This window comes from Chenopodium quinoa, unplaced genomic scaffold (assembly GCF_001683475.1).
Source record: "Chenopodium quinoa cultivar QQ74 unplaced genomic scaffold, ASM168347v1, whole genome shotgun sequence".
Classification (NCBI taxonomy): Eukaryota; Viridiplantae; Streptophyta; class Magnoliopsida; order Caryophyllales; family Amaranthaceae; genus Chenopodium; species Chenopodium quinoa.
In genome coordinates this window covers 14,261-86,349 of record NW_018744311.1, presented here as the reverse complement: position 1 = coordinate 86,349, position 72,089 = coordinate 14,261, and the positions used below count along the sequence as shown (strand labels likewise).

General features: G+C 35.3%; 2 protein-coding genes across 2 annotated transcripts; both read right to left on the bottom strand.

Annotated features, from left to right (window-relative positions):
- Positions 1–12,634: 12,634 nt before the first annotated feature.
- On the bottom strand, positions 12,635–45,901 carry LOC110695876 (calpain-type cysteine protease DEK1-like). The gene is given in 33 exon segments (XM_021873101.1): positions 12,635–12,990; positions 13,085–13,526; positions 13,595–13,831; positions 13,983–14,120; positions 14,261–14,641; positions 15,670–15,798; positions 20,458–20,562; positions 20,639–20,685; positions 20,688–20,958; positions 22,103–22,454; positions 25,341–25,660; positions 25,852–26,149; positions 26,236–26,351; positions 26,450–26,824; positions 29,548–29,619; positions 29,722–29,884; positions 29,981–30,072; positions 30,325–30,395; positions 30,517–30,682; positions 30,870–30,981; positions 31,069–31,219; positions 31,331–31,604; positions 32,757–32,919; positions 35,480–35,538; positions 40,168–40,278; positions 40,389–41,418; positions 41,522–41,636; positions 41,741–41,871; positions 43,039–43,174; positions 43,286–43,468; positions 44,930–45,055; positions 45,058–45,179; positions 45,254–45,901. Coding segments are annotated over 32 exon segments (6,477 nt in total). The 5' UTR covers positions 45,379–45,901; the 3' UTR covers positions 12,635–12,990; positions 13,085–13,220.
- Positions 45,902–61,325: 15,424 nt separating this feature from the next.
- Positions 61,326–65,494, bottom strand: LOC110695875. Its single transcript, XM_021873100.1, has 7 exons — positions 64,989–65,494; positions 64,351–64,437; positions 63,969–64,232; positions 63,663–63,827; positions 63,519–63,572; positions 63,171–63,317; positions 61,326–62,112 (listed from the first exon to the last, which is right to left on the bottom strand). Exons 1-7 carry the CDS (start codon positions 65,145–65,147, stop codon positions 61,735–61,737), a joined length of 1,254 nt encoding a protein of 417 aa, XP_021728792.1. The 5' UTR covers positions 65,148–65,494; the 3' UTR covers positions 61,326–61,734.
- Positions 65,495–72,089: the final 6,595 nt, after the last annotated feature.

Genomic DNA, 72,089 nt, shown 5'->3' with positions numbered 1-72,089 from the left:
CGTCAATTTGTATTTTCGGGTGAAAAAAGGTCAAAAAATTCCAAAATTAAACGCTATTATCCACACTTTTTGAGGAATTTTTGAGGTTACGGGGCCTGGTGGTGAAAAGTTTTAAGACTCTAGGGAATACATCTTAGGGTCATATAATGTCGTTTGGATTCACAAATGATGTCATAAATGTTCATAGTAGGCTTGAGTTCACAAATTCGGTGCAAGTTGCGAATTAATAAATTGACCGTTTTAAGGCAAATTGGATGGTCCACACACTCAATTGGAATCCCGGAGGGTATTAGGGACTATGGTAAACAACTCGGCAATTTTTATTTCTGGGCAAAAAAAGGTCAAAAAATTCTAAAATTGAAGGCTATTATCCACTCTTTTTGAGAAATTTTTGAGCTTACGGGACCCGGTGGCGAAAAGTATTAAGACCCTAGGCGATACATCTTAGGATCATATAATGCTGTTTGGAACCATGTATGATCATTATATGATGTCATAAACGTACGTGGTAGGCTTGAGTGCACAAAATCGGTGCAAGTTGCGAATTGGTAAATTGATAGTTTTAAGACAAATTGGATGGTTCGACCCACTCAATTTGACTCCTGGAGAATACTAGAGACCATGGAAAACATCTCGGCAATTTTTATTTTTGGGCGGAAAAAGTTCATAAAATTCCAAAATTGAAGGCTATTACCCATGCTTTTTGAGGAATTTTTGAGGTTACGGGGCCTGATGGCGAAAAGTGTTGAGACCTTAGGGATACATCTTAGGGTTACATAATGTCGTTTGGAACCATATATGACCATTAAATGATGTCATAAATGTCTATGGTAGTGATCCAAAGTGGACATCTAATGAACCTGTTGCTTTAGTCTTAGAGACTCTTGGGTTTTTCCCATTCACAAAGAAGGGTGAAATTCTATGTTGCATTTCATGGGAAGATTGAAGATTGGTACACGGTTGGCTAGCATCACATTTTGGGACGCATTTCATGACTATTTTGGGCGTGTGGATCCTAGGCCATTTACTATCTATTATTAACTTATGTGCTAGTTAATGTTGCTGAAATAATGCCAAGAATCTAGCTCTTGGCCGGTTGTAATGGGGGGTTATCATTAGGCTTTATTATGCTTTCATTACTTAGCTTAAATCAAGGCTTAAATCAAGGAGGAAACCATTGGTTGTTGGCCTTTCATTCTTGGACGGTTTCCTTGGCTTTTGGTGTGCTTTTGCTGCTCCTTTCCTCTATAAAAGGGAGAGCAAAACAGAAATAAAAATCAGTTTTGAGTTTTGATAAAAAAAACCTTGTGTTTTAGCATTTTAACTTAGAGTTTGTCTCAAGTTCAAGTGTTCCCTTATTGCTTTGAGTAATTCTTGAGTGATAAGCTTAGGAGAGATTGAGTGAGTCTTATCTCTGGCCTAAAACCCCAAAACTTTGAGTGTGTCCTTGAGTTTTGGCCCTTTTATCTTGTTCCATGATATTTGAATATTCTAACTATAAGTATTTTTAAATCCATCAACCCATATTCGGGAGGGTGTATTTAGATTTACATCATCTGGTATCAGAGCCTAGTTAAGGGTTTTCTTGAAGAAAATCGAGTTTGAAGGCGTTTGGAGCAAAACGGCAGAATTCAATCAGTTTGGAGTTGCGGTTTGAGAAGGACATATCTCCTTCGTTTTCTGTCCAAATCGAGTTATTTCTTTTTTGAATCTGGATTTTTTTTTGCGTAGATTACTCACAAAAATTTTCAGATATTTTGGAATTTTTCTGCTAATAAACTGGGCAGGGTTTTCGCAGCAGCGCAGAAAAGAGGCAAAACCGGGAAGGCAGAATTCAATTGAAGATTTCTCCCTCATCCGAAAAGCTTTTGAGGAATTTCTTTTTTGCAAATTGGTTGTTTTGATCTGAATTTTCTGAATTTGTAAGCCTTTGAGAGTCTAGAGGCAATTTTCGTTTTTCATTTTGTCTCTAATTTCGGCAGTTTTTACTCATTGTACTTGTAATATCCAAGCAAAAATAGTGGAAATCATGTCTAGTGAGGAGCTTGCTAGAATGTTGCAAGTAATCACTGAAAAATTGGAGAATTTGGAGAAAAAAACAGAAGAGAGTGAAGTCTCTAGGGCACAACAAGATACTAGGATGGATGCCATATCTGATATGCTCCTTAAAGCCACTAGGAAAATAAATGAATTAGAGGAGGAGGATGAAAATAGTGGTAACAATTTTAGACAATTTGATGAAGATAGGGGTCTAAAAATTGATATGCATGAATTTGATGGAGGGCATGATTGTGAGGCTTTCTTAGATTGGGTTAGGCAAATTGAAACCGTTTTTGATTACAAGGGGTATGATGATAGGAAACGGTTCAAGTTGGCTGTCCTTAAACTCACTAAACTAGTTGCATTGTGGTATGAAAACCTCAAGTCAAATAGAAGAAGAGAAGGGAAAGATAAGATAGACTCGTGGGAAAAATTAAAAAAGAAAATGAGGGAAAAATGGGTAAGTAAAGAGTATGAGCAAGATCAATACTTAAAATTAACCCACCTATCACAAGAAAACATGAGAGTGGAGGATTACATAAAAGAATTTGAAAGGTTAGGCTTGACTTGCGACTTGCAAGAAAAGGAGGCTTACAAAATTGCTAGATTTGTCAAGGGGTTGACCAAAGAAATTAATAGGAAAGTGGAAGTTACTCATTATGCCACTTTTAGTGATGTATGCAAACTAGCTTTGAAGTATGAGTCTCAACTTAAAGAAGAAAGGGAGAAAGAGAAGCCCAAAACTTCTTCTTTCAAGAATACTTCGAAATTTACTCCTTTCAACTCTAAAGGGAGTACTTTTCAAAGTAAAACCTTTTCACCTAGCTCATCAAAAGGGAAAGAAAAACAAGTAGTTTCGCCTAGTGAGCTTTCAACTAGGAGAAAATGCTTCAAGTGTCATGGGAGAGGACATATTGCATCGGAATGTCCTAGTAAGAGTGTGTTAACAGCCTCTCAATGTGCTCTCATGGATGAGGAAGAAAAGGTCTATAACTTTGTGGCTCATGAGGAGGGTTGCGAGTTTGATGAAGAGTATGAGGAAGAGATTCAACCCGAAGATGAGTTCAACATGATGGTGGTTCGTAGAATCTTGTATAATGAACCCGAAATTGATCTTAAACAACGAAACAACTTGTTCCACACTAGATGCAAGATAGGAGAGAAGACTTGCAATGTGATTGTTGATAGTGGTGCCCAAACAGATGTTGTTTCATCCGAGGCTGTGAGTAAATTGAAGCTACCCACTAGAGACCATGGTGAACCTTACAAGCTCAATTGGTTGAATGATGGCACAAGCATTAGAGTCAAGAAGCAAGCATTGGTGTCTTATTCCATTGGAGGGTTCGAAGATGAGCGTTGGTGTGATATTCTTCCTATGGATGCGTGTCATTTGTTGCTTGGAAGACCGTGGCAGTTTGATCATGATTCGGAGCATAAAGGGAAAACTAATGTGTATATTGTAACTACCAAAAATGGTAGAAAAGTTAAGTTAGTGCCTTTACCTCCTAAAGTTGCTAAGAAAGAAAAAGAGAAAAGCAACTATCTTGTAACTTGTAATGAATATGAACGAATAATGAAAGAAAGGGGGGGAGGGTATGCTTTGGTGGTAAGGACCAAAGATGATAATGGTACTACTTGTATTAACTCATCCATGCTAAATGAGTTATTAGAAGAGTACCAAGATGTGTTCCCCAATGACTTGCCCAAAGGCCTACCTCCAATTAGAGGCATTGAGCACGCCATTGACTTAATTCCAGGAGCACCTTTGCCCAACAAGGCTGCCTATAGGTGTAATCCGGAAGAGAGTAAGGAACTTGAAAAGCAAGTGAACGAATTACTTGAGAGAGGTTATGTGAGAAAAAGCCTTAGTCCTTGCGCGGTTCCAGCCCTCTTAGTACCAAAAAAAGATGGTACTTGGAGAATGTGTGTTGATAGTCGTTCCATTAACAATATAACGGTCAAATACCGTTTTCCTATGCCTCGATTGCAAGATATGTTAGATGAGTTGAGTGGTGCCTTAGTCTTTTCCAAAATAGATTTAAGGAGTGGGTACCATCAAATGAGAATTCGAGAGGGGGATGAGTGGAAGACAGCTTTCAAAACAAAACAAGGGTTGTATGAGTGGTTAGTGATGCCATTTGGGCTTTGCAACGCCCCAAGCTCCTTCATGAGATTGATGAATGAAGTTCTCCGTCCTTTCCTTAATGATTTTGTTGTTGTTTACTTAGATGACATTCTTGTGTATAGTAAAAACAATGATGATCATGTAATTCATTTGAGGAGATTGTTTGAAAAATTGAGGGAGGTGAAGTTGTATGGTAAGCTTGAAAAATGTGTATTCATGACTCCTAGTGTTGTATTCTTAGGATACATTGTAACAGGAGAGGGGGTTCATGTAGATCCGGAGAAGGTAAAAGCAGTCCAGTCTTGGTTGGCTCCAACCAATGTGCACGAAGTTAGAAGTTTTCATGGACTTGCCTCCTTCTATAGGCGGTTCATCAAAAACTTCTCTACCATCATGGCTCCAATCACCGAGTTGACCAAAAAGGGTGAGTTCGTATGGGAAGAAAATGCTCAACGAGCCTTTGAGAAGGTTAAACATATGCTTTGCAACGCTCCTATACTTGTGCTACCAGATTTCAACAAAGTGTTTGAGGTAGAGTGTGATGCAAGTGGGATTGGAATAGGTGCTGTTTTGATTCAAGAGAAGAAGCCCGTGAGTTACTTTAGTGAGAAGTTGAATGGGGCTAAGTTGAACTATTCCACTTATGACCGTGAGTTCTATGCCATAGTTAGAGCACTTGATCATTGGTCTCACTACCTTAGACCAAAACCATTTGTTCTTCATTCCGATCATGAGGCTCTGAAATTCATTCATGGGCAACAAAAACTCAACAAGAGACATGCTAAATGGGTGGAGTTTCTCCAGTCATTTACCTTTAGCTCCAAGTACAAGGATGGAAAGAGTAATGTTGTGGCCGATGCATTGTCTCGTCGGAGCTACTTACTTTCCATGGTGGATGCTAAGATCTTGGGTTTTGAACAACTCAAGGAATGTTACATAAATGATCCCGACTTTGCTAGCGAGATAGAGAATCCTACCAAAGAGTTTGTGAGACAAGATGGCTACCTCTTTAAAGGTAACAAGCTATGTGTTCCGAAGAGTGGGGTTAGGGAGTTATTAGTGAGAGAAGTGCATGGTGGAGGTTTAGCCGGTCATTTTGGGATACAAAAGACTCTTGATATTCTAGGTGAACACTTCTATTGGCCTAGAATGATCAAGGATGTTACTCATGTTGTGGAGAGATGTGCTACTTGTCAAAAGGCTAAGGGACACTTCACAAAGGGTCTTTATACTCCGTTGCCAGTTCCGGATGCTCCATGGGAAAGTGTTAGCATGGATTTCATTGTTGGTTTGCCTCGCACTCAAAGGGGAAGAGATAGCATCATGGTTGTTGTAGATAGATTCTCTAAAATGGCACACTTTGTAGCTTGTAATAAAACTGATGATGCCGTGAAAGTGGCCGAGCTGTACTTCAAGGAAATTGTCAAACTCCATGGCATTCCTCGAAGTATAGTATCTGATAGGGACTCCAAATTCCTTAGTCACTTTTGGAGAACCCTATGGAAACTTGTGGGTACCAAGTTACTATTTAGTACCTCTCATCATCCCCAAACCGATGGGCAAACCGAGGTCACTAATAGAACTTTGGGTACTTTGTTACGAGGTCTTGTGAGCAAAACGCAAAAAGATTGGGACATGAAATTAGCCCATGCGGAGTTTGCTTACAATAGAGCTCATTCCCTAACTACTTCCCGTTCTCCATTTGAAGTAGTTTATGGAGTGAACCCATTTGTGCCGATTGATCTTGTTCCTATGGTTAAGAGTGACATGGTAGAGAAAGATTCTAAAAAGAGGGTGGAAACCTTTCAAAAAACCTGTGAGCAAGTGAAGAAAAGAATTGAGGAGATGAATAAAAAAATACCAAGAGCGAGCCAATAAGAAACGCAAACAGCCTATTTTTCATCCCGAGGACTTGGTTTGGGTGCATTTGAGGAAGGAGAGGTTCCCTAAGCTTCGCAAAAACAAGCTTATGCCTCGTTCTGATGGTCCTTTTAAGGTTCTTGAGAGGGTGAACGATAGTGCTTACAAAATTGAGCTACCAGACGAATTGATGGGTGTTAGTGCGACTTTCAATGTAGGGGATTTATCACCATACTTTGATGATTCAAGTTTGAGGGCAAACTCTTTTGAAGAAGGGGGGAATGATCCAAAGTGGACATCTAATGAACCTGTTGCTTTAGTCTTAGAGACTCTTGGGTTTTTCCCATTCACAAAGAAGGGTGAAATTCTATGTTGCATTTCATGGGAAGATTGAAGATTGGTACACGGTTGGCTAGCATCACATTTTGGGACGCATTTCATGACTATTTTGGGCGTGTGGATCCTAGGCCATTTACTATCTATTATTAACTTATGTGCTAGTTAATGTTGCTGAAATAATGCCAAGAATCTAGCTCTTGGCCGGTTGTAATGGGGGGTTATCATTAGGCTTTATTATGCTTTCATTACTTAGCTTAAATCAAGGCTTAAATCAAGGAGGAAACCATTGGCTGTTGGCCTTTCATTCTTGGACGGTTTCCTTGGCTTTTGGTGTGCTTTTGCTGCTCCTTTCCTCTATAAAAGGGAGAGCAAAACAGAAATAAAAATCAGTTTTGAGTTTTGATAAAAAAAACCTTGTGTTTTAGCATTTTAACTTAGAGTTTGTCTCAAGTTCAAGTGTTCCCTTATTGCTTTGAGTAAGTCTTGAGTGATAAGCTTAGGAGAGATTGAGTGAGTCTTATCTCTGGCCTAAAACCCCAAAACTTTGAGTGTGTCCTTAAGTTTTGGCCCTTTTATCTTGTTCCATGATATTTGAATATTCTAACTATAAGTATTTTTAAATCCATCAACCCATATTCGGGAGGGTGTATTTAGATTTACATCAGGTAGGCTTGAGTTCACTAAATCGGTGCAAGTTGCGAATTGGTAAATTGATCGTTTTAAGGCAAATTGGATGGTTTCACCCACCTAATTGGAATCCCGGAGGGTATGAGAGACCATGATAAACATCTCGGTAATTTTTATTTCCAGGCGAAAAAAAAGTCAAAAAGTTTTAAAATTGAAGGCTTTTTGAGGAATATTTGAGGTTATTGGGGCCGGTGGAGAAAAAGTGTTAAGACCCTAGGGGATACATCTTAGGGTCATATAATGCCGTTTGGAACCATATATGACCATTAAATGATGTCATAAATGTCCGTGGTAAGCTTGAATTCAAAAATCGGTGCAAGTTGTGAATTGGTAAATTGATCGTTTTAAGGCAAATTGGATGGTGTCACCCACCTAATTGGACTTGCAGAGGGTATTAGGGACCATGGTAAACATCTCGGCAATTTTTATTTTCGGGCAAAAAAAGGTCAAAAAATTCCAAAATTGAAGGCTCGGTGGCGAAAAGTGTTGAGACTCTAGGGAATAATCTTAGGGTCATATTATGTCGTTTGGAACCATATATGACCATTAAATGATATCATTAAGTTCCATGGTAGACTTGAGTTCACAAAACCGGTGCAAGTTGCGAATTGGTAAATTGACTGTTTTAAGGCAAATTGGATGGTTTCACCCATCTAATTGGACTCCTGCAGGGTATAAGGGACCATGGTAAACATCTCAGCAATTTTTGATACCGAGCGAAAAAAGTCAAAAAAATTCCGAAATTGGGTTTACCATGGTCTCTAATAACCTTTAGGAGTCCAATTGGATGGGTGGGACCATCCAATTCGTCTTTAAACGACCAATTACTAGCTTACAACTTGCACCAATTTCATTAACTCACCTCTGCCACGAACATTTATGACAATATATAATGATCACACATGGTTCCAAATGGCATTATATGACCCCGAGATGCATTCCGTAAAATCTCAATGCTTTTTTTCACCGTGTCCAGAAACATTCGAAAATTCTCAAAAAGCGTGGATCTTAGCCTTCAATTTTAGAATTTTTTTGACTTTTTTCCACCTGAATATAAAAATTGCCGAAATATTTACCATGGACCCTAATACCCTCCGGGAGTCAAAACGGGTGGGTGGAACCATCCAATTTGCCTTTAAACGGCCAATATCACGAATTACATCTTGTACCGATTTCATTAATTCAAGCCTACTACGAACATTCATGACAACATATAATGATCATATATGGTTCCAAACGGCATTATATAACCCCAAGATATATCCCCTAAAATCTCATGCCTTTTTGACACCAGGACCCGAAACCTCCGAAATTTCTCAAAAGCCTTTAATTTCGGAATTTTTGGACTTTTTTTGCCTTGAAATAAAAATTGCCAAAATGATGATCATGGACCCTAATACTCTCCGGAAGTAAAATTGGGTGGGTCGAACCATCCCATTTGCCTTTTAACGACCAATTTATCGGTTTGCAACTTGCACTGATTTCATTAACTCATTCCTACCACGAACATTTTTGGCAACATATAATGATTATATATCATTCCGAACGGCATTATATAATTCCAGGATTAATCCCTAAAATATCATTGCTTTTTCGACACCAGGCTATGAAACCATCAAAAATTTCTCAAAAAGTGTGGATTTAATTAGCCTTCAATTTCTTAATTTTTTGACTTTTTTTTACCGGATAATAAAAATTTCCGAAATGTTTATCATGGTCCTTAATACCCTCCGGGGTTCCAATTAGTTGGGTAGAACCTTCCAATTTGTATTTAAAGGACCAATTTACCGGTTTAAAATTTGCACCGATTTCATTTAGTAAAGCCTTCCACGAAAATTAATGACAACAAAAAACGATCATGTATATGGCTCCAAACTAATTCTCTAAAATTTACATACTTTTCGACACCGGGCCTCGAAACCTCAAAAATTTCTCAAAAAACCATTGATATTAGACTTTATTTTTTGAATTTTATTACATTTTTTCGCCTTAAAATTAAATTTGCCGAAATGTTTACCATGGTATCTAATACCCTCCGGGTTTCCAATTAGGTAGGTGGAACCATGCAATATTCCTTTAGAGGGCCAATGCGGTTTAAAACTTGCACCGATTTCAATAACTACAGCCTACCACAAACATTTATGACAACAAATAATGATCATATATGGTTTCAAACGACATTTTATGACCCCGAGATTTATTCCCTAGAATCTCAAGGCTTTTCCATACCGGGCCCCGAAACATTCAAATTTCTTAAAAAAACGTGGATATTAGCCTTTATTTTTGGAATTTTTAGACTTTTTTCGCCCGGAAATAATAATTGCCGAAATGTTAACCATGGTCCCTAATACCCTTTAGGAGTCCAATTGGGTGGGTGGAACCATCTAATTTGCCTTTAAACAGCCTATTTACCGGATTATAACTTGCACCGATTTTATTAAATCAAGCCTAACACGGACATTTATGACAACATATAATGATCATATATGGTTCCAAACATCCTTATATGATCCCAAAACGTATTCCCTAAAATCTCAATACTTTTCGACACCGTGCCCTGAAACCTCCAAAATTTGTCAAAAAGCGTGGATATCATTTAATTTAGGTATTTTTTTGACTTTTTTCACCCGGAAATAAAAATTGCTGAAATTTTTACCATGGTTTTTATACCATCTGGGAGTCCAATTGGGTGAGTTGAACTATCCAATTTGCCATTAAACGGCCAATTTACCGGTTTACAACTTACACCGATTTCATTAAATCAAGTCTACCATGAACATTTATGATGACATATAATAATCATAAATGGTTTTAAACGGCATTTTATGACCCCGAGATGTTTCCTCATAATTTCAAGACTTTTCGACACCGGGCCCTGAATCTTCCAAAATTTCTCAAAAATCGTTGATATTAGCCTTCAATTTTGAAATTTATAAAGTTTTTCGTCCGGAAATAAATATTGCCTAAATGTTTACCATGATTCCACCCACATAATGCCTTTAAACAACCAATTAAACAGTTTACAACTGGCACCGATTTCATTAATCCAAGCCTACCACGAAAATTTATGACAACATATAATGATCATAAGTGGTTCCAAACCGTAATATATGACCTCGAGATGTATCCTCTAAAATTTCAAGGCTTTTCGACACCGGGCCCTGAATCCTCCTAAATTTCTGAAAAAGCGTGGATATTAGCCTTCAATTTTGAAAATTTTGACTTTTTCACTCATAAATAAATATTGCCGAAATGTTTCCTATGATCCCTAATACCGTCCAGAAGTACTATTGGGTGTGTGGAACCATCCAATTTATTGTTAAACGACCAATTTACCGGTTTACAACTTGCACCGATTTCATTAATTCAAGCCTACCACGAACATTTATGACACAAATAATGATCATATATGGTTCTAAATGGAATTATATGACCCCGAGTTGTATCCCCTAGAATTTTAAGATTTTCTATACCAGGCCCGAAACCTCCAAATTTTTTCAAAAAGCGTGAATATTAGTCTTCAATTTTTGAATTTTTTTGACTTTTTTGCCCATTCATTGTCCCTAATAACCTTCGGGATTTCAATTTGGTTGGTGGAACCATCTGATTTGTCTTTAAACGACCAATTTATCAGTTTACAACTTGCACGAATTTCATTAAATCAAGCATACTACGAACATTTATGACAACAAATAATGATCATATATGGTTCCAAACGTTATTATATGACCCCGAGATGTATCCCATAGAATTTCAAGACTTTTAGACACCGGGCCCTGAAACCGCCAGAATTTCTCAAAAAGCGTGGATATAAGCATTCAATTTTGGAATTTTTTGACTTTTTTTTGCCCGGGAATAAAAATTAACAAAATGTTTATCATGGTCCTTAGTACCCTACGGAAGTCCAATTGGGTGTGTTGAACCATCCAATTTGCTGTTAAACGACCAATTTACCGGTTTACAATTTACTCCGATTTACCGGTTTACAACGGCTATTTTAATTAACTTGCACAGATCCCGACTTGAAACAAAATTGACCCTAACCGCTTAACCCATCAAAACCCGAATTTAAACCGACTTGTTACAAACCTGACCTGAATTCAACCCGACCTGTTCCTCGACTGACCCGAATATAGCCCAACATGTTACAAACCCGACCCGAAATCAACCCGACTTGATATTGACCTGACCCAAATTCAACCTGACATGTTATTGACCCGACCTAATTTTATCAGACCTATTACTTACCCGACCCAAAAATTCAACCCGATCTGTTACTAACCCGACTCGAAATTAACACGACTTGTTATTGACCCGACCTAAATTCAACCTAAATTGTTCCTAACCTTATTTTAAATCACCTTAAATGCAATTTAGACTATCTTATTATTGTTGATCAAAGTATTTTGTCTAGGGAGACCAAGTCGATCCACGCCAGCAAAAGAAAGGAGCATCATCCTAAAAAAATTTTAAGAGTTAAATATAGTATATATTTGTTGAATGGTCAAAGGAGATAATTATCTTCCTAAATTATATACTATAGTTCTCTAGCATATTGTCATATATATTATATTCAAAGGAAAAAAGTAGCTTGATAAAAATGATAATTATCTATTTATAGTAAGTTGAACCCGGATGTGACCTGACTTAGAAATGACCCGACCTGATTGTAACCTGCAAATTATTGATTTAAACATAACCCGACTTGAATCCGAGAATGACCCGACTTGGAAATGACCCAACCTGATTATAACCCGCAAATTATTGACTTGAACCGAACCCAACTTAAACCCGAGATTGACCCAACTTGAAAATGACCCGACCAGATTATAATCCGCAAATTCTTGACTTGAACTGAACCAGACTCAAACCCGAGAATGACCTGACCTGATTCTAACCCACGAATTATTGACTTGAACCGAACCCGATTCAACCCGAGAATTACCCTAACCCGTTTTAACCCGTGAAAATCCGAATTAAAACCGACCTATTGTTCACCCGACCCGAATGTAACCAGACATGTTATTAACCCGACCTAAACCCGACCCAAACCCCTATATGAAGTATGACCTGACGTGACCCGACTCAAGCATGACCCAACCCAAGCCCGACCCGCATAGGTTATGGAATTAATCCGAATTGACCCGACCCGAGTTGACCCTACCCTCTCTTACCCGATCCAAAGCCGACCCGGTTATCCGAATTGACAGTTCTAGTTATGCCCACTTACTAGTTGCGAAAGTCAATATTGATTTCCCACATTATCGAGCATTACAAAGCAAGACGTGGCATTGATTGTAATACTCATGACTTCTGCAACAATGAAAATTCCTATAACTTCACTTGAATATCCATGGCTCTAGGAGCGAGATTATGCGAGTAACGTAGTACATGCCTATGAAGCAATAGCAAATGGTCCTCTCCGGTTTACCACACATATGACAACATTAGTAAATATTGCTTTGATTTTTGCACTTTCTTCATATGTTATATCAGCATGTAATATTATCGATTAGCTCACACGTGTAGGAAAAAAGAGGTTATATTATCGATCAAATAATGAAATCTGTACAAAATTGGCTATGGACAATGAATTAGCATTAGACCTTTAGCTGATTGACTATAAACTATAAACAATGAATTAGCTTATGAGTTATGAGCATGCTGCAGCCAGCTCTTCAGCTCCCTAAAGCAACAATACATTTGATGTTTTTTTTTTCTACTTACAATTTCTCCTGCCTATCTATTTACTCTTCTTGCTTCATTTACAAGAAATTGATGTACATAGTAATTCTCCGAGAGCTCCCCCAGTACTAGCAACAGCAGTAACTTGGCAGTTTGAGCAACCCAAGGATGGAAGATTGCATCTTAGCAATTGCTGATCATTTACCTCATCCACATACAGCCATGATAGCTGATGCTAAGCACAATGTCTGATCCTGGACATGCAATGAAAATATATAATTCAGCTCAGAGACTGAAAAAAGGATGCAGAGTATTTTTTTTCTAAGAAAATAATTTCAGAAGCAATACCGTGTTTATCCCCACAGCCCCGTAATTCAATTAAACAGCCTGCTCATTATGCATAGGCCAGGGACAACCTTTATCAAAGCTCAGCAGGGAGGTCAGAGGCCAACCAAAAATGCATGTATAGACATGCTAGATGTGACTATAAAGGTTCCAACGTTATTGATGCTTTCGTAAAAACAGAGAGAACAAATGGTGCTTCTTCTCCAGGGGCAAAGGTCGTAGGCACTATAGTATAGCCTTTTGGATCTGGATCCAAAACCATTTCACACGATATCTCTCTGGAATTAACATAATCAGTCCCTCCAACAGATTCATGCAAGTAAATATTAAAAGCTGCTCGTCGGCCACGAGTTTTGAGTATTCTCATTCCTATATAGAACATTGTTGAATTATGACTTGATTGATAGTTCCTGAAACCAGTGGCGGTTCGAGAGAAACTCACTCCCTGATAGAAAAACATCATCAGATGTATTTACAATACCCATATATCAGAAGGTAATTTGTTTTCCATACCTGGGTTAGAGTAATAAAGACATGTATTGGAACCGATGCATCTGCTCCAACAGCCCTCAACCGGAACTGGGGATTTTGATTCCATGTATCATAATCTTGACAGCCACCAGCACTATATCCTCGCCATTGCCCATGGACAGAATAGCGCATCTCGGGGGGGTAGACGCGACAGACATATATAGACCGAAAATGGATCTGAAAGTCTTGCCAGGACATCCAGAATATACCCTCCTTGGACTGTTTAAGAAGTAAACAATATTTTAAAAATCTTGCAAGACACTCATACATGGAAACACAGTTTTGGACACAGTACATAAAGATACCGTGGAACTCAGGAAGTAAAAGAAGCCCTAATCTGAGTTACAAGACACACAGAAGAATTAAGCACCTGGGGAACATGCTTGAGTTTATGCTTCATCCTATCTGTCCACTCTGGTGAAGAATCCGACCAAGGTCCATTCCATTCAACCTCATTCGCCCATGGATTGCGTATCTGAACAAGCTTGTGATTATCTACGTCTCTAACCTGCAACATTAAAGTTTTATTTCTCATCCTAAGGACCCAAGGTAAAAAGAGTGACCTACAACTATCAGTTTCTAGAGCTTCGCAGGACAAGAACATATAATGTGAACAAATACGGTCAGGAGAGTGGTTAAAAAAATAACCTGCAATATTGAGTAGGCATGCCCCTGCACGATGCCACTAGAAGAGACATGCACATCAGTACCAGATGGGCTCCCAGCACCTAGTAAGAAACCTTCTTGTTTAAAGCGCAATAATTGAGACCATAATCTCCCACTTGCAAGATCAATCTGTGCCTGTGGACTCCTCATATCAATTTCTTCACCAGCTCCCCCAGTGAGGTCTACTAGAGCATCCTGGACAAGTCCACCTTCTAATGCCTCATAGGAACCATGCAACTTGGCATATGCCTTCTCCAACACCGTAACCCAGAGTTCATTTCCCTTGCGACTCGTAGCAAATGCTGGTTTTCCAGGTGCTTCACATGGAATCCAATCATCAACAATAACAGGCACCCATTCACCCTAAAGAGAACACAATTGGATTGTTCTAAGGTTGTTAAGACCAATGTTATAAGAAAATACAAAGCTCAAAACCTTAATTTAACGATGGTAACATGTACAAAAACAGGTAGGTTTCAGTTGCAATCAAAAACAAAAATAAAATCATGCACCTACATAGCATCATTAAGCATTCTGATGAAATTTCTCTGCAGTATTTTGAGACAATACATTACTAAATCAGTTAAAAAAATTAATTGCCACTTTTTTTTCTCATCAAGATGAGCACAAGTGCAGAAATGTTTTTTTTTTTCCAAAGAAAACACAGCATAGTAGTACAACTTGCTCACATCAATCAATAATAAGCAATGTATGTGAAAAAGAGGGGAGCCCGAAATCCATCAAAAACAAGGCAAAAAAATTAAATAAATAAAGGAGATGAGTTCAAGAAAAATTCATTAAATATCTTCTAATCCTGAGTCCTGACTGTACACACCGTAAATCCCTTGACTTTAAAAGTATGCACAACACATATATAAGTGTGATATGCTGTGTATTTTTGTAAGCGTCTGAAAGTATTTCATGTAGTAGGACATGTTTACAACTGAGAGGTTCTCACACAATACTTTACCCAAAATAATAGCCCATCTTCTAAGATCTAAGGACAATCTCTAAGCAAGCTAGGTAGTCTCTCTTCAAGCTCCAGCGCCTGTACTTAAATATATTAAAATAAAAACTTACATCACCTTCTACATGCTACTATTCTTCTAAAGTATATTCCAAAATTTGTTAGCACACTTTTTAAAATTGAAACGAATTACAGACAGAAATAGGCAGGGTAATACAAACAGCTTTAATGAATTATAAACAAATACTGCATATATGCAAGTCCTGAGCAAGGAGTGCGCTTTTGAAATAGAAAAAAAAAAAATTAAGCATATAACTTATAATAAAAACAAATAAATAAATTAAAAAAAAAAAAAAAAAAGATAACTTACAAAGACGTCCCTTAAGCATATATTAACCCTAATATGACGTACAAAACACGTTACCTGAATACAGAAGCGAACAGTGTATATTCCTTCCTCATTATACTCTGGAGTAATAATCACTTCGGAGATTCGAGAGACTTCAGCTAGAACAGCAACAGCACTCAAAAACCAACAATCACCTAAGTGCCCCTGAATGTCCAAACAATTTATGTGAGGTTCTCACAAACCAGCTTGACATACTTCCTCCATCCCCAAATTAAAGTTCATTTGGCTTTTGAAAATGTTTTCAGGAAAGTGGGTAAATGGATAAAATAGTGGAATTTGGTTTATTTCAAAAAAAAAAAAAAAAAAAAAAAAAAAAAAAAAAAAAAAAAAAACATTCAATCATGGTAAAGTTCTTCCCTTCTTCCCATCCAAGCTCAAAGTGGGTGAAGCAGATATTGCAAACAAACTAAGGGAAAATTGCGGTTTGGGCATGACAGAAATTCGAGGGTGCACCGATATGAAAAGTGCAAGAGTGGGATCATGGAAGGGTTAAACGAGAGTGTGGGAGACCAAAAATGACTTGGTTGGAAGGAGTAAGGAAGGATATAAAGTATAAGGATTTGCATGAGCATGAGACATTTGATCGTAAGGGATGGAGGAGAAAGATTTTTGTGGATGACTATATGGAATAATCATTTTTAATTCATGTAGCCGCCCCCATTTATGGGATTAAGGCTTTGATTGATTGATTGAAAGAGTACTCCAACCATCCCTTTTTATTTTTCATAAGTGTTTATTTCACGGGATTAATGGTAGTTGAGACATGATATGATTAATGATTAAATGTTGAACTTTTTTTGTATTTTTAGTTAACATATAACAAAAAAAATAAAAAAAAAGAGATGGCATTGAAGTCATTTTGGAATTTAGTGGGTATTCATGTTCCCTAAGATTTTTTAAACTCATCATAAACACATTAACATTTTCCAATGAAGACATTAAGAGAATATTTGAAGACCAAAATCAGAAAAGGGGAGCACATTCTAGGACACTAAAAATGGAAAGTGGGAGGGAGGGATTATAATAATAATAACAGCGATTATTATGGGTGATTAGGGCTGCTTCCACGTCCAAGTTCCGGTAAATTCCACGTCCATTTTCCGACGACTTCCCGTGCAACACGATTAGGTGACTTCCACGACGGTTTCAGTTGGTTTCAAGCGGCATACGTGAGGCGGTTTGCGTGTTTTACGGGTCCGCATTTCAGGCAGTTTGCGTGATATTCGTGTGGCTTCCGCATCTTTTCCGGCAGGCAAGCCGTTAAGTTCTTAGATTGGGTGAATTTCTGGCGTTTAGGGTTCTCGGTTACTACTTTGGTGCAGATTTTCAGTTTGATTTTCAGGCGTGTATAGGGTAGTTTTCAGGGTGATTTTTTCGGGCGTTTTCCGGGCTGGTTTCGGGTGTTTTCAGGGCAGGTTAAAGCAGGTTCCGGCGGCTTTTATTTTTCTGGTCAGTTTTCAGGCGTATTTGAGGTTGTTTCTGTGTGTTTTGGCTCTAGTTTAGGTCTGTTTTTGGGCTGTTTCTGATCAGTTTTTGGGGGGTCGTTCTGGTGTGTTTTGGGTCCCTTTTTGGTGGGTTATGGTTGCAGCTTTCTGGTCAGTTTTCTGGTCATTTCGGTGCAGTTTAGGGGTGTTTTTGGTGTAGTTTCTGCAGCAGTTTTGGTGCATTTTTGGTGTGGTTTTAGTGTGCAGTTGGGGTGTGGTTTTGGTGTGTTTTTGGTGCAGTTTATGGTGTGCTGTTTTGTGTTCTTCTCGTGGCAATTTGTGGTGGTTGTTATGCCTCCTAGTGTTTGCTATCATTGCCCGTTTGTGGGTCTTAATGGGTGTTATGATGACAGGGGTAAAGGGCTCACTAAAACTTCTTTGATCACTCATCTATGTGACCGTCATTGTAGTGCGGATGCGCAGGATATGACCCGAAACTCTCTTACTTCTGATTTTGGCTATATTCTTAGAGGCGAAGTCAACATTTAGTCGAATGGGCATTTGGCTTTGTGGGGAGTGTTACAAGACACATACTTTGCATACAAAGTGTCAGCATGGTCATGGTTCAGATGATATTATGGATACTCCTTATTCAGGGGATGGTGTTGTTCGGTTTGTTTCTTTATGGTTTTCCTAAACCGTAGGGTCCTTCAGAGATTTCTAGTCTTGTTCCTAATGTGCCTCGTATGCCTCATTTTGCATTTGATGTTGCTTTCCCTCATAGTTTGCTATCTAAGCAGTTTCGTTCGGTGAAATCCATCGCTCCTGAGTGTCGCTTAGGTTTTTCTTCGGTTCTCAAAGGAGCGCTTGATAGGGTGATTAGCAAACCTGATGACATCTCTTGCTGAATTCAATTACCTGTGTTATCACTTTGTGTCCATAAAACCTTTTCTCCTCGGAATAATCATGAATGTTCTTCGGGTGTCAAGCGTCAAAGGAAGAAGAGAGTATCTTCGCTGCTATTAGATCGTTCAGTGCAACTTGTGCGGGACACGTTGGTTGATGTGTCTCCACCTAAGCATAATATTAAGTAGTGTAAGAGAAAGATAAGTGACGGACACTGCACTAGGGTTCTTTCTTCTTCTGGTCTTACCCCTTACAATGATGCTACTCTTGCAGTTTACAAGCTTAGCATCCTTCTTTTCCGGGACCTATATTACCGGAAATCGCCGTTGATCATCACTGCTGTTGTTTTAGACCACATAAGGGGTTTTCCGCGTGGTACGTCATGCGACAAAGACGGCTTGAAAGCTCAGCACCTCATGGATTGCATGGATTGCTTGACTGGTACGACAGTTGCTATTTTGCTATTTAAGATGAGTTGGTGGGCTCCATTGCTGCAGATTTGGGAGAGTACATAGCTAGTGCTCCTCTCACACCACTTGGTGGTGGTATTCGACCTATTGTTTTAGGTACTGTTAGGCGGCACCTTGTTGTTTCAAAGGTTGGGGCTGGTTTAATTGATCTACGTTTGGCAAGCTATTTAGGAGGTCTTCATTTTGGTGTTTCGTGTTGGGGTGCCCCTAGGTGATCCTCTAGGCCAGTATAACCATTGATTATTGACTTAGTTCTCCATGCGTTGGTGTGTCGTATCGGGGATTCTTTTAACTTATGCTTGCAGGGTATATGGATGACGACACTATTATTGATGACGGGGTGGTAGGAAAAGTTATGCAGTGGAACCCCGTCTCGGCCTCCATATCAACGTTTAGGCCCTCGAAGGACCCTCATAGCCGTCTTTTAGGTGTCTTTCCTCTAAATATTGCTCGTCCTGTACATGGTGTTAAGTTGCTTGGTGGTCCTATGGGTGCGGATTCCTCTTTCGGTGTCGAAGACCATTGCGTTAATGGATTTCATTGCTAAGCTTCGGGATCCCCAATGTGAGTTGCTATTTCTTCATGCGTGTATTGAGGTGTCAAACCTCTACTTTGCTATGCACACTTGTCCCCCTCGTCTTTTTGAAGCGCCCTAGACTTCTTTTGATGTGGCTCTTCGGGCTTCTGTGGAGCGCATTGTTACTACTTCAAGGCCTGGTTTTGCCAATTGGCAATAGCAACTTTCCACCTTACCTTTTGCTTATGGTGGATTGGGTGTCTATTCAGCGGGTGATGTTCGGAACTATGCTTACCTTGCGTCACGTTTGCAGGTCTTCAGACTACGCTTCTTCGCAATTCCGGTATTGTTGGTCTAAGTTCGACCTTCGATGATGCTCTTAGTCTTTTTAATAAGATTGTGGAGTCTGATCTTGAGTAACCATAGTGAGATCGATGCCACTAAACTCATGAAAAAATTGGCATATATATATTTCACGAAGGTCACTAAACCTGCATAATCCACTTTCCACTTATTTTTGCGCCAGTTTGCCCTATGCAAGTTCCGGGGGGATCACACTTCCGCATGGTTGGAGTCGTCCTGATATTAGGTTTGGGTCAGATTATGAATGGTAAGACTTCCCGTTGTGTTTTTTACAGCCTGATGGGTGTTCTTTTGTTCTCCGTTTTGACTCCGAGTTCTACTTGCTCAAGGGTTTGGATGGGGATATTTATAGGGATCATGCACTTTCTTTAGCGTCTTTTGCTTGCTAGGATGGCGGGTATTAAACATTGGCACAACAATGTTCGCGACACCCTTGTTGATATTTGTTTTCGGTCTGCAAGAAATGAGGTTAACGTTGGTTTGACTGAAGGAGACACGGGGCTCTTCAACTGCTTTATTCCTGGGATAGAGGCCTTGTATGTGTTAACTTGACAAGGTCTTATCCATTAAGACAATTTGGGTTGTCTGAATTCGTTCCTGGTCGTATTGTTGCGGCTCAGCGTAAGCAGGACAAGTATGGGGCGCGTTGAAGGGCTAATGACTATGGTTTTCCTCCTTTCTCCTTTTCTTCATTGGGTGAATTAGAGAAGAATGGTGTTGTGTTGCACAAGAGAAGTTTAGGCGTTATATGGACTTCGAATATTAGTGCTCGTGCAGCGGCTTACATTTTCAACGGGATCAGGTTCGCTACAGCTAAAGGGGTAGGGGCCCAAATTGTATCTCAGTTCCCCGATAATTTCTTCTAAATTGTTTGACTTTGTAGGTTTTTGATATTTTTCTATAATAAATTATTATTATTATTATTATTATTATTATTATTATTATTATTATTATTATCATTATTATTATTATTGTTGTTGTTGTTGTTAATAATAAAAATAGAGAACAAAAAAGTAAAAATAAATGTGAACGGACCCTAAGATAGTGGGACTTTAATATGGGACAGAGGAAACATAAAACAAACAAAACTTTAGAAAAAACACGAAGGACTACAGTATCAAACCTGGCAAACATCTGATGGATTTGCTGGACCAGAAAATAAGCATGGACAAGAATCTGCTCGAATTTGTTTCACTATATCCATTGGCCTCATCCATTCGGAAACAACCTGGATGAGAGTGTAATGGTTAGCCAAATTACTAAGGTAGTATCAAAGAGACTTAAATAATAATCTCGACGTTTACCTGTAACTTAGGAGGAGCTTTTTCTGGATCCACAAACAATGACTGGTGTTTGGGGGAAATTCTTGATCAGTAAAATGTTTTTCACCTCTGGCAGAAACAGCCTCTTTAACAGCCATTTCAACTGACAGCATTCGCTGATTTAGCTCCTGCTCAGTTTCTATCTTTGGTCTTCTCAATTTTCTGGAGAACGAATCCGCATCAAACACAACACTTTCACGTCCAGATCTCCGTTTTCTCCCACTAGAATATTGTCCATCAAAATCTAAATCATCCCTATCATACAGATCGACGTCTGCCGGGTCACTGTCCCACTCATCAACCTACAAAGTCACACAATCAACAACCTAATTAGTTAACCTACATCCTAAATCTACCCAAAAACACATATTGGAAGATTCAAAATATGTGGTAATGAACCAATAATAAGCAGAATTTTCCATCTCCAATAAAAAAACACTTTGATCTCCTAGCAAAATTATTCCTGATTCACCTCACGGTTCTTCGACTTGTACATAAACTTCTTGTTTTGACAATTCAAAAAAAGGTGATCGCTTTTTACTAATAAACCGATATTCAAAATGATTCCATTCAGGATAATATATTTTAGTAAAAAGTCAGATTTCTAAAATCTCATAGGTACCTCATGAATTTGCTTCTAGAGCATGTTGAATAATTTTTACAGATACGGCCATGCATTATTGCTTCAAAAAAAGCACCCACTGAAGTTCACTATGAAATTTGGGGACCTATTATGAGATTTATGCGTATTATCTAGTAAAAAGAAGTGAAAAAAGAATAATTATATACACTCAAAACTCTGAACTACTGTTGGTCATATTTCAATTTATCAAGAAATTGAACACATTTTATGGTAACAAGAGTCTATCAGTCACATATAGGCTTTAACTTATTGGCATTGTAGTCTAACTATTGAGGAGAAGTAATGACCTAAACGATCAAATACTTAGACAACCCAATAAGGTACAAATACCTCTTATCCAGACTTTCCAAACTTTATAAGGTAAATTCCTTCTCCTATGTTACTCATACTCTCCAAACTTACCAGGTAGCATACTTGACAATCCAACAAGGTACAAATATCTCCTACCCCATCTAGAAGTGGAATATTTATTTTTTTTCTTACTTTGTAAAAAACAGCCAAGGACCCAGCAACTGGACATGTATGACAATAAAAGTCAAAGCTGAGTTGCTCAGAGCACTAAGAGACTAAGTACTCATAATGAGCCAATGATACTTGGACTCTTCATTTACCTCAAGTGTATCTGTGTAAAACACATAAAACACCCTAACAAGGTTACCAACACTAAAGACTTTCACTTCAGACCCAAACATTTTGTGATGGCCAGAAACCTAACACTAGGACATAAATCATCGATGTCAATGGACATTACAGAATCTGAGTTAACGTATACAATATATGAGACAAAGATGTATATAACATACCCTTGAAGGTGAATCTTCCCATTGCCAATTATCGTCGAGATGATCAACCATATTGTAGTTAGGTGCACCAACATTTGCATGAAGAGAGGAAATCTCCTCTTCACTCAAGCACCTTCCCCAGAGAAAAACATCCATTACATGCATTTTGGATTCAGCTCCTTCACTATCAGACCTACCAAACGTATCCACACCAGTAGGCGGTCTTACACCAATCCAAACTTCTGTTCCTTGTTGCCAAATACCATTCAACACTTGAAGAGGTAATTCATTCAGAAAACCATCAAAACCACCATCAACAAAGCATGTTGCTTCACCAAGGTCAGCATCAATCGTCATTGTTACCAAATGCCACCTGAATATTGATAAAAGGGATGATGAAATACTTATTGATGAACACAAAGTCTTCCTTACAAATATTGTAGTAGTAAAGTCAACATTATGACAACAAACAAGAGGAGCCTATTCAAAGAAGAACGCAGAAAAGCAACAGTATGCCATTCAAGGTGTTAGCTTTACGCTCCCTCAATCTCACTACAGATAATCTTACTGATTTGAACTGATCCACAACAAAGTCCGAACATATTTAGTACATAAAGGTTTTTAACTAATGAGAAGACAAATCGCCATTCAAGAACAACAAAGATCAAGGGCTTACTTGTCACTAGACATTATTTTGACATGACTTATCAAACAGAGGAATAAATTATTATTTTTTTTTAAAAAAAAACATTTTCAAAATGTATAAATGGACATAGATAATGAAAAGGAGTGTACATAGCCCTTCATAGTGCTTTGAAACCTTTTCCTTTTATAAATGTCCAATTACACATTACATTAGCAACCGTTGATATATTTATATTAATCTTCTATGCTACTTGCACCGCAGCTTGATTATGTGTTTTAGAGAATTACTAATTCATCAAACAAAAATCTATTAGGCCCTATTCACTTCACCTTAAAAAAAAAATTAGTTTGTAAAAATAAGTTCACTTCAGTAAAAATAATTTCTTTCCATTTCATTCACAAAAAATATTTCAATTTAGTAAAAATATAGTTTCGGTTTAATAAAAATAATTTCACTTTAGCAAAAATAAGGTTAAGTGAACAAGGTTATACTTATATATTAAAAAGCATTCCAAAGGAACTTTACATGCCATGTGGCACTCTACATTATTCATTGCTTTTCATTCCACGTCATCAACTAACATTCAAAAAAATATAAAATTGTCCAAAAAAGATTTGATCATGCAACTTCAAGTTTTAACGCTACATGTCATACAACTAAGCTATATCATTTTTTATTTTATCTTGATTTATTCGTAAACAAAATATCAAAATGTAATGAATGATAATGTGAGAAATAAAATTAAACAACTAAATATGAAATTGCAAAGCTATGTCATTTTTCTTTTTTTTTCTTTTTTTTTTTTTTTTTGGCAAACAAAATATTAAATTCAAGAAGATTAAGTCATGAACTAAACGTATAATTGCAATTTCTATGCAATGACCCGGGACATAGCCCAGGCCCAAATGCTAGTGGTCTATCCTAAATTTCAGCACAATCAGGGGCACATATATTCATTTAATTTTCAATGTCTTTCACTTTTTGGTGTATATAAAACCTTATAAGTTTCAATATAAATATTTTCAAATACATGCATGAACTTGAGATATGAATTACTAAACAGAATATTGTTCAGTACCAGTGAACTACCATGAAAATAATAAACCATACAAGAGTATATTTCCAGAAGTAAATAGCCCCCAACTTCCCTTCTTCCTCTTTCCCTTATTTTCTAATCCCAGTTCGTATGTCTTCCTCAAATTTATTTGCTTGTGTAAACCACAACTAATGCTCATCTTTGAGCCCATATCTCTTCCACCATCAATGAGAACAAGCCAAAGATTCATGGCATGCAACCAAGTTCTCTCAATCTTCCCCTCTTCCTCCCACATTCAGTCACACAGATTGCAAATTCAAGTAAGCAATCCCACCTGAGTGCTATATGAAGGCCAGCACGGATTTCATACAGAATCATACCTCCATCATGTTTCTGTCTCAGCACAAAAAACGAAAGGATGTACAACTGTACAAGTATCATATTTTACCTCAGTGATTACCATTTTTTTTTTTAAAAAAAAAAAAGGAATAGAAACCCAATGTCTCTGAAATTCTTACATTGAAGAACCCAAAGCAAACTTTAACCTATACTGAGCTGAATCAATGACTATTTAAAACTTGTCACAAAACGAGCATCCCCTGGGATAATGCATTGTGCATGAATTTCATTCTAACTACATACACCATACCTCATCACAAAAGCAGGACAGTAACGAAATAGTGATCATCAGCACAATTTTAAAAGGAGTGAGATGCAAAATTTAAGCACAAGACTTGTTCCCATTGTAAGCAAGTTGCACATTAGCCATATGTGTTAGTAAAAATTTAGCCACATTGCACATTTGAACTTACATTATCTTAATTCAGAATGAAAAGATCAAATAAAATAAGTTCAGAAAAAATTAATTCAGACAAATTAAGATCAGAGGAAAAAAAAAATATAAGTTCTAACAAAAAAAAAATTAAGTTCTTACACGCCCAAACAAGATAATACGAAGTACAAGTTCGGAAACTTCAGTAAAAATAATACAAGTTCAAATAAGTTCAAAAAAATAATACAAGTTCAAATAATAGATAAATTAATTTAAGACAAATAAACAAATGAACCAAAGAGAGCCTTAGTTAAATTTCAGAGGCAAAAATAGCCTTTAAACCTAAAGAGGAGAGAATGAAAAAGGTGATAATTTGACGATGAAGAAACAAGGAGAAAAAAGCAGAATCACTTGAGGCAATAAAGGTGTGCCCAGTGCACTGCCGGTCATAGGTAGCAGCACCTGCTGTGTACAGAGAAATTTTATTGGCATCTAGATGTGCCAAAATAGCTCAAAAAGTGAAGCTAGTAAGCTAATTTCTCTGGTCTATATAGTTTGATCTGACTACAGAATAATATTATTACATGCCATGACAACATAGATCATCTTAAGGACTAAACAGATAGCAGAAGTTAGTTACAAAAAAGTACAGACAGTCAGAGAAACACAATCAGTATGATGAACACGGCATATGCATACAACATATATACATAATTGCGCTGCCACAAACCTATGTACAAGCACACACAAAGAAGAACAAATGCACATAATGCTTTTATGAAACAGTAAAGTTTGATAGACAAACCTTCCATCTGCAATACATGTCCCACTGATGCTCCATTCTTTTGCAACTGCATTTTGCCTGTCACCTTTTGTAATTAATCTAAGACCAACTTGACCAGCTTCAATGCCTTGTTCAGAACCCGCCACCAGGAATTCCCAGCAGAATTTCTTCTGAAATTCAGTACCTAATAGACAAACTGGCCCAGAATCAGGTTGTATCATCACCACAACCGACAAGGTGACCTTCTGACTCTGGCACACACTTGGATCAACCAGTCCACAGTGCCTGCCACTTGCTCTAGGCTCATCATCAAGAACACAGACAGCACCTGGAACTCCAGTCTGCCGATAGCAAAAAAATTCCAAATTCACTAACTTGTTAGTTTAATAGCAAGAAGTTTAATACAGATATTCAGCACTTCATGATTTGGTGTGAACTATGACATTACTCTAAACATGACAATATTTAAGAACAACTAGCAAGACGATGAGTAGCATATACGAGGTAAGAGCTACTTGCAACCAAACACAACCTGGAGCGCCCTACGTGATAATTGAGCTGTACGTATGCGATGTGCAATATTTGACACCCTATCTCGTGCAAAAGAATCATCAAGTGCGGAATCTCCGCCAACAGCACGTACTGCAGCAGCCATTGCAGCAGCATCCCGGCTTCCAGCATCAGGAATAGAAGACAGAAGAGAAGCCTCTATCTCCTTCCATTTGCGCTCTTCCTTTTCCAAAAGGGCTTTCCTCCTCTCTTTGCCCCGCCCTTCTTCTTCGCGTCTCTGTAAAAAGATTTCTTCTTCCATTTCCTTCTCTCTCAGATAGCTAGAGTAATTATAGCACAGTCAGCAAAGCACAAACCCACGAATAACTACAAATTGTTTGAAAATTTCCTAGTTGTCACAACCAACCTCTCTTGAAAAAGTTCGAACTGTCTTCGATCTTCTGGCATCCATTTTTTAATTTTTTTGGCACTTAAATCAGAGCAACCAACACTAGCAAGAAAAAGACGCAAGCGGACTTCATCCTATTACAAATCAAATGTCAGATTGGAACAATTAAAGCCCACTAAAACAGAGAGGAAGCAAATAATGATGACTCCAAACATGAAACAAAGGCCTTCACCTGTACCCTCTCTGCCTTTGCAGTTAGACCAAGCAAAAGAAGAAGATAACCACCGAACTTATCCCACATACACACCCACTCCGTATCTATTGCCTCTTCCAAAGCCAAAATACGAGCATGAGCACATAACTCCCGCTGCCCCATATCAGCAGTAGATTCACACTGGAGACTTATACAGCTTATGACCCTGGCTAAAAAAGAACCTGCAGCCAACTCTTCATTTCTTAAACGATCTCTCAACTTCATGACATCCGCCCTTGGAAGCACGAAATTCCCAGCTCTATCACGTATAATAGTAGGATCACCAACTAAGAGTGCAGCCGAGCTTGCAGACCTTTGCGGTGCTGAGAAAGTTCCCGAGATAGCATTTCGAGTCTGCAAATCAAATTAACATGGATCACACAAATTCATGTTAATTCCACTAGCCACCAAATTCAAAATGACAAGGCTTAAACACACTATCTTAAATAAAATGAAATTGAAATTGCTATCAAGATAATCAGAAGAATGAAAGAGAGACCACACTCCAGTACTACACATTATCATTGACAAAGGTAACGTTATTTTAATGTTTTAAATTGACACCATAAACTATATGATTAAATCTCTTATAAATTAAGAAAAAAAAGACAACATCAGTCCGAACTATCAGCTATCTTCTTTGAAAGGTCCCGGCTTTTAATCAATTCAAGGTGGACCCAACTACGAGGGGTTCTTCTCATAACGGTCCTTAAACCTATTATGATCAGTTTGACCGATTACTTATGTTAAGTGTCACGCTATTAGTAGTTTGAATTTTTTTTTTTTTTTTTTTTTTTTTTGGACGGGATAGGAGGTGGCTGGAGAAGATGATGAAAGGGGAGTTTGGTGGGAGGCAGGTAGCCAGAGTAGATGGATGGGGGTGACTAAAATTTTATTTTTAAAAAAACAAAATGCCAGTAAACACACGGCTTAAATAACCGATCAAACTGTTATACATGTAAAGGAGCATTTTCCGAAGGAAACCCTCAAAGTTGGGACCGACAAAAGTAAATTAAATAAAAGTTGAGACTGTATAAAGAGAACAGCTAATAGTAAAGACAGCTAATATTTCCATGAACTAATTGATAGATTTCACACACACCCACACCCAAAAAAAAAAGAAAAAAAAAAGGAATGTAAACTTCAGATCATTTTTTTATTTCATAATATCCTCCGTTTACTTTTACATAATCTTCTTTGACCATCTTATATAATTTATCTGTGATGAAAAACAGTCATGGGATATAATCTTCTTTGACCATCTTATGTAATTTATCCGTAATAAAAACCATCATGTGGGATCTAGTTAGATTCGTCACGAAATCTACTTTTATCAATAGCCAAAGTAATGCATTGGCATGTGTGTGTGTGTGTGTGTGTGTGTGTGTGTGTGTGTTTGTATATATATATAAATATAATATAAAAATAATATATATATATAGGTTCATGTAAAAACCATGCTTGTGGTAAATACCACTCTTATAGGGAGAACCACATAAGGTACATGCAACAAAATAAAAACATACATCAATTTTCTTTTAAGTGATGTACCTTATAACTTCATAACATGTATCCTTTATCTTTTGGCCATGTACCCTATAAATATATGACAAATAATTTTTAATTTTTTTAAAAAAAAAAAAAATAAAAAAAAAAAAAAAAACCAAGAACAACAATTTTTCTATTATATTTTTTTTTTTAGTATTTTTAAGTGATGTACCTTATAACTTTATAACATGTACTTTTATCTTTCGGGCATATATCTTATTGATACATGATAACTACTTTAATGTTTGCAAAAACAAAATTTATTTTAAAAAAAAAAAAATTAAGTGATGGACCTTATACTAAATAACATGTACCTTTTATCTTAGACTATGCACTTTAATTTATACCTTTCGAAATTGTATCATATACCTTTAGGACAAGTACCTTATGTATATAAGACGTGCACCCCTAAATATTTAAATTTTGAAAACAAAAATTGAAAATATTTCTAAAATATTATTATCAGTTATATTTGTTCATTTTTTATCATGTATCGTATGTGGTTCTCATATTAAGATGGTCCATATTATGAATTATATATACAGGAAAAGCCTCTCGTGAGAATCCCTCATAAAGTGAGAACTTTTTCATATGTGAGAACACTCTTATATTCAAAAGACTCGGGTAGCACACCTGTCTTATGGTGGGTGAGTCTCCCAACAAGAGTTTCTGCATACAAGAAGCTCAAACCCAAGACCTCCCTTAAGCGATATTAAGTTACTCACCACTTCAGCCAACTCTTGTTGGTTCAAAATCCTTACTCGTATGTCCTAAATTTTCACTAACATGATCAAAATCTTAAATGAATTAAATTAAATATTCCAAATTATTACTCACAAGTTTTAAATCTAAATTTTAAATGGTGTTCTAAGATCTTTAATCATATATTCTAGATTTTAAATCATATGTTTTAAATTATTACTCATATATTCCAAACTTTTATTCACATGTTCTAAATTTTAAATCAGGTATTTTAATTTTTTACTCATGTTCTAAACCTTAAATCAAATGTTCTAAAATTTAATCATATGATTTGAATTTTAAATCAAGTTTTTTGAATTTTGAATCAAATTTTTTAAATTTTACTCACGTGATCTAAATCTTAAATTAGATGTTTTAAATTTTTACTCGTATGTTCTAAACTTTAAATCATGTATTATAAATTCATATTTTCTAACTCATATATTCTAAATTTTTACTCACATGTTCAAAATTTTAGATCAATTTTCATATAAGTATGAGTTCTCACACATGGACCTATTCTCGCCGGCCCTCCCCTATATATATATATATATATATATATATATATATATATATATATATATATATATATATATATATATATATATCCTTTTGCAATCTACACAAAAAAAAAAAAAAAAAAAAAAAAAAGGGGCTCCTATTGTAAAATTTCCCCTGGAATCATAATATAACAGAGGAAAACAATATAGCCCAAAGGCCCATAACAAATCTTGAAACAAACTCAGTGTAAGGTTCCTATTTGACAATCCAATTACTTCCATACACACCTTTGTCGCAGATCGTGCAATTGCCTGAACAATAGTTTCCTTGCTAAGGAAATGAACAGCATCCTCCATCATCTGCTCATAAAATATGCATATACATGCCAATAAGTAAGCACATTAAACAATAAGACACAATACCAATATATAAGAATTACACTGTCAACATTCATGCCACACCTCAAGAGTTAAACAGGGACGTGAGACGGCAAATCCAAAGGAAACAACAAGTGTAACTGCTGAGACAGCAGCACCGGCAAATGGCGGATAAATATTAAGACTGGCAACAACACCCCACCCTTCCGTCGCTAAAGCAATGCCGTAAAGCATCAGAAAAGCACCACTATCAAAGAAGTGACATCATACTCAGCAGATTACACCAATTATCAAAAAAAGAAAATACAATTAGTAGAAATAGGCTAAGAGATATAAGACAAACCTAACATTTTTTCCACAATCTGCATGAGCATCATATACATATACAGGAAGCACCCTTGGAGAATAAACAACAATGGGAGGTGAAAGAAGAACCTACAAAAAAAAAGTGTGGGTGCGTATATATAATAAATATACATGTATACATAATTTTAAAAATAACATGATATCCCATACAAAAAAAAAAAACAAAACAAAACAAAAGAAAAGAAAAACACAAAAAAAAAAAAAAAAAAAAAAAAAAAAAAAAAAAAAAAAACCAGCCACGCACTATACGAAGGAAGAAGAAAAGACAACAGGAAGTGAAGAACATTAAATACTTAGAATCTAAAGCAACAGCAGACTTACAGTCAGTGCTCTACCCGCAAGGAGGAACAAGAATGAAAAATACCCTACTGATGCTCCTACAAAGGGTTTGGCTGGAAACGAAGAGGGGAAACAAACTATTAATATATTGATTTAAAATATTGAGTATTATCACAGCAAACTATATCATGCAAACAGTTACAAAGCAAAAAAAGAAAACTATAATTTTCTCACCTTCTAACCGTCCAACCAAAAATGCTGCCACAGCTAAAAGAAATGCAAGAAAACAAACAAAGAACATTTGTGCCCGGGTCAAATAGAAATTATTTGAAGCCCAAAGGTGGATGGCACCAATAGCCAGCACGATTAATAGAAGAACCAAAAGAAATGCCACCCCTACCTGTGCAACAACAATACAAAACTGATGTCACTATATTATTTTAGAGTATCGAGACCTATCTAAAAGGCCTTCGACCCTTCCGCTTTCTCCCAACCCCCCCCCCCGGCACATCAGTTGTTTCCTTTATCTAAGTAAACTTTGAATTTCCTAAGGTAGTAGCAAAGCAATAAAGAAGGATCCAACTTACCGTCCAAGGCTTGACAATAATTATGACAGCTGATATAGCACAGAGCAACAAAAGAAGACCAATAGCAATAAAGATATAGACACTGCGAGAGAGTCTCCATTCGTCATCCTTCCTGCAAGTATGTCAAGGAAAATCAAACACAATATCCCCTTACATTACAGATCAAAGAGTGGACCAACAAGTTTAAGTTCTTGCTCACCATTTGTGCAAGCCAGTACACAAGGATAAAATTGCTGGAATGCACAACAAGGGAAGCAAAGCAGCTAAAAAATCGCCATTTGTCGGAATGTGATCAACCCTAGAATTTGTTATCTCCGCATATGACACACCACAAAATACCACAAGGACAACTGCACCAGACCGGGTAAATTAAAGATGAACAGCATTAGAATGTTAAGACCTAAAATCAAATGATAACTCATAGAGTTGCAGCCAAAAAAATTTAGCATGGTCATACTTACCAGAAAATAAAACCAAACATATTGCGGAGAAGATAGAGAACCGATAAGTTGCAAACCAAGATATCACTGGCAGCACACCCGTGACCAGTAGAGTAATTGCTGAAGCCATAGCCCAACCAAGGTAAACAGGGGATGCATAAGGAGATACAAAGCTTTTTCCATCACCATTCCATCCTTTGTAAGACAACTCATCTAATGGCTTAAAAGAAACAATAATACCGAGGGATATCACCGATCCAACAAAAATCGTTACACAGACGAGAAAAGCAATGCCCTGGAAAAGCAACAACTGATCACAACGAATCCAACATGGAATATTTTTTTTTTAGGGGGGGGGGGGGCAGCTGGAAGAAGCATAAAATCCACCTATTGACTTTTACTTAATAAGCATGGAATATAATCTAGTGGTTATAAAGGCCATTCTATGATGGATTTTGAATTAGCCATCTCCGAAACTCCAATTCATAGCATATGATTTAAATAGAAAATCAGTGTTTTTTGCTGCATAAAGGCCATTCTGAGACAGATTTTGATTTAGCCCCCGACCCCCCTCCCGCGCGCGCGGAAATTCCAATCCATAACATCTGATTTAAATGTAAGCCGCATCGGCACGTCACCACAACATCCACAATAGACCATTAACTTACTAAGTTACTAAACTTGTCGTTATTATCAAAACCATTCAGTGTAGTGATATACTTGAATCATCACTTTAGTTGCTATAAATGTTGGAAACTTTTATATTCATGCAGCATAACAAGGTAAGACCCTCAAAAGTCAGATATTAAGCTAGATTTTAAAGAACATTTTCCATAACTCTTTAACTGTGAAGATAACGTGGAGCTTTATCAATTAGTCAAATCATGCACATGGTTGTAAAGCATCAAATGCCTCTTCATTAAGGACTACTGCACAGCAACCTTTACAGTGATCACAGACACGACTAAGTAAAACCATTTATTATAATATTCGACTTGCACTGAGAGCATGAAATGTCATTTATAACAACCAAAGCACGAACACACACAACAATCCCCTAACTTAAAGGAAACTCGTCAGGCATATTAGGGTTGGAGTATTTTGGTACACGAAGGGTCAAATTAAAAATAAAAATTAACAATAATGTGAGTAAAAAGAAATCAAAAGAAAATAATACAAACAAAAAAAGGAAACTTTAAGTTCGACAAGATCAAATAATTACTTTCCGGCAGATAGCTTGAAAAAAAAAGTAATATAAGAATGAATTAGACATTGAATTACGAAATCAATCGTGTAAATGTCAAGTTCAGCAAACTTCCATTTCCACAGCTACCAATTACCAAATTGTGCAAACCTTGCGTTTTATTCAATACACAAAACAGAAAATGACATAGCATAGGACTTAACACTCAAAACATCAAGTATAGCTTGCTAAGAATATAAAAACCTCTGTCCGTCCAAGGGCTTGATGATTTTCAGTTCGACTAGATGAACTGTCTGGCAAGATCCAAAATTTGTATCCATTGCGAATCCATAACGGAACAGCAATTGAAAGGCATGCAACCATGAGGGGTACAGTCAAGGACAATCCAAGAAGAACTGATGATTTGCTGCAGCAAAAAACAACAAAGTAAGAAATCATAAATCTTTAATGCCTTTGTTCGCTAATAATATATTCAGGCCATATAAATCAATCGAATAAACTTAAAAACAAGTCACTAGATGCATACACAGCTACATACATATGGTAATTATTTAAACATATACACAAAACATTAATACTCTGAAGAGGTTGTGATCACGCTAATGATCATGGAAACACTTCTTCCAGCAATGAAGATGATTTGCATCTGTTGCTGAATTATATTATGTGTGCAGTAAGGTCAAAGCCTTCATAAAGCCCAGGCGCAACAGACATTATACATATAGACTATATTAAACAAATGGTTTGTGTGTGACACATGCATATATCTGTTCTTTTGCGTCAGTATTTATATCTCTACATACATGATCTAAAGCCCTGCCAATCCTTCCACCACCACCACCCCAACAAATTCTGCAAACCTGCACACTTCAGTAACACCGCAGAGTCCCAGGATATGAATTCCCATAATACGCCTGAACACATCACATTTAGATAATGTGTTATGGTCTAATCCCATAAGTGGGATCCGCTACATGAACCAAATTTGATTATTCCGTGTAATCATCGAAAAAGATCCTCCTCCCAATCCCTTGCAATGTCTAAGGGATGGAGGAGGAGGAGGATTTTTGTCGATGATTATAACTCATTACTTTTTTGAAAATCTGTAATAACATTAATAAACCAAAATAAAAACGTGCTTCCCCCTTGTTTTAAATTGCACCATTTGGTATGAGCACAAGATTTAAGAAAGAGTGAAAGGAGGGGAATATCAAATTTGCTCATGTGATACAAACAAATTAATGAGAGAATGTGGCGTAACAACGGTTGTTATCACATGTGAACAAGGATAGTTAGGATACTTTGTGTGTGGACACAAGCAAAAGGCGAATAAAACATACCAAATAAGAAAATGGTGCAATCAATATACAACTACCCAGAAAAGGAAAATAGTGCGATTAAAAAAAAAAAAAGTAATACATAGGAAATTTTGGGAGAAACTACCTTATAAATTTGGAATTTTGCGAAAAACTACCTTCTTATAAATTTGGAATCTTGGAAAAAACTACCTTATAAAAAAGTTGTAAAAATTTACCATAAACACATTTTGTTGAGAAATTGTACCACTAGTCGAAATTAAGTGAGTTTACTAATTTTTCCAACCATCACGTTTATTTCCCCCGTTTAATCAAACGTATTTTTTTCCGCCCCTATTTTCCTAAATAATTTTGCTCACTTTAACCCCAAATGAAAAAAATATGTTTATAAGGTAAAAAGATGTATGATTAAAAAAACGGAAAAAATGTAGGGAAAAAAGGAAAATTGGTCAACCCGCCTTATTCGGAGTAGTGGTACCATTTTAAAGCAAAATGTGTTTAATAAGGTAGATTTTTTTTTTTTTTAATACAGAAATTTCGCACAAAATCAAAAATTTAGAAGGTGGTTTATCGTAAAATTTCCTAATGCATATCTATTTACGTGTTATTTTACATATTAAAATAAGTTGTCTTTCTTGTAGTAGTGAATTAAGTATAGATTTCGGTTTTTATTCCATTGTACCCGCTTATTGAAATTTTGATTTTAACGGTTTCCGTCCCTATACCCGTCCTCATTTTTAACCCTATATTGCATCAATGCTACATTCTACTACAATCTAATCTTAATATACATGGTCTAGCCTACGATTATAAAAATTTGAGGACGACGGGTGTAATTGTCAATATGTAAAAACTCTTCCAACTGAAGAGGTTTGAAAAAGTAATACCAAATCATATACGCCTTCCGGATCCTTATAATAATTACAATCAGGTATATGGCCCACCTTTATCCATTATAGGTATATGTCCCGCCTTATTATATCCATTCTTACACCACTTTTTCCCACTTTACTCACAATACTCCACTGAGGCACGAATCTTAATCATTATTCATTTTTTCCTACATTCTGATTTGGATTAAACCACAATAAGGGATACTAAAAAATAAGGGTTAAACATAATTCAATAAGTTTAATCTTTTCGACTTAAAGGAGAAGAAAAGCAACGTTTCGAAATTAATTCACACAAATCAATCTCACAATTAGCTTTTATAAACTAAAAAATCTAATTTTATTAATGAAAATAATCGTATTTATAGACACACAATCCCATGTCCGACAGAATAAACAAAATTAAAAGATAAAATTAGATCCTAACAAATTGATAAAAAAATTTAATCTTTAACCTAGGTAAGAATAAATCTTAACCTTGACGCTTGATCCGCATCACATTCTACTACACCTTTTTTTATTCCTTACAAAATTTCCTTTCTTACAAAAATTATATTTTAATTATCTTTCTAAACCCCTCAACTCATATTAAAATTATTACTCTTTTCTTACAAAATTCCAATCCATAGCTTTCTCTTTCTTTCTAATTAATTCTCCCTGATTGTTGTGAATGCTATAATCCAACCATTATAAGGAAACGGGTGAGTAGAAATCAATAAAGTAGTAACGTCAAAATATTTTGAACAAGGAAGTGAAATACCTCAAAATGGAAAGTAGCAATCCAACACAAGTGCTCAGCAACCATGCAAAGAAACCATACTGAAATTCCGGAGAGAAAGCAGTAAGAAATTTGTACAAAAAAAAAAAAAAAAAAAAAAAAAAAAAAAAAACAGATATACAATAAAACATAATCTCCACTACCAGCCAAATTAAAAAGAGGTTCTTGTGAAATAACTATATATATACATGGTGCACTTATGTACACTAGTCCCTCCATTCTTTTTTTTTTTCCTAGCCATTTTTGATTTTCATCGGTTCTTTAAGTATCTACTTAATTTCTCTTCCTTTTTACATCCCTCTTTTACCCTCCTTGCGTCCACTACATAGGACTCATTTTAAGCACAACCCTAAAGCTCTTTATCTTTATTTTTCTTACTCTCTTAACCTCCTTTTTGTTCCCCTTCCATGTACTACTTGAAACAGAGTGGCTTCCATATATGATAGTGCTTCCTCTTTAATGTACGAAAATTACTTCACAATATGACATGCTGTTTCTTTCTCCGTCTCTATCCCTCTTCCACCATAGCATGAAAAGAATGAAATTTTTTTCAATATGGCAGTAGATTCATATAAGAAAAATTACTAGATAACAAAGTTTTACATCAGATAAAGGAGTTTCACTTTAGATCTTTCTTTAAGGATCAAACAATCACCATTCGATTGGATGTTTAGATGTAATAATCCTTCACAAAATTTTAGTATTTCTACTAGCTTAAGTTCAATGTCATGCAAGGTAATTTCACTACATTAAATTAAAAAATAAAATAAAATTATCTAAACTATCATCAACAAAACACAACTATAACAGTATTTTGTTCTTCTTATTTGCCTATATAATAAAATTAAATATAGAATGTAACAGTGCAAAAGAATCCATTAGACCATGAGAATATTAAAATATGTATTACACCCAATGGGTAGGAATAATAAACCTATTTTAACGATATTTGGTCAATTTTTTTCCCTAACAAAATATAATAATATGAAAATTATTTGAAATAAAAATTAAAAAAGTGCATACATATATTAGGGTTTATAAAATTATAATGTTAAGCTATATTGTTATACTCTATGTTACTCGGACTCTTCATTTCACCTCATATACCCGGTCGGACCCTCGACACTTGGACATGGGTGGGACACTTGGACACTTCATTTTAGTTCAAAATCATTAATTTTTTTTAAAAAAATTGCCGGGTCGGACACTTGGACACGTATCCGTGTTGGACATGGGTACCCGAGTCCAAGTAACATAGGTTATACTCCCTTTGTTTTCTTAGGCTCTTCGTATATATTATAATTAGTCGAGTAACCAATTAAAAATTTAAAACATTAAAAAAAACAAAAACTCACTTTATTTTAATAATAAAAAAATAAAATAAAATAAAAAATATAAAAACGAATCAAAATATTAAGATAAAAATTGCATCGAAACTTAGATTATTGTGCATTTAATACACTTTGTGATAGTGGAAAACATAAATAAGTAACATATAAATAGCAGAGAAATTAAAAAAATACTAATTTGTCAAGAAATATGTTATTTGTACTCAAAGTAGGAAGATTCATTTTGTTCAAAAAAAAAATTAGAAAGATTCCTATTAAGAAGAATATTTTGCAAATTCTCAATGAAAGATAAGAACAAAATAAACAAATAATAATAATAATAAATTCATCGGGTTTTTTATAATATTGTTTCAAAATTACCTTAAAATAACTCGTATTAATAATTAGAAAGAATTGAATATGATGTACAATGCTATGATATGGCATATAGAGTAATATTTAGATATAAAAGAGTAAATGTTAAAGTTGGGTACTAAAGTTTGCCATATGTTGCAAAATGGGTACTGAAGTTTGGAGAGTAGCAAAGAGGGTACTACTCAGGTGACTGAAGGTAATTTTTCCGGTGGCAACCTACTAGAACAAGTAAAATGGAATTTCCTTTATCAAAAAAAATAAAATAAAATCACTTTGCATTTATGTTACCCACTTTCCCATACTGACACAGTGACACGCCTCTTCTCTTTCTCTTTTTTTTTTTGACACGTACACCTCCACTCTTTCTCTTCCCCCTATTCTTTTCAATGGAAATTGCAGGTTCAAGCTTAGAGTTTGTGCTAAAGCTACTATCCTGAACATAATGCTAGGGTTCATGGTTAATTTTCTGCTCCTGTGAAGCCTAGTAGTAGCAGTAGTATTAGCAGCTCTACAATGTCGTCATCTTCCCTAAAGAAGAATAAGAAGATGAGCGAAAGCATGCTTATTATATCAATATGGGTCAGTGCAACTCGTGATTTGGTTGAAGGTATTGAAGCAGCTCTACAATGTCTAAGAGAGAAATTTCCTGAATTGTATTGAAGGTAATTCTCTCTTATTCCCTCTAATTTTTAGTACTCTTAAAATTGGTTTAATTGTAGGGAATATTGGTGATATTTATTTTTCACTACTTGTTTTGAATTAGTTGTCTTCTATTGATATGATCTTTTATTTTTCACATAAATTTTTTTTTTTTAATTTCTCTTTGCAGAACTGCCAATACAGACAAGCTAATGGAGATTATATATATATATATATATATATATATATATATATATATATATATATATATATATTATGAAGCAGTTATTTTTTGAAAAGCAGCACCTAATTTGTAACACACATTTTTTTGGCTGTTGGAGTTCATCAAAAAAAGAAATTTTAACAAATTTGAGAAGAACATATAAATTTCAATGTTTTTGATCCCCAAATAACTGGTCTATATGCACTGTTTATCTGTAATGGCTAGTTTTTAATTTATCTGACATTGTTGTACTTCCAAGAATGAATTTTTAAATATGTTTAGTTGTTCAATGATGGTAACCGGTTCTAATAGGTAAACTCTCAGGCAATCCAAACTTTAGTACCCAATTTACAACATCCCAAACTTTGGTACCCAATCTGCAACTATTGCCATACTTTAGTACCCAACTTTTACATTTACTTAGATATAAAGTGATAGATTTGGAAATTAATAAAGAAAGCATTTAAATTAAGTTTGCCATAATTATATAATTAAGTGAATATTTTGTGAATTAATTATAGTAGGTAACATTGGGAAGAAAAAAGAGAGAAAATAGAAAAAAGGAAGAATTTTTGGAGGGAAAAAACTACAGGTGTCTGTTTTAGTTGTTTTAGTATTATATATTGAAAATTACTCCAACTTTTTCCCTTAGAGAACTCTAAAAGACACGAATCCGGTCCAATCCTAGTATCCTACAACTTGAAAATTGTACAAGTTAAACAACAAAAAATTAAACATCCCAAATTTTACAATTCCAAATCCAAATAATTTTACTATTGCTGTAGTATATATTTTATAAAAACTTCATTAAAATCTAGGAAGCTCGAACAGAGAGTCAAGACTTGGAAATTTAAAATTTTAAAGACTCAGGAGTCCTGACATGTATTAATAGGATCTGAAACTTGGAGTTGGAACCAGGGGTATGCTGATTCAGGAAGTATATTAAAATTTTTACAATAAACAGAAATGATAAAGAGTAGTTGCTCATAAAGTGAGTTTTTTAATTTAACTTTACTGTTTTATATACTATCTTCCCATGAATACGGAGTAAGGGATAAGTGAGGTTGTATGAGAAAAATAAAAGAGTAACTTTCTAATTCCCGCACAAGTAATAAAGACTAAGACTAGCAAAAGCATTTATTGTTCAGAATTTTGGAACCATAGAGAGAGAGAAGTAAAGAGGTAAATCACAGGGTTTTTCCCACCCACCCCCACAAGCCCCCAATTAAGAAGATAAAAAAGAGGGGGGTAGGGGGGATAGAGAGGAACTAGAACATGCATTTGGGTTCATCTGAAACAGGAAAATGTCAAATAAGTCAAGAGAACAGCTTCCCCTTGCCGGAGAATAATACCGGCAGGTTTATGGAAAGCTGTTGAATCCAACCAAAAGCCCTATGGTTACGGCTCTTGTTTTGGTGAATCCAACCTTTTATTTTACAGATGAATCCCCTTTCTCTCCCCAGAGTCCAACCTGGATTTCATGTCCGCACCCGGGTCATGTAGTTCAGAACCGGTACATCATGGTGGTGGGCCAAGTCCGAGCATCACAGCATTTAGGTAGGTTTTTTTAGTACTTTGAACTTCAAATATGAATGATTATTACCATCTTATAAAGGTGTGATATTTAAAGCATGTATGAAAAATCGAGTTGATCCAGCCAGTAAACTCCCGATTACGAGAAGTCACAGCAGCATAACGCATTCAGAAGAGTCCAGAATATGATCATACATAACAATTGACTCTCATGAGGTACAAGATGAGTTTCTAAGGATTATTTAATAGAGGAAGAGAACAAATGATTGAGAATAGTTTCCAACAAGATGTGGAATAACTTATATATGGGGGAAAAAATGAAATACCTTATAAATGGGGGGAAAATGAAGGTCATCCCAAAAGGGCACTTTAGGGTAGCAAAACGTACAGCCCCATAACTCGTTAAGAAATTTTATTGTGGCAGACTGACAAACTTAAGACTTGACTGAAAGTAATTGGCAATTTGGCACAGGCTTGACACCTTATATCTAGAAAATTCAAGTCCTACAATCACACAATATATTTGAAAGTACTTGGATTAGTATTGAAAAACAGGAAGAAAGTTGGTGTACCTTTCGAGGTTTAGATGACATTGATGTATCTTCTGCTTGTAAAGACCGCAGGTAAGCCATAATCAAGCAAATCACAGGGGACAGAAGAACCACACAGATTCCAAACTCAAACTGCAGGATTCAAACCTTGAATTTCAGCAGAATGGAAAAAGGGAAGGAAAAAAAAAAAAAAAAAACATTTGCGAGCAAGAACAATAATAAAAAGAGAAATTGCGCCCAACCTGTTGATGAATAGCATTTACAACTTTAATCACTCTAGGACGAGAAATGGCAACACACACTGTTTCTAGTATGAAGACGAGACTAAAAAGAGCTATTGCCCTCTCGGGAGTACCAGCTGCATAGTGCCAAAGCAATCTTAATAGTTGCAACCATTTTTCTAAACCCCGAAGCCGCAGTTCCTCAGACAGAGAAATTTGGTTGGGTAAAGCATTGTCAACACTATTGGAGTCAATGATAGTAATGTCGGTGTTATCACACTGATCTCTATCAGCATCCAAACTACTTCTTTGCAACAATGCCAGGATTTTTGGATCCAAACCTTTCTCCTTCAACATCATTGCAAAATTTGGATCCAAACCTTTATTCTGCAATAAGTTAGTCAATTCACGATCACCCTGTTTTGACCTCTTCTTAAGCATGGCTGCAATCCTTGGATCATTGAGTTTTTCCTGATGTACAAGAGCTAAATTAAGATCTGGAAGGTAATTCACTGAGGCTGACGTACTTGAATCATAGCCTTGACTTTCAAGGCCACCGCTGGAATAGCCCACCATAGAGTTGTGATCACAGCTCTTTTCAACAAAGGATGGGCCAACATCGGGATCTTGAACAACAGAGCGACAGGAACTACTTCGTAAAACTAAACTAGGCCTTCCACTATCCACACTCCTTTCACTGTTTATGCCCTCATGAGAGCTTGTGGTTCGGAGAAAAGTAGCATTATTCCAACCAACGGCTTCACCAGTGCAATTTCCGCCTCCGCCATTTCTGTTTATAGCTTCAACCCCATGTCCAAGATTACCAGCTTCAGCACTGCTACTGCGCTTCATACTTGAACCACATCCTTCAGAAGAACTTGATGAAGTATTATGCTCTTTTCGTCGAAATCCTTCCCTGAGACGAATAACTGTGCTCTGTAAGGCATCTCTTCTTTCAGCTGACGGATTTGTAACCAATAGATGACGACAGACAGCAGCTCCTAATAGCACAGATGCCATAACTAAATAACTTATACAATGTCCCAAATACCTGAAAACAAAAACAAAAAACAAACAAAAAAAATCAAATTTGTGATAGAAGATAAACACAATTATTCAGAGCAAGATCATGAAAAATTCAAACAGAGGCGAACCAATAGTGTACGCCGAAGCATATAAGAAAGACACGAGATGCGCCAGCGATAAACAATGCAGCAATAGGACTTTTCAGAAGCCGGAAGCCAAACAAGCATGCTCCCATATTCCAATCTGCCCCAAAAATTGTAGTAAACATATTATATTGCTATATTAGATACATTCAAAGATAAGGCACTATATAAAGACCTAATGTTGGAAAAAATTTACAAACACACCAAGGACAATTATTGCAGCTGAAGTAATGGCTCCCAACCAACGTGCCTCCTTTGCTGTCAAGCCATACATGACTGAGTACACAAGAAGCACAGATAGTGATCCAAAATAGAGGGTCCCCAAGTGTGAAACCCTGCATATGTAAAACCATAAGATATAAAGTGGATCCCAAGCATGAGCAAGAAACGCTAAAGCATGTCGCATTTACAAGGACCCAAACATAAGCAAAATGAAAATAAATAGTATCATTAACAATGAATCAAATTCCAAACAATCAAGGTATAATTAGTCCTGTAGTGATTTGGGGCCACATGAATCATCACAAGGAACCGTCCGGGGTAAAAAAAAAAATAGAAAAGGAGGTGAGAAAGATAAGGAGAAAATCCAAGTTTAACTCTGAGATATTTCAATTAACATAACTCTACAATCTTTTTTCTTTCTAAAAAATAAAAATAAAAAATTGGGATGTTAATATCGGAGATTAACCTGGGCTCCCTCGAAAGATAAGTGATAAAATGAAAGTGAACAAAGAATGAGAAAGAACATAGTCAGCCAAAAGGGTAGTGCATAGTGAAAACCCAAAAACAGGATAAGAAAAAAAATAAAATTGGAGAAAGCTATATAAAAGATCGCTAAGGGGATATTAATAGAAAGGAAAATAAGCGAGTAAAAAAAAGAAAAAAAAAATTGTGAAAACTTTAACACAAGAAAACAAATAGAGTTTGCAAAACACAGTATTTAGGAGAAGGGAAAAATCCTATCAATTTAAAATCATGACAAGTCCTCGCTGTAGATGATTTCTATCTATTTCGCCCTATCTAACGCCATATTTTCTTCAATCCCCAAAAGGCTCATATTACTATCAATCATCCTCCTCCAAGTTTTTGAGTTCTTCCCCTACCCCTCAAGATCCAATCACTTTGCCACTCTTCTAACTTTCTTACCAGAGAGGGGGAGCCCCACTTGATCTTCATCTTTCATTGCCAAACCATCTTAAACAATTCTCCCTCATCTTGTTACCAATAGATGTAACCCTACTTTCTTCCTAATTATCTCATTACTTAATCCAATCCTTTCATCCAATGCAGCATACCTAGGTATAAAAAAATAAAAAAAATAAAAAAAAATAATAAAAAATAAAAAAAAGGCACTGTTGAGATGAAGCCCTCACTTTTACGCATGTGGAATGGAGAGAGGGTGAGGGCATCAGATAAAAATATACAAAGGTAGATCAGAAACACAATCCAGACCCCAGGTTGCAAAAATACATCCACAACAAATAGAAAGCATGGGAGCTTGCCTACTAGATTGACGGGGATATAATTCATTTGGATCAGGTGGTTCTGGCAAGCAAGTCACAGGTCCCACCTCAACACAATCAGAATAAGCATATTTATATGCTCTCCTAACATATTCATCCACATCTAAACCATTACCTGCAATTTGTACAGATAGAGAAGTGGATATAAATTAGAAATCTCAGCAACTTTAAATCAATAATTAATTAACGATACAAAGGCGGTGTCAGACATGGTTGCAGACATTACCATTAAATAGCATTCGGCAGATAAAGAGCATATTGATTGCTAAGGCAATAGCAGATACACCAAAAAAGAATCCAGAAGGAGAATATCGCTCTGATGCTCTAGAACCAGCTGTAAAATACACAGCACAGAGTTCATAGGCACAAAGCAATGCCACCGCAAAAAGAAGAAGGAAGGCGACAGCCCCTGTTAGCACAAATCCAATTGAAACAGTGTCGGTCAAAGTAGAATATTATTAGCTCACAACATGAAAAAAGAGTGAGTAAATAAACATGCAGATATAAAAGCAAAACCCACACCAGTTCACTGGAAGAAACCCAAAAAAAAATATTAAGATAAAACGCAAACTTTTTTGCTCACAACTCATCAGCTTGACAGCTTCAACATCACCTAGCTTCTTCTGTAGAAAACTGCACCATTTTTGCTATGGAGCAGTTCTTGTCTTTTAATAAGAAGAATCAATATGTTAAGCCCCTTCATGAAACAAATGTGTTTCAGTCTATTAAAGGTATGTACAGCAATTTCCTCCTCCAGCTATACATGTAATTACCTCCAAGCAATATATTCAGCCCTTTCATGAAACAAATGCATTTCAGTCTATTAAAAGTATACTCAGAAATTTCCTACTCCAGCTATACATGTAATCACCTCTAACCCTTTTCCAAACCTTGTGTGTTTTCACAGATTTACTCAAGATTAACTTACACACACATGCACACACACATACACACATACACATGCGCACGCGCGCACACACACACATTTCCTAACTCGGCACTTTGTTCTTATTCACTCAGCCTTACAATCTAGTAATCTACCACTTTCCATACAAAAAACTTAAAACATTTTAAAGGGCATATTTGTTGTTCATAGACATAAGAACTTTGCACTTGTCATCCTTTGCAGGTGAGGATGAATTTAAGGCATATAAGAACATTAGAGAAGGATAAGGCAAAAGGCAATCATAAAATTGTGTACGACTTTATCTACAAAACAAGAAAGAGCAAGTGATCATCTATGTGAAAAACTTGGCATCAACAAGAACAACCCTTCTCAAAAAACAAAACAAAAAAGACCCCTCAAAGCTTGATCAAATGGTTTATTCATTTGACATACAAATCAAAACTGTCAAAGTAAATAGCTTCAAAACTCCGCAAACTAGAACGGTAGAACCACTTCATTGAAGTCACAAACACATTATAATCTTGATGAATCACTACTTGTTCCCTAAAGTAAACCTTGGATGCACCTAAGTTTAATTATCATTTAACATGAATTCCTGCAGGAAACAGGTTGTATAAGTTAAAGTATTCATTAGATGTAGGCAGCAATGATATAGAGTTCAACCACCTCCTAAGAGAGTTTGGTACAGTATTGGGCTTAGGATGGCACCATTTGATCTTTTTGTTTTGCCCCACTTCACCTCCCTACTTGTATGAGAATTTCTCTTTATGATTTTAGTCAAAGGGGATGATGAGGCCAATGTTTGTCAAGTAGCGCGCTTAGTAGGAAATATATCGGAGGTTGGATTAAGCATGTAAGGTAAAGTGACATCGAAAAGGTAATTGTTAAATTTGACAATAATAATTGAAGACATGCATGGAAAGTGTAGTTTAGAAGACATGAAGGGAAAAGAAAGAAAATTACTTGAGCTCTGCCAACGAGTTCTCCACCAAAGCATAATGGAGTAAAAAGCCAAAAGCAAAGCAGTTCCAGCCATTATGACAGCAAGGCCAATGATATCTCGGCCGGAAATAAGAATAAGCCAGGATCCCAAGCAACAAGTAGCAAAAGAGGAGAAACAACAATGAACCAAGCAAAGAGAGTGAGTGCACCGCATATAATACCAAGTCGAGGCCCCTTGAAGAGATCTGGCCATTTTCTGGCAAAGATCCAACTGCATGGAAGAGAAGCAGGAATGAGGTTAGGGCTTAGGGTAATGAGATGATGTAAAAGTATGAAATTGAATACCTGTAGAGACGCCAAGGGCGCCAATTGACAGCCCAGAGAATGGAGAAAGATGAAGAACCGAGAAAAGCAAAAAGGGCAACCGATACAACACAAGCCAACACAATGTCATGCTGCTCGCCTTCCATGGCTTCGGCTCAGCTCTTCACCAACCTCCTCTTCTTCACCGACTACTTCATGCTCTGCCTCTGACTCCGCCTCTGACTCCGCTTCCGCCACCTCCACCTCCACCTCCACCACTCCACCTGTTTGGAATTTACAGGCCTAGACCTAGGGTTTCAGCATCACACAATTTGGGGAAATTAAATATTCAAGATGAACAAGGAATAACAATAATAATAATTTACGTATGAGAGAGTAGTTGAATACTTGAGTTCTCCTTCGGATTTTGGGTAAATTTGGGGCTACCCAGATTAAAACCCTACTGCTTCTTCTACAGAGACTACAGTGTTGTTGTGGAAACTGGAAAATAGGTAGTATTTGGTTTTTTTTAAAATAAAAAAATATATATAAAACCGGGTTTTCAGAAACCGGGGACTGTGGGAGATTAATCCAAATTTGTAGTCGTAGATCTTTTCAACTCTTTTACTCCCATCTACTACCACTACTCTATTCTTTTTTTTTTTTTTTTTTGGGTTGATTTTGCTCTGTTTCAGGAACACATTCCTTTTCTTATAACTTGTAAACCTTTTTTTTTTTTTTTTTTTTTTTTTTTTGGAAAAAACCTTTTAACCCAAATTTTTTTTTTTTTTTTTTGAGGAAATAACCCAAATTCAATTATGGACTACTTAAAAAAAATATATATATATATCAAGTATGGACTAATTGTACATTCTTTCAAATTTATTATTGGTAACATCAGTCAAAATAAAAAATAAAATTTTTTAAAAAAAATTGGTAACATCTATCTATCTATCTATATATATAAACTATAGTAGCAACCGCTAACATCATATTTTTCTTAAACCGTACACATGTCGGACTGTGGTGCAATATTTTCCAGCCTAAATTGATCGCTGACATTATTTTTTTTTCATCTCTGATCTTATAGTTGATTGAATGAGGATGAGGTAGACTATTCTGGATTTAGTAACAATAACTCCATATTGTGCAACCTAAGCCAACACCTTCTTCAATATCAAAACTACAGTACTCCGTAACAAACGAAGCATAATTTACTCTCTCTATTATATAAAGGCAAAAGCTAACGAAGGGGTGTTCGATAAGCTAGCTAAAAATAGAAGGATTTAATTAAAATTTTACATTAATTACACTGATTGACGCATGATTTTGTCATGCTTTCCCAAATTAATTCCACTTTATGTAATATTTTAAATGCTTATCCAATGCCCCAAGAGCGTTCCTAAGCAACATACTTATAAAAACAATAATCTCATCATCAAATACGGTTTGCTATTTAATCCATGATTTCCACGGCTCTTCTTCTCTCTCCATTAAATCAATCTATTTTGTTCAGCATCTTATGGCTTACCCTTTCTCTTCCATCTTCTCATTGCGAAAAATGGAAACATTTTTTTTTCTATAAATTCATTCTTATTAGTTTTAAATCTTTTGATGATTTTGTTTTACTGAGTACAAAATATATTACACATTTTGTAGGTTGTTCATTTATTTATAGGTTCGTTTGCCATTTTTATGGGTAAAACTATCACAGTGATGGGACAACTTTAACGACGATGATTGTTGTTGAAGGTACGGTGGATACATGAAGGCAATCAAAATGTTTTGTATTAGTTACAAGTAAATAAATTGTATTTTGTAGGTGATAATGATAATTGTAGATTATAGAGGAGATGAACCTTGGCCTGACCTTGAAATTGGTAACTTTCCCTTTCCTTTATATTTTATTCTTCTTTGCTTATTTTAATTTATCTATTTTTTTTATGAATCAACATTTTATGTCGAGATTCACAACTATTTCTCAACTTGGTTTATTGAAATTTTAGAAAGTAGTTATTTACATTGCCTAATTTTTATACTATAACTGTTTTGTTTTATAAGGAAAAAAAATAGTGAATGAAATCATTTTAGACATCTTGAGATGGAAAAAAAGTGGCAAATAAATGAAATTTGAGGTGGAGGACTAGGGGAGGGTAACCAACTAACCATCGGTGTATTGTGTATATGATGTTTTTAAAGCTCTAATATATTGTTAGAACTCTATCTATTATAGAACCCTCAAAATCAACTCGTATAAACAACATAACGAGTTGTTATACGAGTTGATTTTGAGGGTTTTTTTACTAATAAAACATATAATCATTTTTATTTGTAGCCATATCAATATATCATCAATTTTTTGGGGGAAAATAATACGAAATATTATAATACAATTAACATTTTATATGATGATTTAACTTTCTTTTTTTTTTGGGTGTTCAAAGAGCCACGAGAGCAGGGGGAGAATCAACCCTATGTCCTCCTAGAATCGGGAGGAAAACTTTAACCACTTGATTTATTCCTCACTCTCTGATGATTTACTTTGTAACGAAGATAAGTATTTTTTTTTTCGGAATAATTGATAGTTGGGTTTGGTTCCTCCAATTGGAATTTGTTTATTACATTTTTTTTATAAAAGTTTTATATATTACATTAGTTGTCGGTTGTGTGTAAAAATCTTAAAATCTTGGAGGATTAAAGTTTGCATCACATTTAAGCTTCTAAGGAGTCTCCAATGAAAGATTACATCTTTACATGGATATTTTCACGATTTAAGTCGACACTATATTGGATTAGATTTATTACTTTACAATAATTGTTGTTTTTTTGTGTATAAGCTTATGATTTGTGTATACTATGACCTTTAAATATGTATTTTTTTATACGAAAATATTTAAATATATATTTAAAATCTTTCATTTTGGTCCATACTTAATCCATTGATATTGCAATCAAATCTATTGTTATTATCGTGCATCGCACGGGGATAATCAAGTAATACTACTAAAAGCGAATCTGACATGACACTTGTTATGCTCTAATTAAAAAAAAAAATCCCGCCACTTTTACATTCTTTTTTTTTTTCCAAATTTTCATAAATAATAATTTATATATCTTATAATATGTAATCTTCAACTGGCAACTATATACAAAGTATATTCTAAATGCATTCAATGAATATATGTATTTTAACATATTTTTTCTTATAATTTATATATATATTTTAACATAATAAAAATAGTTGTCCACAAATCATACATTTTTGTGACGCAAAACGAGGCACTTGTGTTATTTTTTTTTATTGTTGATTATGTGCTCAATTCGGAATCTTAAGGACTAAAATCTCCCCTAAAACCTTAATCGAATATTTTTCAACACGTAAACCGATAAAAAAAGTTAAATCGGACTGCACTTTACAATCGATAAAAACTTTTAGGTTGCAATTTGCAAAATACTAACTTTAAATGGTTGCAATTGGCAGATTTTAGTTTTTTTTTTAATATATTATTATTTCTCTTCTCTCACATTCATTATATTACAGGAGTATTAAACAGTAAATTCTTATCTCTAATGTCTTTCTTTTAGAATTTTTTAGTACTTTAACTACTTCATGTCCTCTTATTTTATTTATGTCAATTAAATTGCCTAAAATTATGTGTTGCTTAAAGTGTAACACTTACAAAAACACCAATAGTGAAAGTTATTTTTTAAAAAAAAATAAAATTAACAAAACGTGTATAGCGCTAACTTCTATGGTCTGTTCACATTTACTGAACTGAACTGAACTGATTGGATCTGAACTGAACTGAACTGATTGGAGCTGAACTGAACTGATTGGAACTGAACTGAACTGGACTGAACTGAACTGAATTGAACTGAAATGCATATTTTATGAGAGAGGAAAATTAAGAGTTGAACTGAACTTATTGGAGCTAAACTGAACTGAACTGAACTAAACTGATTAGAGCTGAACTGAACTAAAATTAAGTAAATGTGAACATGCCCTTTTATATCATAATACAGAGATATTTAGTTTCTCCGTAGTACAAACCTATTCCTCCACTCTGCTTTACTTGCAACATTAAGATTTTGACATTATACATGCTCTCTCTTATAACGATATATTGTGCTTTACAAAAAAAGAAAAAACATAGTTATGTGGGAATTTATTACAATCGTCTAAATTTGTACTCCCTCTATTTTGTATTAATCGTAACACTTTCTATTACATTCATTTTATAATAACTGCAATAATTTATTTTCTTTGGTAAGTACCAATACTATTTTATTAATTCTCTCTCCAACCAACCCCCGCTTACACTACTTTTTTCACTATTTATTTCCCCAACTAACAATTAAATATAACTCCACTAACTATACTTTATAGTACTTTGTACTTTTCTAGTAGATAACATTTTCTCTTTACCCACACTATAGATTTTATCATTACAAATGGAGGGAATACCTTTTTTCTAATCTACTTGTTATACTTTTGAGAGTGATAGGGATATACTTAATGAAAATCAACTTAATTAATAATGTAACGAAGAGTCAAAGTGATTAAAAACAAAAAGGAAGGATGTGGAAGTAATTACTGAACAATTAACTATACTGATACAATTACAAAAATATTTACTGAACAACTAATACAAATACAAAAATATTTACTGAACAACTGATACTAACAACTGATAAGTATAGTATTATACAAAATTTCTCACACTTTTTGGTCATCTTAAACAACTGATAAGTATTGTACAAATATTTACAAAATAATTGTAAATATTTGTATAATACTTAAAATTGTCAAACATCAACTAATAAAAAAAAACCTAATTAACTATACTTATATATGTACTAACCTAGCTTCATGTTTGTATATGTGGAAGAAGGTCAGTTATCTATTCCCTTAGGAATTTAGAGTAACTCCAATGGTTGTACCCAAAGACTTGCTTGCAATTTTATAAATCTCTAGCTACTAGTTTGACCATTGGAGTCATAAAATACAATTAACTTGGCCAAGCAAATTAGCTTAAAACTTGTTTGCTTGAGAAAAATACAACAAGCTAATTTGCTTGAGAAAAAAGTTTTCAAAATTTTTGGAGATCAAGTGAAGTGAACGGGGCATTAGTATTATTTTACAGATTTGTATTTGGATATCCCTTATTAAAACTTGTTTTTCCTAAATTTAACTAGTCTTAAACTCTTAACTTAACTAGACTTATACCAATTAGACTTTAAGGGAAAAAAGAGTGAAACGAGCCCTTAGTGTTAAATCACATATTGTATTGCTTCAAATGAAGTTTTGGAGTCTGATTGCCAAACTCTCATCACAAGGATTTTGAAAGTAGTAGTATATTTGTCTAATTTTGACGGAGTCTTGGAGGATATCTGTCTATTAGTTGTGAGTTTAAGTCTTTAATTTAATCTCATGTTAAAAGGGATGGAAATTATGTATCCCATCACCTTGCAAACCAATGTCATTGGGTATAGAACAAGTTTGGGTTAATCATTGCTCCGAGGTGATTAACCCTTATGTGCAATACATTTTGTCCCTTAATTAATGCATTAGCTAGCTTCCCCTAAAAAAAAAGTTTTTATTAAGATGATTAATGATCGGATGTGATGTAATTAGTTCAATGGTGTTAAGTACTTTTTTTTGAAATTTTAGAATTTAATAAGTGTTGTTTGAATATCTTTTATTAATGAATTTTTTTTTGTCAAAAAAAAATGATGACGTGGAATACAATAATTTTATGTACAATACAAATATACATCATATTTTTACACTACTACTCTAAGAATGTACTTTCCTTGCTCTAAGCCTCTAACCTTCATGTGATTATAAATAACTTTATTTATTCAACAAGCGTGAATGAAAATTATTTGTTATTCTAACCAAACAGTGACAATAAATCATATGACTAATATGTAAAGCTAAACTTTTAGTAAGACCACAAGACATCGACACTTGACATTTCAATTTTTTGTCAAATGTCAGGTGTCGTGCCCATTGGATATATTTAGATAGACTTCATAGGATAAAAAAAATAGTTTAAAATTCTATTTTCAATGAAATTTGGATATAATTTTAGGATAAAATTGTTAGTTGAGAGTTTTTTTTTCAGAAAAATTAACACTATTTCATATGTATAATTGAATGATAATTTTATTCAAAAAAAAAATTCTAAAAAAATACCAATATTATAATTAGGGATGACAACGGGTTGAACTCGGAGCGGATTATGCTAAATCCGACTCCGACCCGACAGGAAGTCGGAGGTTAAATCCGACTCCAACATCTGATTCCGACATCAATATCCGACCTCCGACTCCAACTCCGATCCGACCCGATTCCGAGTTTTTTTTTTTTCATTATTCAATATACTTTAAGATGTTGGGCTATTTGGGCCTTTACAACCCACACCCAATTCCACCATGACCCACACAAAATCCACTATCTATTGGAGTCGGATAATCCGTTAAAGTCGGACATTTGTCAGAGTCGGATTTTTTGTAGGATCCGACTCCGACCCTCCTCTGACTCGGAGTCGGATTATTTTAATGGAGTTTAACTTGGATTACTTTTTTCTCGGACTCAGAGCGGATACCTCTGATCGGGGAGGAGTAGGGTCGGATCCGGACTAGATTGCCATCCCTAATTATAATTAGTCATTTACATGCCTGCTTCAGAGTTTTAATCGTCACAAAAGCACGTATATATATACCTAAATAATTTTGTATTGGATATAAATTTTGAAATATGATATATAGATTAAAAATTTATCGCAAAAATTAATAAAGAACCCATATAAACAATATTAATCTAACTCATTATAATCATCATAATTTTGAAAACTAATAGCAAAAAGATGAGGTCCAAATTTATCGCATGGCATAAATCAATTGGTTTATCTGACCATCATCAACCGTGGGCCAGCTTTTAATGAAAAGTTGTTTTATTTACAATAACGATAAAAAAAATGGCATGTCTCAAAGATAAATTGTATTTTTTGGAAATTTTGGGAAAAAAGGGACAATGAATGATCCCTTAACATATTATTATATGTATTATACACTAATGTTCAATTACTTTTCATTTTGGATTGTTTTGTAATCTATTTATAACTAGGATCTTGCTAACGAGCGCCCCGGGGCGTTAGATAAAGATAAATTATATTGGTTGAAATGGTATTAAGTTAGGATTTCATGACAAAATCACGCATCGTTCAGTGTAATTAATGTTAATTTACTCTAATATTTGCACTTTAATTCTCTTATCTAACGCCCTGGGGGCGCTCATTAGCTTTTGTCTTATAACTAATATTAAAGTAGCATCTGCTGACGTCATCTTCTTTCCAAATTGTACACATATTACCTTATCATGCAAAAAATTCCCGCCTAAATCAATAATTGACGTAATAATTTTTTTTTATTTTTTATGGGAACTTTCGTCTTTGAATTTGGCCAATTAAATGGACATATGGCTAATTTTAAATCTACATAATTAATTGTACTACGTATTAAGCAATATTGGAGAAGTCTCTGCCACCTTCTCCCAAACTGTGTTAAGTTCTTTCATGTTTCCAACACCTTCCCCTCTCTCACTCCATTATCAAGTTAAAAAAAATTATCTACTACGTAAGTACGTATATACATAATTGGCATTAACTTCAATCCATTTATTTTTTAATATGAATTATCATTTTATATAATTAAGAAAAGTAACAACTAAATTTATATTTTATTTTGCACTTCATTCTAATTAGTTTTTAATACGAATTATGTATAATTGATTTTAATTTTTTTTTAAAAAAATTTGCAGGCCAGGGGTTCATTAACTTATAGTTCTCCAATTTCTAAAGTTGTTGAGGTATGCTTTAAATTACAATTCTTAATTTATTTTCCATTTTTGATAATTGTCTTTGCTAATTTTAAGTGTATGCTAATATATCCCTACATAAGATTCTACAAACACATATCCTTCATCCAATGACTTCGATTCATTGACGTTTCATCATTTTACCGTTTCATTCTTCCAAAATCACTTTTAAAGCGTACAAATAGTTATGAACTACTTGAAATGTTAAAAAAACACAAACGAAGCGTAATAGAACACAAAATGGACAACTCAAGTATTTGGAACTTTAAAAGCAACAAAAACACCTAAAAAACAACTATAAAACTAGCGTAAACGTGTTTATAAATCATCCATAGTACATCCATTTATTCTACACACATAACAATTCGCTTTTTTTTATTATTATTTTTTATTTATTTATTATTCATATGTTATTGTAACGAGATCTCAACTATTGTGAGGTTCATTTTCTAATCATCATGGCACATTTGTATTATGCATGTACTGTAATCTCTTCTCTTTATCTTTTTCTCTCTATCTATCTATAATAACACACTTTAAAATAGGGTGAGAGCCTCATAGGTCATTAGAATTTAGTGAGTCATCTTTAAAAAAGGTGAAGAAGTAATATGTAAAAGTAATTTAAGTTAAATACTTCCTCCATTTTTAAATATTTGTTCCATTTTTCCAGTACGGAGTTTTAGGAGAAATTAGATATTGTAATAAAACATAGAGGTAGTGGGGTAGGTAGAAGAATAAAAAATTGTAAAAAGTAAAAGTATTGGATTAGTTGGAAGAAAGAGACCAAAACATTACTCTCTTCGTTTCATAATGTTAGAGCACTCTCACTCATGGTCAAAAATATGCCCATGAGGAGAAATTCAAGGTAAAAAACCAAAAACATGTATCCCACTCATGGGCAAAAAAATAAATGCCCATGAGGAAAATCAGAAATGCCCAAGGTCATGGCATTTTTGTAATGCTACAGTAACTTGTGTAGCCCACTAATTAAATCTAAAAATAGCTATTTTGACCAATTTAACGTATTTAAAAACAAAAATAAAAATGATCAATGTTCATAATTTATTTTTATCTATAAGTAGACACCCATTTTGTTATATTTTTGTGCACTTTGAAAAATCACATTTTTCTACTTAATTCGTTATTATTAAAAATTTTACTTTTGTTGTGGGTTTATTTTAGCCCATGAGTGTGTGAGGACTTGTATAAAAAAAACGCCCATGGAAAAAAGTGGAAAAGAGGAGTGAGAAAGTGGGTAGCGAGAGAATGACATTTTATTTTTTTGACCATGAGTGAGAGTGGTCTTAGGCCCTGTTTTCTTCACCTTAAGAAAATAATATTAAGTAAAAATAATTTCATTTCAGTAAAAATAAGTTCAGTTCAGTAAAATTAATTTCAGTTCAGTAAAAATAAGTTCAGTTTAGCAAAATTCAGTTTTATTAAAGAAAAATTATAATAGAAAATCAGTAAAAATAATTTCAGTTCAGCAAAAATAATTTCAATTCAGTAAAATTAATTTAATTTCAATAAAAATAATTTAAGTTCAGCAAAATTAAGGTGATGAGAACGGGACCTTAGTCTCATATTGAATCAATCACAAAAAAAATAAGAAAAGAAGAATATTTGGAATCTAACATGAAAGTACAAAATAATTCATAATTAGTTTACCTTATTTAAGTTTTTTGATTTTTTTGGGGGAAGCATAAGTCATAATTGCATTTCAAGGAAAAGATTCTCTTACTTAGAGTCATGTCATCAATCCACAACCAATTAATTAAAAAAAAAAATTAAGTTAAAAATGAGACATATTCAATATGGGTAGATGTTCTTGAAACGTCCAAAATAGTATATGGGACAAACATTATAAAACAGAGCGAATAAAAAATATGGTTAATGGTGGATCCATTAAGTGAGAGAAATTAATTACTACCTCCGTCCCCGAAAAAACGACCCATTTGGCCTAATTTTAGTCCCAAAAAGAAAGACGCATTTGCATTAAAACACCCACCAATTTGCAACAATATTTGTGCAAAATTAGCTTCCCCATATAAAAATTTGATTTTCCATGTAATTCTATTACTTTCTCTCTCTATTTTTTTTACAAACCACATGTAAATTTATCTTTTCAATATACTTTACTTCTTTTTATTTAACTTTCTTAATACCCGCGTAATCAACCCAAATGGGTCGTTCTTTTGGGAACAGAGGGAGTAAATATTTTACAAGTTTTCCGAATAAGGAAATGGAGCAAGTATTTAAAAACAATCTGAAAAGGAAAGTGGAGCAAGTATTAAAAAAAAAACAGAGGGAGTAAAATTCAATAATTATAAAGAAGAAATATACTTCGTAATACCCTTATTGTTCTAGAATACATGACACAGTCAACATTGTACAAATGTCAATGCACTAGTTTGACTTTATTTTTGTATAATTAAATATTAATAAAAACTATTTTAAAATTATGATTAAGTACTATGAAACTTTACATTAAAAGTGTCCTTTAGGACTTTTTTCAAAAAAAAAATAAAAATAAATTAATACCTATCTAACAACATCATATAACTAATATAAAACTAAACTTTTTGCCAGGTTACAAGACAGCGACACTTGGCGTACCAACTTTTCGCCAAGTGTCGCGCCACGTAGGATAGACTTAAATAGACTTTAAAAGATAAAAAATTTAATTTAAAATTTTATTTGGATAGAGTATTAGGATAAAATTGCTAGTTTAAAGTTAGATTATAATTCAAAGCGTAAAACATCCATTTATAAGGTATACTAATCGGCTAAAATAATATGAGTACTTTACAATTTAATAAAGTTTATTACTATGTAGACCCATCAATTAGTGTCGGGTCACGAGTCATCTCGAATTGGGTCACTTCAGGTTATGAGTCAAGAAATGTTTAACTCTTGCCCAAAGTTTTAGGTTCGTATCAACCCAACACGCTTTGAACATTTATTTCATTTAATTTATTTTTTGTTATTTTTTTTAGTGTATTAAATCGAACATTTCCACCAACATTATTATTAGTCATTACATGCATATTAGATAGCAAATCGTCATAAAAGCACATCCAATTCCTAACTAATTTGTATCAATGATGTATTTTTAAATTTGATATATAATTTAAAAATTTATCTTACAATTCAATAAACAACCCGGGTATCGCACGGGGCACAAAACTAGTATTTCAAATGTTTTTATTATGTTAGTAAAAAATTATGGTCAATGCATAAATAGTGAAAAAAGTCTAACATTTCATAATGTGGGACAAATCTCATATATTATTATTATTATTATTATTATTATTTTTTTTGGTGAAAGAGAGGGGCTAAAAAAGAGAAAGACACACACAAACAGAAGCAAACTAAAGAAACAAACCAAACGAAAAAAAAAAAAAAACCTAAAACAAGACACTATCAGCAGGGCAGCAGGCTACACTTCACTGGAAGAGAGGTCCATCATGGCCAAGCAACACCCCTAAGATCCTTTAATAAAACAGCACGAAGGTCACTAAGGACCGCCTCAAACAACACTAGCTTCTCCGATGAAGAAACCCCAAAATTCGCTTAACTTTTATATATTGTGGGAGAAGGGAGTTGGCAAGGCAATAAATAAATAAAATAAAATAAATCGAAGTAAGAGAAAAGTTACAAGCGTTCTAGAGTGGACTTTTATGATGGAACAAACACTAATGAATGTCAATCTTTCTAAAATAATAAAGGTATGCACGTTCTAAGATGTCCAAGGTTGATTGAAACATAACATATGCTAAGCATAGAGAACTAAAGGAAACACATTCCACCTTTTGTTTCAACCAATCAAACCACGTTCTCTCTACTAGTTTCAAATCCACTTTCAAGTTAGCTTCTCATGATTCCACGAAGAAACCGGAAAATAAATAAGAAATTAAAAACATTGAGAAGGTTACCCGACATCTTGGCTATGCAAACTCGCTCTATAGGCTTGATTCCTATTTCCCGCCATCATTGAATGACTTAACCCTCTAAGATCAAAAGGACTTTCAAGGTATTAACATATAAGCTAGGAGAGTAAAGGTGTGGAGAACTCTTAAAATTGGTGGTAAACCTATGTGAAGCACGGGTGGAACTTCTTCCACAAGATCCAAACGATTCCAAAATAAAAGTGCCAAGTATGCTTATTAAATAACTTTCCCCCAAGCTTATTTAACACAAAATAACAAAAACAGGGAGAACAACAATAACAAAACCCTTTTTTTTTGTGCTTTACATTCTTCTTTACTTTTTTTTTTCAATAATTCCTTTTTCCAAGCTTTTTTTTTTTTTTTTTTTTTTTAAATGTCCTTGCCTCTTTTAACTTTGGACGACTTTTTCTCAAAATGTATTTGGTTTTAAGCAAAAAATTACATACAACACATACTTGCTTTGCAAATGAACTTATAATTCTAAACTTGCACCATAAACAATAAAACAAGCTCCAAAACAAAATTGCTTCACAAACTAAAGGTAGGATTTAAAGTGAAACCAAGGCTGGAAGGCTTGTATTAAGGTTAGAGAAAAGAATGTATATGGCTCAAATGGGCTAGTAATAGGGGCAATTGCAAACCAAATCCAAAATTGAAAATTAATCCTATAAAAAGAGAAATGTCTTTGTCATCCCCTAAAGTGGCTCAGTCGCGATCTTGGGAGCTAAAAGTCAAGTTCTAGATATGAGAATGCAATAGCCAAGGATCCAAATATGCCGCTCAACAAAGTATGATGAAGGCTAGAACAATTATACATCACTAGGGATAGCAATAACTAACTCTTGATTTCATATCCACTATAGAGAGCAACTCCATCTTACCACAAGCAAGTGAACTAGAGCTTCATGGTCCCAAAGTTCTTAGCCAACTACCTTAGCATACCATATCCTAGAGTCAACCTAACACATTCTCAAACCGTGCACACCTCTAAAATTTAGGAAGAAAGACATTCAAGAATACAAGTCCAAAAGTATTATGTCCAAAGCAAGAACAAAAGAAAATACATTGCAAATTTGCCTTGATAGAAACAAAAATCTTTTTGTGATTTTCAAGACATAGAAAATGGAAAAGCATATACAAATGTGCATGGAATATATATGAATCAAAATCTAACAAATATGATAGAATACCCTCCCCCAAGCTTGAATGAGACAACATGCTCAAACATAAATCAAATAATCCATGGGAGGGGAAAACAAGGAGATCAATCCAACAACCCAACATATCTCCTGTTTCAAAGCCACTTTAGGTATCAACCAATGGAGAAAGAGCAAGGAAAGATATTACCGGATTTTAGGTGGGTGTATATACCCGCAAATGACCCAATTAAACTTTTCAAAGCCACTCTTCTCAAGAATTGAATCTTGTTTTCCATATGCTAGCAATTGTGGTGCCAAACTTCCTTGATTCTTGATCCAAACCAATGCACCAAAGTATATCAAGTTATGTACCTAGAAAAAGGCACACAAAAATTTCCATGAGAGAAAATCTATTCTAAAAAGAAAAGAAAATGAAAGCAATAAAACACGGGTTACTTCCCGAGAAAGGCTTGCTTAAGGTCCAAGCTTGACCGCTCTAGTAAATAATATTGCAACGATCGCAAGAGCTTGTCAAATGCACTACTACACATCTCATAAGATAACAAGTAAGCAAATGATATAAGAAGGGCATGCACCAAGATTAGTGCACGCAAAAGAAGGTGAAGAGGGAGTTGCCAAGAAGAAGAAGAATCAAAAGAAAATTCAAGAAAATAAGAAGAAGAATAGAAAGGCAAACTCTCTTCACAAAAATCTTTTTGGGTGGCAAAATCACCCTTTTCCTCAATAGAAGACGAAAGAGGGACATGAAAATATTCATAGGCAAGGGGTTCCCCAATAGGCTCATTAACAAAGGAAGGAAGGGATATAGGAGTGTAGGGGATATGGTTGAAATTCCTAGAAAAAGGGACATGAGAGAAGGGGATAGGAGCAATGGTCTCACAAATGGTCTCTTCTTCACCACCATCCCTCAAATCACCAATTTGAGCATGAAAATCAATCATAGAATCCTCAAAAGAAGAACACTCATGATCATGATCTCCCTCAAACATCCAACTTCCAAGAGGAACTAAATAATCCCCTTCACTACAATCATGAACAACAACTCCCTCAACTTCCTTAAAGCCTAAAATCTCAAAGCCATGCATGAATGGATGCAAATTCATTTCAAAATCATCTCTCTCCCATGAAGCATTCTTAATGAACTCACTCAAAAGGCTATGGGTTTTCATTTGACACTCAATAAACACATTAGACATAACCTCAAATGAATCCAAATACTCATGGATAAAAGGATCACAATCATGCACTTGAGACTCATCAAGATGGGAAAGAGGGTTAGGATTTTCAAAATCAACACTCTCTTCATTCTCAACTCCTTTACCATCACTCATATGCTCACCAATGGGATCCTCACACTCTCTTGGTTTCTCAAAATCATCATCATCATCCTCAACACACACATTAAATTGGGATTTTTCACAAACAAGCATCAAGGGTGACAATTGGATTTCTAACTCTTCTTTTCTTCTCCTTCCCTCCTCAAGACGCTCCTCATTCCTTTTCATTATCTCTAATTGACCTCTCATAGAGTTAAGAATCATTTCCTTACTAGGCTCAAGCTCATTATCAAGCTCAATGCACCTAATTTGAGATTCAAAAGTAGCAATAAGGGATTCAAAAGGTGTTGAAGGTTGAGGCTCAACAAGAGAAGAAGAAGTACAACCAAGATTGGAAAAATCAACATTAAGATCATGAGCATATACATCACATTGGGGAGTGGGGGCACAATCAAACACATGAGATTCATCATTAAGGGAACGAAGCACATCACAAGAAGGCATGGTAAATAATGAAGAATATTGAAACACACCATTAGCATCAACTTGAGCATGTACCTCATCATCATGAACAAAAGAGGAAATAGAGTTGAAATCATGTGTTTTAGGTTCACTTAAGGGATCATGTAACAAATCATGGGAATTCATGCTAATATTAGAAGTATCAACACATTGCATATCAATAATAGAATCATGATTACCCTTATTATAGACATCCCAAGCAAACCAAACATAAAAATCCCAAGCATCATCAATTGATAATGCTCTAAATTCACCATTATGCATGCATTCAACTTCATCCCTAGTTTGCTCATTCAAACCAAAATAACAAATCTCACAAGCCTCCCAAAGACTACAACAATCAAAATCCAAATATCCCACAAGTCTATTGAAATATTCACAAAAAGGCTCATTGTCATATTGAGGAAACGAGTTACTTGCCATTTTTTTTACAAAAACAAGCAAAAATTAAAAAAAATAAAATAAAAAGAAAAGTATACACAAAGACCTAGACTCAAGCAATCAAAAACAATCAAGCATTGACACCGTTCCCGAGAATTTATAAAATAAGTTCCAATCGGTTAATTTTTTGTTTAAAAAAAATTTATTTCAGTAAAAATTTGTGTATTAAACCGGACCTTTACTAGCCTATTTGAAATTATACAGAAAATATGGGTAAAAAAAAAAAAAAACCGAAGGCCGAGTTGAACCAAACAAAACATTGGAAGGGGTGGAGGTTTGGATTCTTCGCAAACAAAAAAGAGACGTAAAGGACGGTAGGCCCAATGCGACGACTGCCGACTGGAAAGTGGTGTCATCCATTCACATGCGCTCCATTACCATTCGTCTGCTTATTCACTAGTCACTCATAACCACTTATATATAATATTTTTTTTTTGAAAATAAAAGAATATGAATTAAAAAAATAAAGATGAATTTGATAAAGGATAACAAGCATTTTTTTAGAAAAAGCATTTAAAAAAAAAACCCCAAAATTAATGGGTAGTAGTAGTATATTTTTTCTTTTTTTTTTTGAAAGTGAAAAAGTAGTACTTTGTATATTTTTATTTTTAAAAACCCACCCCATTTTAACAACAATCTAAAGCAAACTTTATTGACAAATGGGCAGCAATTTTTCCCAAACCCCAAAAGAAAAAGGTCGCTCCAAAAGAGAGAATGGAAAAGTAAATTGAAAAGAATATATTAACAAAGAAACAAACACTTAAAAAGAGGATTGACTGCGAATCTAAAAAACCCAATCTATGGATTGCTACTTACTACAAATTGATTACAAATACTATGAACTACTAGCATTGAACACAGACCAGCTCCTTGAGAGTTCAGTGAAAAGAAACAAAGGCTGCATCCTCCCCGTTACACTTACATGGAGGAGAAGTTTCAAAACCAATACCAGTTGCAATGAAAAATAAATTACACAATCACGTCATATTCAATAACTACAACCAAAAACCAAACTCTACATGCACCACTGACCACCCTACATTGATGGAATGGGACGGAAAAAAAAAAGGGATAGAGAGAAAGAGAAGAGATTACGGTACAAGCGCCAAGATCGATCGAATATTACAGAATAACAATATGATGAGAGAAGGGGGCCAATCCCTTTGGGGTGCCTCTGCCTCCGCAATGTTTTTTTTTTTTTTTTTTGGTGGGGGGGGGGGGATTAATTGATTTTAGGGTTAATAATATTGTACTCTACTCTGCAGTATTTTTGGTAATGTTCTATTAGACGCTAAGGGCATTTGGAATTTTTGCCAGGACCTCCATAATAAAAGTAATGACCCCAATCACCGTTATTGCCGGTTTGAACATCATAACAGTTGGACTGCTCGGTGAAGGTACCAATATCTTTGGGAGCCTTGAGGTTGTTAGATTCATCAACCACCTGTATGTTTCTAAAGTAACTTGCTTTGCCAAAACCTTCCTCTGGAAAACGGCCGCTCCCCATTTGAGTGGATGTATGCTGCCCATCTGGTTCGGAGTTTACGACTTCCCCTCCCCATTCTATCATTGAAGCACTATCCGCCAAGTACGAGAACAAGAATGATGGCCAATACCCCAGTACATAGTCGTTTCCAAACTGCATCCACCAATTCCCTTCCTTTGGATCCTAGAACCAACATATATCCATTAAGCCGAATTCCGTCATAATTGATACACAATATAATATAATATAATAATACAGCTAACGCTACGAGTATTATGGTAATGGTAATTTCATATGCCTTCATGGTCAACATCAAATCAAATAAAGTAGAGAGCTAGTCCTCCTAACCAATAACACAGGGAAAGCAAAGACAATATATGGTGGTAGTTCCTCTTAGCATGGCCACCCCACTCCCACCCAACCACCCACCCATTAGTCCCACCATTTCCTTCAAAACTGAGAGGGCACCACAGGCAAAAATATAGTAAGTCAAAAGAGAACTTGGATTGTTTTACAACTCCCATTATTCACAGTTAACAATGCATGTGATCATCTTTTGTCCTCATTTTTGGATCAAAACTCAAAAGGCTAATATGAATAGCTTTTCATTGTCCTCATTCTTGATTGACATGAGAGAGGACAATTAGGAGTGGTGGCGGGGGTCCCACACAGGGAAAAAATTATATAAATGGCCCCAGTTGTATTTTAAAACAGAAGGCCATTTTTAATAATATTTACTCCATAAACATTAGGAAATCAATATGAAAGATTCTCACTACTATATTTCTTACTCCTTCGCATCTGATCCACAGACCACAGCCTTGTCCCTTTCTCGCTCTCCTTAATATCTTCATTATTTAATAGTAACACGTATAAATGATTAATTTTTCCATTAATCCTAAAATAATACTTAAGGACACCAACACCCTTTTTTCCCTTCATTTATAATTAAAGACGGAATAACTCTTTAATTGGAAAAATGGAAAGCCATTGGAACTGCCTCCTTTATGACATCAAAAGCCATTGATTTCTTAGAATTTCATAATAAAAACTACTACTCAGACAGTAACGAGTCCATGCTAAATTATTGCTACCATGTAAAGGTATAAGTAAACAGTAATAAAAACTCCTACTCAGATAGTAATGAGTCCATGCTAAATTATCGCTACCATGTAAAGGTAAGTAAACAGTATGAGCATATCACAACTAATAAGAGATTGAGTGGAGATTTTGGAATTTACCTTCCAGACGAGGATACTGATGTCATATTGGGAACTACGGAACCCAGAGACAGGTGAGATGCTTGCGCCCATTGCTATCTCGCTGTTAATTTGTATGAATCCTGAGCATAGGAGGTTGTAGCAACCTGTGGCCTGATATGCGTCACTCTGAATAATTTTAATTTTTTAAGAATAGAAAAGTTAGTTTATATGGAGCACTTAGCATGGATTAGGGAAGTATACAATATGTAATACAATGCCCTAGCAAATCACAATTAGACAATAACAAATTAGTACTGGTACAAGAATTGAAGGTGAAGGTGAAGCTTGCAAGCAGGGAGGGAGTGACTAGTGAGAAAAAGGTTTTACCGTCCAGTATGTGAAAAGCCTGGTGTTGTTATCTCCGTAAAGATCAGGGCTCACCTATTTCCACAACCATTCACACAACATAAGAAAAAGGTTGAAAGAAACAGTGTTGAGGATCTAATTAAAGGTGATTCATATAATGGATACCTGCCAACCAGCTTCAATACTATTAAGATCTTCACCAAAGGAGCCTCCCAAAATCCAGATTTGAGACAAGCTAAACTCATTGGGCTGCTGAATTTTAGGTTCCCAAACGTTTATGGTTGCCTTTGCACCGTAATACTTGTCTCCTTCAACATATGCAATAGCATGCTGTTAACCAAGTCAAATGAAAATTAAGAATTAAGAAATAAAATGAATATACTAGTATTTATTTAAGAAAAAAGAGTGCAATGTAGACATATAAGAATAGCAGCAGTACTAGAATTAAAAAGGAAGGAAGGAAGAAGAGACCTGATGGCCGCTTTCGTTGACAAGGTCGGGATCTGGAGACCTGGGCTTGGCAAAGCGGTGATACTTCTTCCTTCCATATCTCTTAACAGAACTGGCCCTTAATACATCCTCCTCCTTGGTTCTCCTAATGGGGATAGTACCCTCAGGACATTTACCACTGGCGTGCCACAGCTGAGTGATTGGATTGCTTCGCGGTTCAGTTCTAGAATTAATATTGACCTTGCTCTCACTAAAAAGCCCTTCAGGATGGTAATTAGGCCTCATCTGTAATAAACCCAACAACAACCGCACAGTGAACAACACAAACCAAAAGATAAACAACCGCACAGTGAACATCACGACCCCATATATAAATAAAGGGGGAGAAATGTAAGTAACATACCTGAATGGTATGGTTCTTGAGGAAAGGATGATCAAAGGCTGGCTGATGATTCATGTGAACACAGTCAATGATATCACCATCTGGGCTCTGCAAATTGCAACACATGCACCCTTCATCAATTTTTCACACATTATGCTCAACCATTTACTATACTAAATCGTCAATAATTCCATATTACAACTATGGCAGTGAAAATAGATGAGAACCAAATCACTGTACTGAGGAAATTTTTTTTAGACCTGAAAGCCTAACAATTCAACGAATATAAAGGTGGAAAAGGGTTAGAAAGAGAAAAAAAAAAAAAAAAAAAAAAAAAAAGGACCAAGCAGAAAAGGCGTTTCATTTTCGGCATTTCAAAATATTCCTCATAAAACAAGACACCATAAATAAAATTTAAAATCCATAGCTGTTTGCAGCAAACAGCTGCATCTACAAGAGTATTTTCCCAACATTTGTTTTGTTATTAAAAAAAAAAAAACGGTTAACACATTAATCCACTTAAGAGAGTAGATTATCCCAACAAAAATAAATAAATTAACTGATTAAATTATTTCCCTCAAAAAAAAAATGATTAAATATATAAGAAAAAAAATTAACAGCACTAAAATGTAAAAAAAAAAAAGAGAGAGAGAAAAAACCTGAATGGTTTTGACAGGAGGTTTATTCAACCGGTTGAGATGCTTCTGGACCTGAAATTTCTGGCGAGAAGATGAATGCAATCTGGCTGCAGAAACTAGAGAAATGTAAAGACACAGCCACAACAACGCAAGTCTGCCTAATTTAACACCCATTCTCATCACTGCTAAAATCAGTTTTGCTGAGGCTTGAGGAGAGAGAGAGATTGATTCCCAGGTAATCAGTCACCCATTAAAAATGGGGAAATCTACAGTTAGATTTGAATTGCAAAAGAAACGGCTTAGCACATCCAAACCAACCTCCCCCAATTCAACGCTGCTTCCCTGTCTCGAACCCCACCCGTCTTCTTTCTCTCTCCTCTCTCTTTTTTGGGAGTCACCTTTTTTGAGGGTAAGAGAGAGAAACTGAGCGAGTGTGTGTTTTTGAGTGTGTGCGTGAGAAATAGAGAGAGAGAGAGACAGTGTGGAGGTGGGGGATTTTACACTGGTTTTTTTTTTCTGGTTTCCACAAAACTCCAATTAACGGATGTCCTTTTCTATTCCCTCTATTTACTTCAATTTTATTGCCATACCCCATCGTCCCACGGATTTTTTTTTCACTCACGTATGTAATCCTGGGCACCGTACCTGGCCGGGCCGCCGCGGGCCGTGCCTGGCGGGCCACGGGCTGGTTCGTGCCGTGCCGGTCATGTCGGCGGGCCCAGGATTTCGTGCCGTGCCGTGCCGGCCATTTTCACAGGCCAGCCCACGGCACGGCACGGCCCTCGTGCCTGGCGGGCTCGTGCCGTGCCGGCCACGTGCCGGCCTGCGGGCTGGTGCAGTTTTCAAATAATTTTTTTTTTAATTTTTTATTTTTTTTTATTTTTTTTTTATATGACAACATTATAAATTAATAAGTTTATAATGTATATAAGTTATAAAATTATAATTATAAGTTTTATAAGGTAACTTATAAGTTTATAACTTATAAGTTATAAGTTATTAAGTTATGAATTTTATAATTATAAGTTGAATATTTATGTTTTATAATTTGTATATTCAATATTTATATTTATATATTTACTTTATACTATTACTTTAAAATTTAATGTTTATGATTTATTAGTAATTGGTATAATTTTATTTTTTTTTAATATGAATTTACAAATTGTAACAAAACGGGGAAAAAAGGCAAATTGGACTTTGGATGTGAATAATGCGTACTTTATATTATTATTACTTGAGTTGAGAAAATTGTACAATGATAAAAATCATACAATGATGGTATTAAACAAAAATTGGAAAATGATAAAATTGAAATTTTTAAAATCGTACAATATACAATAATTGTCTATTCTTCTTCTCCTTCTTCTTGCTCGTCTTCGTCTTCGCCTTCAAGGTCATCGGCTAGTTGCATAGATTGGGAACTAGCCGAACCCGAACCGGAAGCGGAGGTTCCTTCTTCGTTGTCGTTGTGGTCGTAAGAACGGTCTTGTGAGCGATTTTCCGCATCCAACCAATCTTTGAAACACACGCACATTTCTAGTGTTTCGGGTTATAGACTTGTTCTTCTATCGTCTAAAACCCTTCCGGATGCGCTGAAAGCTCGTTCGGAGGCGACGGAGGAAACTTGAATAGCAAGAATGTCTCGTGCCATTGCCGCCAAAGTTGGATGCTTCGAGCTTTGTTGTTTCCACCATGCAAGGAGGTCGAGGCTGTTTATCTCATCGTCGTCCATGCCTTTGGTGAAGTCGTAACTCAGGTACATCTGCAACTCCGAGACGTCGCTTTGTGTTCTCCTGATTGATGAATCACCTGAAAACCTTGAAATCAAGTTAGTAGCTTGTGAAAATAAATGTTTGGCCTTCTTACTTACGTTTTTGGATGGTTGGGAAGGCCCTGAGCGAGGAACGGTGCCATATTTGGCTTCATAGACTCTATATAAAGCAAAAAACCGATCCTTCACATTAGTCTTATAGTTTTCTACATCATCGTCAAGAAACATGCATTGAAAGTAAATGTCAACTAACATAAAATGTGTTTTCATACTTTTGCCTAGGATCTAATATGGAAGCAAAAATATAAATCAAAGGAATCTCACTATAATATTTACGCCACTTTTTTTTCCATTGCTGGAAGATACTGATCATAATCACTTTGATGGCGATGATCAGCGAAAAGTTGGGCGAGTAAGCATGCATTAGAAAGAAAGTTTTGAGCACAAGGATTGTAAACAGTAGAAAAACAATACGTCATGTTATATAATAACTGTAAAAATTGCATATATCTTTCACAGTTATTCCAATCATCATCATACAAAGCATTTTGTGGAAATTTTTGGTTGTAAAATAATGTTAACGGGCCCTTGTACTCAATTGCCTTTGTTAACATGTCATAGGTGGAATTCCACCTAGTTGGGCAATCGGTTCTAATTTTTATTACCCTTATCTTTTGTTGTTTTAGAAAACTCTTCCATTCTTGGTATCTCATGTTAGAGCTATTAATAGACATAATAGCATCTCTGATTTTGCTGTAGTATGGGCCAATTGCCCGAACTTCATCCTGTACACATAAGTTAAGTACATGGCAAACACATCTAGTATGAAGAGCTTCACCGTCTAATAGTACATCGGTTAAGTTTTGTTTGATAAAATTAGTTGTGTAAGTCATAGAGGTTGCATTATCAAAAGTCATAGACATCATTTTATCTCGAAGGTTGTATTCGTCTATTGCTTGCATTAAATGGTGAGCAATGTTAATGCCGGTGTGTGGGTATTCCAGCATTTTGAAATGTATTATTCTTTTTTGTAACATCCATTGATCATCTACCCAATGGCAAGTCATACATAAATAGTGATATTTATAACCACTATCCCAAGAATCGGCTGTTAAAGATACTCTACAGTTAAGGTTACTCAATTCGGCTTGTAACCGGACTTTGTACTCTAGGAAATTTTTCATTGCGGCGGAACGAACGGTTTTCCTAGAGATTCTTTTATGTTGGGGTTGTAGTGCTTTGTTAATGTAGGTGTTGAATGCGTCACTTTCCGAGAAAAGAAAAGGTTGTTCGGCGTGTACTATCATTTTTCCTAGTTCATCCCTATCCCTCTCATAGTTGTATGTAAAGCTGTATGGATGGAATTGGGAAATTTTGGGCTGGGTTGGATCACTAGCTGGTTTTGCACAAGCTTTCATGTGTCTAGATAAGTGTCCCGTCCCGTTTTTGGTAACTGCCGTGAATACACTATTACATGTTTTACATTTTGCCCATTGTTCACCATCTTTACTTAGGACAAAATAACGCCATACCTCACTCCTTCGGTTTTCCAAAAGTAGCATCTCAGTTTCGGTTAACCATTCATGATGTGTGTGATGGTTAGTAGTGAGACTAGTGGGAGTGGCAGTAGAAGGGGTAGAACCGGAGGGAATTCGGGTACTTTCTTGGCTACCTTGGCTAGAACAATAGTTTTGTTGATCACCGATATAATTAGGTGGAAATTGGTATGGTGGTAGTGGAAATTGGTTTAGTGGTGGTGCTGGAAATCCCGACGTATTATATGGCTCATAGCCCGGGGGGAAGTAAATGGGGTCATTGGTTTGACTCGTAATTTGGGGGCTCGTTGTATTTGGTGGTTCCCTAGAACTACTACTACGGATAAGTCGGCCTTTCCCCCTAGACCTAGATGATGGGTTGTTCGATGCCATAATTAACAATTAATTTTTTAATAAAAAGTGGTTAACTATAATAATAATAATTAATAACAACAATTTTAACAATAAAAATATCAATAATATTAATTAATAACAACAACTATAACAATAACAATAACAACAAAAATAAATAATAACAACAATTGTAACAATAATAATAATTAATAACAACAATTATAACAACAACAATAACAATTAACAACAATAATAATTAAACAAGATTATTCTAATAATAACAATAAAACAATAATAAATTTAAGATTAGTTTTGATCTTACAACCGTGCTTCAACGCTCCACTAATTACGATTACGAACTTTTTAATTTTTTTCCGATATTAGGAAAATAATTAGAGAATTTAAGAGAATAATTAGAGAATTTAAGAAAATAAGGATTATTAGAGATTTAGAGAATATAAGAGATAAGAAGAAGAGATTGTGATTTTGTGATTTGGGAATGAAATGGAGGTGAGTATTTATAGAATTTTTGGGGAGCAAATTGGCAAAAAACTAGCCGTTTTTTTGGCTTATTAGAGCTAGAATAAATGGTAACATTACCGTTGGCCCGCGGGCCGTGACTACGGGCCAGCACGGCGGGCCGTGCCTGGGAATTCTCAACCCTGTCCGTGGCACGGGAGTTGAACTTCGTGCCGTGCCGTGCTTGAATTCGGGCCGTGCCGGGCGGCACGCGGGCCAACTCGGCCCGTGCCCAGGTTTACACGTATGGCTTAATTTTTAAATGTAGAGTAACTTAAGTTCATAGCTTCTTATCAAAAAAAAAAAAAAACACTTAAGTTCATAGCTTGCTTGGTCCTAACTTAGAGTTTGTTCTTTTCAACTTATTTCACTTCACATTTAATTTAATAAATTTAGTTAGTTAAAACAAGGCCTTACTCTTTTATTATTATTATTATTATTATTATTATTATTATTATTATTATTATTATTATTATTATTATTATTATTATTATTATTATTATTATTATTATTATTATTATTATTATTATTATTATTATTATTATTATTATTACTACTCAGTCCTACTCCTACACTCTCACGATTTCACAACTATTCGTCATACGTTTATTTTCAGTTCAGTTTCAGCTCAATTCAGCTCAGTTCTGCTGATTTTAGTCTATTAGAACAAGCCCTTAGTCTTTAATTTTGGAATTTTTTGACTTTTTTTTCCTGGAAATAAAAATTGTCGAAATGTTTATTATGGTCTCTAATACCCTCTGGGAGTCCAATTGGTTGGGAGGAACTCTCCAATTTACCTTTAAACGACCAATTTACCGATTTACAACTTGCACCGATTTCATTAATTCAAGCCTACCACGAACATTTATGACAACATATAATGATCATATATGATTCCAAACGGCATTATATGACTCCGAGATGTATCCCCTAAAATCCCAAGCCTTTTCGACACCAGGCCCCAAAACCTTCAAAATTTCTCAAAAAACGTGGATATTAGTCTTCAATTTTGGAATTTTTTTAATTTTTTTTGTCTGGAAATAAAAATTGCCGAAATGTTTACCATGGTCTCTAATACCCTCTTGGAGTCCAATTTGTTGGGTGGACCCATCCCATTTGCCTTTGAACGGCCAATTTACTGATTTACAACTTGCATCGATTTTATTAATTCAAGCCTACCACGAACATTTAATGACAACATATAATGATCATATATGGTTCCAAACAACATTATATGTATACGAGATGTATCCCCTAATATCACAAGCCCTTTCGAAACGGGACTCGAACCTCCAAAATTTCTCAAAAAACGTGGATATTAGCTTTCAATTTTGGATTTTTTTTTACTTTTTTTCATCCGGAAAAAAAATTGCCGAAATGTTTACTTTTTTACCATAGTTCCTAATACCCTCTTGGAGACCAATTGGTTAGGTGGAACCATCCAATTTTCCTTTGAACGGCCAATTTATAGATTTACAACTTGCACCGATTTCATTAATTCAAGCCTACCACGAACATTTATGACAACATATGATGATCATATATGGTTCCAAACGGCATTATATGACTCCGAGATGTATCCCCTAAAATCTCAAGCTTTTTCGATTCCAGGCCCCGAAACCTCCAAAATTTCTCAAAATGTGTGGATATTAGGGCATATTCTCAGACGTTTATTTTCAGTTTAGTTCAGTTCAGCTCAGTTCAGTTCAGCTGATTTCAGTGTATTAGAACAAGTCCTTAGTTTTCTATCATCCAACCTGTTTCGGGGTTTTCTGATGTCCTGCGGTAGAGTTACAATTCCGAGACTGGAACCGGACGCCTGTACCTGCAAAATAACGGAGACTCCTGTGAGCTCCGCCTCCAACGGTCAAGTTAGTACCTGATTAAGGAGTAATTAATGCGGAAATTAAAGTAATAAGGTCTCTCTAGGTGAGAGTGTTTAATGTAGGTAATCTGCTTTGTTAGCGAGATCAGCCGGTTATTAGTGTGTTCCGTAATGTTTTTCGCGTGTTGTTTCTGTCCTCCCCCTTAATAAGGATTAAGGGAGGTATTTATAACCTTGGGAAACGTGCCCATCCTAGGTTTAGGTAAACCTAGGGCTGATTGGGCTTCCCTCGGAAGTTGGGCCTGGGTGGCCGGGTTCTCCATTAGGCATGGAGTATGCCACATGTCGTGACATAACAGGTCCAAGGTGGACGAATAAGCGCGTGCCACGTGGCAAGTCCTGACAGTTCCAACTAGGAGACACTTGGAAGGACCTGATTGGTCCACTTGGCGCATTCCGATTGGTGGGAGCAAAATCCCCTAATCATTTGCCCCTCACAGGTGGCACGTGATTGGTCACGTGTTACCTGTGACAGGTGTCGCACTGTAACGGGCGACGGCCTGCTACAGGTGTCAGTCGGCGAAAGGACGAGAGATTTTCCCGCCCAAATTTTGAATTCTGGAAGTGACCCTTCGCCTTCTCACTTCGCCTATATAAGGGAGAGTTGCCTTGAGTCATTTTCACACTTTGAGAACTATTTGAGAACATTCGGACCCCTGAACTTGCTCTGACATTTTGGACTTTTTCTGCCTACCGCCTGTTCTGACAAGCCGACTACACAGGATTTTCAGAACTTCATCAACCGTCACTCGTTCAGGTAACTCAGTTCTCTTACTCTTAATTTTCTTTTCATTTTCTGAAATGGCACCACGGAAGCACACGACACGACCTAGGTTAGTGATCAGCCGGTCACCGGGGACGGCTGAATCTAGGACTAGGAGTGCCGCCTGCCCTTTTCCGGACCCATCTTTGCCCTTTATACAAAGTCCGACTGTATCTGTGTCTATGCAGAGCAGGATGGCCAGAACGAAAAAGACAGCTAGGATCTCAAATTCAGACGGCTCCTCCCACAGGGTGCCGATTAGTGAAACATCTGACCAGGCGCCAGATGTTGA

Coding starts and splice junctions, on each gene's coding strand:
- LOC110695875 (XM_021873100.1), bottom strand. CDS start 65,147: ATGAGAATGGGTGTTAAATTAGGCAGACTTGCGTTGTTGTGGCTGTGT. Junction 63,828..63,968: donor TCAACGAAAGCGGCCATCAG/GTCTCTTCTTCC, acceptor CTTGGTTAACAG/CATGCTATTGCATATGTTGA. Junction 63,573..63,662: donor GTATTGAAGCTGGTTGGCAG/GTATCCATTATA, acceptor TTGTGGAAATAG/GTGAGCCCTGATCTTTACGG.